At 49.4% G+C, this 66,677-nt stretch overlaps 2 protein-coding genes across 3 annotated transcripts; both read right to left on the reverse strand.

Moving 5' to 3' along the window:
- Positions 1-17,471: 17,471 nt before the first annotated feature.
- On the reverse strand, positions 17,472-49,027 carry AP1M1 (adaptor related protein complex 1 subunit mu 1). Its single transcript, XM_004384427.2, has 12 exons — positions 48,828-49,027; positions 43,031-43,187; positions 40,974-41,041; positions 39,238-39,368; positions 38,032-38,179; positions 27,430-27,556; positions 26,316-26,458; positions 25,783-25,854; positions 25,200-25,358; positions 19,002-19,127; positions 18,425-18,500; positions 17,472-18,303 (listed from the first exon to the last, which is right to left on the reverse strand). The coding sequence occupies exons 1-12, from the start codon at positions 48,867-48,869 to the stop codon at positions 18,281-18,283; spliced, it is 1,272 nt and encodes a 423-aa protein (XP_004384484.1). The 5' UTR covers positions 48,870-49,027; the 3' UTR covers positions 17,472-18,280.
- Positions 49,028-50,572: 1,545 nt separating this feature from the next.
- On the reverse strand, positions 50,573-58,038 carry FAM32A (family with sequence similarity 32 member A). Of its 2 annotated transcripts, XR_002825329.1 has the most exons (5): positions 57,916-58,038; positions 57,669-57,807; positions 54,836-54,889; positions 52,968-54,017; positions 50,573-51,694 (listed from the first exon to the last, which is right to left on the reverse strand). XR_002825329.1 is itself a non-coding variant. In XM_004384429.2 (4 exons), the coding sequence occupies exons 1-4, from the start codon at positions 57,987-57,989 to the stop codon at positions 51,626-51,628; spliced, it is 336 nt and encodes a 111-aa protein (XP_004384486.1). In that variant the 5' UTR covers positions 57,990-58,038; the 3' UTR covers positions 50,573-51,625. The 2 variants fall into 2 exon arrangements, 1 of the variants encoding a protein (XP_004384486.1); XM_004384429.2 differs by lacking the exon at positions 52,968-54,017.
- Between the last annotated feature and the right edge of the window lie 8,639 nt (positions 58,039-66,677).

Consider the following 66,677-nt stretch of genomic DNA (forward strand, 5'->3'; position numbering starts at 1 on the left):
ATGTGTGTATATGTGTGAGTAGTATCTATGAAAGTGTGTAAGTGTGCACACGTACATGAGTGTGTGTGCATGTGTACAAGTGTGCATGTGAGTGTAGGCAAGTATGTGTGCGTGTGTGTGTACAGGAGTGTGAGTATGCACTGTGTGTATGTGTCCATTTGTATGTGTGTCCATGTGAGTGTATGTGTGCCTGTGCACGCATGCTCCCAGGGGGTGCTCTCTAGGCACTGAGGGCTTTGGGGTGTTTAACCTGGAGGCAAAGCTGCTGCAAAAAACCTCTTTCAAGTGTTAAAAAGCAAAGATGTCATTTTGAAGACTAAGGTTTCCCTGACCCAAGCCACGGTATTTTCAATCGCCCCACATGCATGTGAAAGCTGGACAATGAATAAGGAAGCCCAAAGAAGAATTGATACCTTTGAATTACGGTGTTAGTGAAGAATATTGACTATACCACAGACTGGCAGAAGAACGAACAAATGTGTCTTGGAAGAAGGACAGCCAGAATGCTCCTTAGAATTGAGAATGGTGAGACGTTGTCTCACATACTGTGGACATGTTATCAGGAGGGATCAGTCCCTGCAGAAGGACATCATACTTGGTAGAGTAGAGGGCCAGCAAAAAAGAGGAAGGTCCTCTACGAGGTGAATTGACACAGTGGCTACAACAATGGGCTCAAACATAACAACATCATGAGGATGGTGCAGGACCAGGCAATGTTTCGTTCTATTGTACAGAGGGTCTTTATGGGTTGGAACTGACTCGGCAGCACGTAACTACAACAACAACCTGGAGGACAGACCCTGCTCTCTGTCACCTGCTCCAGGCAGCTGGGCACAGAGCCAGGTGGGGTGTGGTCCACTCAGACAGAGGTGGTAGTGAGTATCCCGTCAGCAGAGGGATGCCAGTCTGATGTCCCCTTGGCAGCCAGTTGAGTAGGTCCTCAGGGCCAAAGGCTGGCCAAGAGGGGCACTTTGCCTTGTACAAGAGAAGCTGTGCCCACCAGGCCCTGAAGACAAGTGTGTGGGAAGAGGATGCTGCAGGGGACACCTAATCACGCTGAGACCCTCGGTGGAGAGAGACCAAGGCCCACCGTGGGGCAATGACCTGCCCATGATCACCTGGCCAAAACCAGCTTTCCAGGCATGCCAAGCTTCGAGCTCTGGGCTGGGCGGAGTTTAGGTTGGGTTAAATCCAGCATGGCCACCCCCTGCCACCACCACTGAGTTGGCTGCAGCTGCCAGGTGGGGGCCCCGGCACGCTCCACCACCCGCACTGCCGAGCACTGCAAGTGTGGGCCGGCCACTTTACATGGCCACGCTTGGTCTCCTCCGCCTGGCTCCCCAAGAAAGGGCCGAGGGTCTGAGCATGGAGCCACTCCAGCCCACGAGCTCTCGGGTTCAATTTCACTTCTGCGTTTCACTTTTACTGGTCCCTGCGAAATGTGAACCAGGAATGTAGCGTAGTTACTGGGCCCAGATGGCTCCGTTCTGACCAGCCAGGGGTGGGAGAAGCGGGTGGACCCAGGTTCGAATCTCACCCGACAACCGACCTGCTGAGTGGCCTCAAGAGCTGGGCGTAATCTCCCCAACCCCTGAGGAGTGCATGAGGCTGGGGAGAAGCTCCCAGCCCTGGGTCCAGATTCGGCTCTGCCTTTGGCCTTCTGTGTGGCTTCAGGCAGGCGCCTTGCCCTCTCTGTGCCTCAGTTCCCTCTTCTGTATAATGGGAACAGAGTCCTTGGTGGTGCAAGCAGTGAACACGCTTGGCTGCTAACTGAATGGTTAGTGGTTCGAGTCCATCCAGAGGTGCCTCTGAAGAAAGGCCTGGTGATCTATTTCTAAAAAAACAGCCATTGAAAATCCCATGGGGCACAATTCTGCTCTGACACACATGGAGTTGTCATGAGCCAGAGTTGACTTGACAGCAACTGGTTTTTTCTGGTTTACAATAGGAACGACTACAGCCGAGTCCGTGTTGCTCTGATTAAACGTTTGGGCAGGGCTGGGCTAGGGGCTTGCTCAGGGGGCTTTTCTGGGCTGGGGCAAAGGGAGAGGAGAGGTAGGGAGTCCTGGAGAGGCCTGGGGATGGGGGCTGGACAGGCTGTATGTTCTTGAACTTGAGAAACTGTGAGGCTGGATTTGAAAGGCAGGTTACTGGGCCCAAGGTGGGGAGGGGGCAGGTCGACCCCCACTCAGTTCCCCCTAGAACCTTCAGAAAAGGCTCTGGGTCCAGTGAGTGTGTTTGGAGTAGGGTCTGTGTTTTGGGACAGGGCACGGTGGGCTGTGGAGAGGGGAAACTGAGGCACAGAGATGTGAAGGCGCCTGCCCAGGTCGCTCAGCAAGCAAGTGGCCACACCAGGAATGAACTGGGGTTAGCTTCACCAAAGCTGGGGCCTTGGGCCGGAGCAGAGCTCAGATGGCGCCCACCCTGCCTCGCTGCCCCAAGTCAGGTTCCAGGTCCCATGTCCCAGCAGCTACGGGGTACCGAGGCTTCCCGCGGGAGCGGCTGGAAGCTGAGCCCGGTTTATATAGCGGCTCCCAAAATATCTGGCCGCCGATAGGCCAAGGCTGGCGCGGGCGCGGCGGGGCCAATGGCCACAGCTTCCTGTACTGCCAAGATGTTTCCTGCCGATAGCCAGGCCAGCGGCTTTATCTGTGACCCCGGGCCTACGAGAGGGACAGCCCTCCCACCCGGGGGACAGACTGTCCTGGCCGGGCCTAGAGCTTCAGGGATCCCAGGAGAGTGTCAGAGAGAGAGCCCGCAGCGGGTGGTGGGTCGTTTGGTGAACACACGTGGTTTTGGAAGGAGCACTGTATGAGAGTCTGGTCGTCCCAGGTGGAGTGTGGCTCTGTGGTTTGATGGTTGTATGGTCCCAAGTCATCCGTCTAGTGGAGATGGTGGTGTCTCTATTTTCATCAGTCATTTCCCAGTACTCCCCCGGCCCTCAAAGAGTTCCCAGCGTGGGGGTAACAGAGCTGGACACAGACACCTCCAGGCCTGCAGCATCGAGGCTCTGCTGGAGGAAGGGCCAGGGATTGAGGGAATCCAGAGTGTCTGTCTGGAGGAGGGACATCACAGCCGGGGCTTAGCAGATATGTAGGCATTCACTAGGCAGATGTGGTGGAAGGGGTGACCAGATTGAGGGAACAGCAGGTGCAGCTGCTTGGAGTCAAAGGGTCACTATCTCCATTTCATAGAAAAGGAAACCTAGATTCCAAGACGAGGTGACACCGTGGGTCTCACACCTGCCTCTTCCCCTGCACCTGCTGACCAAGACCCAGATATCTGAAGGAAACATGTCAGGGGCCTCAGTGATAAGCTTGGGACCTGGGAAATGGGTCCTAAGGTGCTTCTAGGGTTTTCACGGTTGTCTCATCAGCTCAACCATGGTGGCCAGAGAATCCTCAGGGCCCTGGCGGCTGGGGTCTGATCAGAGCTTCAGGGGAGGGGGAGGGGTCAAAGTGAGTCCCAAGACTCCAGGTGGGTCTGACACCAGGTCTTGGCTCTGCCTCTGCCTTGCGGGGTGGCTTTGGGGAAGTCCTTGAGCCCTCCAGGGCTCAGTCTGCCCATTTCACTAGATGCTGCCCAGCTTTGAGACTTTCTGAGGTTATCCACACTGTCCCTGCCCTTGCAGGGGCCACACTGTCCCAGGGTGCCAGCTCCCAAGGACTGTCCACTCGAGAACCCAGCCTCTGCCCTCTTGTCTCCTCCCGTCCTGGCTCAGGTTTTGGGCTTTTGTGCCAAGCACAGGGAGACAGGGAGGGTTGATGGGGTGAGAGATGAGGGGACAGTTGGTTTGGGCCCCTCTTTAATGTTTTTCAAGAGGTGTGAGTGAAGCGTGGAACTTGGTGCAATAAGCCAGTCTCACCTCTGTGGGGCTGAGCCACCAGGGTCTCCCAGTCTTAGGACATGAAAATGTGTGGCAGAGGGACCTCAACAGACATGTCCACAGCACCATTGTGGAAACACCCCTGGTGTCCATCAACAGGTGAATGGATACACACAAAGTGGTCCATCCATACAGTGGAATATTACTCAGCCATAAAAAGGAATGAAGCTCTGATACATATGATAATGCGGATGAACCCTGAAAACATGATAAGAGAAGCCAGACACAAAAGAACAAATACTGTATGGTCCCACCTATATGAAATATCCAGAATAGGCAAGCGTATAGCCACCAAAGTTTATTAGTGGTTACCAGGGGCTGGGGGCTGGGGGGGGAATCGGGAGGTATTGCTTAAGGGGCACTGAGTTTCTGTTTAGGATGATGAAAAAAAATTGGAAGCGGATGGGGTGATGGTTGCACAACATGATGAACGCAATCAATGTCACTGAATTGTACACTTAAAAATGGTTGAAATGTCAAGGGTTTTGTTATATATATTTTACCACAATAAAATTAAAACAATTAAAAAAAGGAAGGAAGTTCTGATACATGCTACAGTGTGGATGAATCTCACAAAGCTGATGCTGAGTGAAAGACCACATAGTGTCTGATTCCATTTACATGAAATGTCCACAATAGGCAAATCCACAAAGAGAGAAAGCAGATTCGTGGTTGCCAGGGGCTGGGGGAGGGGAATGAGGAGTGACTGTAACGGGTACAGGGCTTCCTTCTGGGGTGATGAGAATGTTCTGGAACTGACGGAGGTGGTGGCTCCACAGCATGGTGAATGGACTAAAAGCCACTGAATTGTACCCCTTAAAATGGTGAATTGTATGGTATGAAAATTTCACCTCAATTAAAAAAATTTTAAAATGTGTGGCAGTTTCTCAGAGGTGGTTTCTGGGTGGTTTTTTCCATTTTAAATGATAAACTTTTGGTGCTCTGTGTTCTGATTGTCTTGATTGTAGGTGGGACTCCCTGCTTGATGGGAATGGCTACTCTGGAACCAGGGTGTGGCACCTGACACCCATCCCATCCCCCTGGCAAAGTGGGAGGGCTTGAGCTCTCTTGGGCCTGCGCACGCCCCCCATGCCCTCTCACTGAGTCTCCCTGACAGGTAAGGGGTGGGTGAGCCCATTTCCCAGGTAGGTAAACTGAGGCTCAGGACACCCTGGAGTCAGGCTGCTCCAGGGCCTGGGTGACTTGCACCCCCCGGCCATCTGTGCCATGGCATGGTGGGGTCTGCAACATGACCGCACGCCTGGCCTGCACACACCCCCACTCACGCTGCCTGGCTCCTGCCGCCCTCCCAGGGGCTGCTGGGAAGCACTACCAGGTGCAACCTGTTTCTCTCGGACGGGAGCAGAGGCAGGAGAGCGATGGGAAGTGCTCCCCAGTCCCTGCCCTTCCGAGAGCGGCAGCGGGACAGGGGAGGGGCTGCCCAGGGACCGCCCAGGAGGAGGTGGGGACATTCTGGGCTTCAGCCTGTGGTCTCAGGAGCTGGGACACCTCGCTTCTGCTCTCTGACCTCTGCGAACTGGGCTTTATAGCAGTTGCTGCTTCTCAAAATGGATCTGAGGGGTGAAGGAAACCAAGAAGGGACTGGGCTAAGGGCGAACTGTGCTTGGCAGATGGAGATGGGGACACGGCAGGCTGCTGGGGTCCAAGGTGGGAGGTCTGAGAAACCCCCCTGCTTCAGGAGCTCGGCTTCACTGGAGGGAGTTGCCGAACGTGTCCCTGTGTCTGGAGTTGTTGTTGGTTGCCATCAAGTTGATTCCGACTCATGGCGACCCCATGTGTGACAGAGTAGAACTGTGCTCCATAGGGTTCTCAATGGCTGATTTTCTCAGAAGTAGATTGCCAGGCCTTTCTTCTGAGGCACCTCTGCATGAACTTGAACCACCAACCTTTCGGTTAGCAGAGGAGCGCTTAACTGTTTGTGCCTCACTTGTTGTTAGTTGCTGTCGAGTCAGTTCCAAATCCTGGTGAACCCAAGTGTGCAGCGTAGAACTGCTCCATAGGGTTTTCAGGGCCGTGACCTTTCAGAAACAGATCACCAGTGCTGTCTTCCGAGGAGCCTCTGGATGGGTTCAGACTGCCAACCTTTCAGGTAGTAGTGGAGCGTTAACCATTTGCACCACCCAGGGACTCCTTCTGTCTGGAGAACCCCTGGCAAACTCCAGCTTATCCTTCAAAACCATGCTTCCATGCCCCCTCCTCCAGGCAGCCCTTTCTGACATCCAAGGAAGATCCCCAGCTCTGCTTTTGATGGTCCTCTTTATGGATCAGCCCCAATTCCTCAAATTGGGGGTGTCTAGCTCAGTCAGGGGTGAAGTTGAGCTGGGATGAGGGGCCTGGAAGCAGGGAGCTCTGCTTTGAGGGGGAGGCAGCAGCAAGGGGGAGGGAGACTCAGAGGGGAAAGGAGCTTAATAGGTATTATTGACATGCACCCCACCTCCCGTCTGTGGGTCTGTTCCTGATGAGCCCCCATGTGGGGGACAGAGCGGGGCACATGTCATATGGTCAGGACAGGGCAGTGCCAAAGGGACAGAGAGGGGCAGTTAACCCTGGCTCCATGACACCCCCACCGGGTCAGGACCTGCAGGGGCAACTGGGGGGAGGGAAGGGAAGGGGTGACGGGGTTGCCAGAGCTGTCTGCCAAAGGCTTGGAGCTTGAGAGGAGTGTGTGTGTGTGCGCGCTGTATGTGCGTGTCTGTGGGTGCTGTCTCTTTGTGTGTAGTGTCTGTATGTTGTACATGTGTCTGTGTGTTGTAGGTGTGGTTGTGTTATCTCTGTGTGTTGTGTGTAACTCTGTGTGTGTGTTATATGTGAATCTGTGTTGTGTTGTGTTGCTGTGTGCATGTATGTGTTGTATGTGTGTGTTGTACATGTGTGTTCCATGTCTGTGTGTGTTATATTGTATTCTATGTCTGTGTGTGTTGTGTTGTGTTCTACATCTGTGTGTGTTGTATGTGTGTGTGTGAGCATGTGTGAATGTACGTGGCATTTTTAAGGAACTGAATCTGCGGGTTGGATGTGTGCACTGCCCCTGCAGGCACCCTCACCACACAACCTCCCCGCCCACAGCCTTGCTGTCCCCAAGCCTTCTGGGCTCCCTCTCCAGTGCACCAGAATCCCACCACTTCTCACCATCACCCCCATCCCACCAGCCCCCTCGCTGCTCTGCTACAAGCCCTGCACTCCCCTCTCTCATCTGTCACCACCAGAGGAAGCTGTGAAGCCATAACACACTCCATGGCTCCCCAGCATCTCAGAGTGACCCCTCCTCGTGCACACCCTCTCCAGGGGGTCTCATCCCCTCCCCTCCTCCCATTGCCTCTTTCTCTTCTTCAAATGCCTCCTCCCCTAGGCTCCAGTCCCTTGACCCGCAGCCCTTCCTCCTTGAACCCTCCCTTCCCATGCCCATCTGCTCTCAGCCTCAGCAGTGTCTTCTCTGCTCGGGGCTGCATGTCCTCATTGCTCCCTACCCAGCCCCCTGCATACCAGTGCCGTGACTTTTGAGACAATCTGTCACCCCCACCTCCCTCTTCCAGGGACAGGGGTGTGTCTGTCTGGTTCATCATGTCCCAGCATCTGGAACAGAACCCGGCATACAGCAGGCACTCAATATATACTCGGATGAATGACTGAATGAATGAGGTTGGGGGAGGCACCAGAGAGATCAGCAGATGCTGGGCCAAGCAAGGGCTCTCCTGGGGCCTGGTAAGAGGACTGGATACCAGGAAGCTGTTGAAATGTTTTAAGCCGGGCACCACATCATCTTAGCATGACACTTTGTGACTTGTCCAGGGGGTGATGGTGGTGGCTTGGCCAGGCGGCAGCAGGAGGGGTGTACAGAAGCAGGTGGAGGTGAGATGCAGGAGGTGGACAGGGCAGGACTGGACAGGGCGGAGAGGGTGAGCCTTGGTTTCCTGTTTGTGTGATGGGGTGGCTAGGCCGTGTTCACCGAGGTGGGAGAGGACCCCAAGGCTTAGGAGGAGAAGCAGTGTTTGGGGACAGATACTGAGTTCTTTTGGGATCCCCAGACTCTGTGCTCATTTCCTGGGAGGTGGGGGATACCTAGAGACTCAGGCCCAAAGGACACCCTCCTTTAAAGAACAAGATGAGAAAGAGGGTCTACCTAAGGGGCTGGAGAAGAGGCAGGCAGAAAGATGGGAGGAAAACGCAAAGGGAGAGTGTGGCCCAGAAGCAAGGGAAGAGGGGGTGTCTCAAGAAGGGGGGCATGGCCAACACCCCACTGGATTCTGCATCAAAATTGTCAGGGAGCCTGGTGGGTTTGCACAGGGTCTAGATTGCAGTAAGGCTGGGATGTGCGGGGTCCACAGCCCCACCAGTAGGGCTGCAGTGAAGAAGTCTGATAACATAAAGTGTTGACAAGGATGTGGAGCGACTGGAACGCTCATCCACTATTGTGGGGCAGAATGGTACAATTACCTTGGAAAACTGTTTGGCAGAATCTACTAAAGCTGAATGTTACTGTTGCCATCAAGTCAGCTCTGACTCGTGGAGACCCCATGTACAACAGACCAGACGTTGTCCGGTCCTGTGCCATCTTTATGATCATTGGTATGCTCGAGTCCACTGTTGTGGCTACTGTGTATTTTGAGTGCCTTTCAACCTAGAAGGCTCATCTTTCAGCACTATATTGGACAATCTTAGGTTGTGATCCATAGGGTTTTCACTGGCTGAGTTTTGGAAGTAGATTACTAGGCCTTTCTTCCTAGTCTGTCTTAGTCTGGAAGCTCCACTGAAATCTGCCCATTCTGGGTGATCCTGCTGGTATTTGAATACTGGTGGCATAGCTTCCAGCATCACAGCAACACAGTACTACAGACTGACAGATGGGTGGTAGAACTGAACGTAGGCCTCCCTTATAACCCAGACATTCCACCTCGGGGTGTGAAAACAGCATCCCCCACAAGACCTGGACACAAATGCTTGGAACAGCCTTGTTCATGATGGCCCCAAACTGGATACTACACAGACGCCCATCAACGGGAGACCAGGGGAACGAACCACAGTGCAGAAGCACCAGGGGATAGTGTACAGCAAGGGAAAAGAGCAACCATTGCCTACCCGAAACAGCGTGGGACTGAACGAATCCGTGGTGGTTTCCGCCGGGAGGTGGCATGAGGGATCCTGGGAGATGATCAGAGCATACACAGAGGCAAAAAGACATTGAGCTACACACTTACGGTGTGAGTATCTAATACTCAGTAGTAGAATTCTCACCTCCAGTAGAAGACCTGGGTTTGATTCCCGCCCAGTGCACCTCATACTCAGTCACCACCCGTCTGTCAGTGGAGGCTTGCATGTTGCTATGATGCTGAATGGGTTTCAGCAGAGCCTCCAGACTAATACGGACTAGGAAGAAAGGGCTGGCAATCAACTTCTGAAAATCAGCCAATGAAAACCCTATGGATCACAACGGTCTAATCCGAAACCCATCACGGGATGGCACAGGACCGAGCGGCAGATCGTTCCATTGTGCATGGGGTCGATTCCACAGCAGGTAACAACTGTATGTTATCCCACAATGTGAAAGTGAATATATATATCCACTAAAGCAAAACAATTTGTTGTTGTTGTTGTGTGCCATTAAGTCGATTCTGACTCATACAGACACTATATGACAGAGTAGAACTGCCCCACAGGGTTTCCCAGGCTGTAATCATTACAGGAGCAGATTGCCAGGTTGCTTCCCCCACAGAGTGGCTGGTGGGTTCAAATCGCCAACCTTTCAATTAGCAGCTGAGCAGTTAACCATTGCGCCACCAGGGCTCCTTAAAACAATTTGAGCAGTGCTAATTTACATAAGCAAAATATCAGTAGCATTAAAAACACCTACAACTTAGGGGCCACTGAGTTTCTGTTTAGAGCGATGGAAACATTTGGGAATGGTTAATGGTGATGGTTGAACAACATAACGAACATATTTAATGTCACTGAACTGTACCTGTGAAGGCAGTAGAAATGGTGAACTGGCCAGAAACTTCTAGGCACAACATTCTCAGTTTGGCCAGGGGTTATGGCATGTAGCTTTATAAAACAGGGTGACCACTCCCGAAGTCCACTGTTCAGCCAAAGATTAGACGGGCTTATAAAACCAAACAATAACATACGTGAGGAATGTGCTTCTTAGATCAATCAAGTATACGAGACCAAATGGGCAACTCCTGCCCAAAAGCAACGAGAAGGCAGGAAGCAACTGGAAAACTGGATGAATGGACACGGGGAACCTGAGGTGGAGAAGGGGAGAGCGCTGACACATTGCGGGGATTGCCACCAATGTCACGAAACAATTCGTGAATAAATTTTTGAATGAGAAACTGAAAAAAAAAAAAAAAAATACAATTTACAAAATTTCACTTTATAGTCACCTGACTTTTTAATAAATTTTTTCTAGGCTGATTTTTGCTAAGAAAATGCCGATAATACCTGACCCTAAAATTGTAGATGATTTTTCTTATGAACTTTGTGTAAATTAAAATTTAAAAATTAAGCTAAAAAAATAGTGAAATTCCTTGAAAAGTTAAACATAGTTACCATAAAAAGCCCACTGACGTGGAGTCAATTCCGACTCATAGTGACCCCACAGAGTTTCCAAGGCTGTAAATCTCAACAGAAGCAGACGGCCGGCCGCATCTTTCTCCCGTGGAGCCGCTGGTGGTTTCGAACCGCCCACCTTTTGGTTAGCAGTCGATTGCTTTAACCACTGCGCCACCAGGGCTCAATTCCACTCCTATTTATATACTCAAGAGAAATGAAAACAGGAACACAAGTAGGTATTTATACACGAATGATCAGAGCAGCACCACATTATTCACAATTGCCAAACACTGGGAACAACTCAAGTGCCCATTAACAGACGATGGATGAAATAAATGTAGTCCATCCAAGCAGTGGAATAGAGAGAACCGAAGTTCTGATACATGCTACGGCATGGATGAACCTGGAAAACATTATGCTGAGTGAGAGAAGCCGGACACAAAAGCCCACATATTGCATAATCCATTTCTATGAAACATCTAGAATAGGCAAATGCATACAGACCAAAGTTTATTGGTGGTTGCCAAGGGCTGGGAGAGGTGGAATGAGGAGTGACTACTAATGGGTACGGAGTTTCCTTTTGGGGTGATGAGAATGTGCTGGAACTAGATAGATAGAGGTGGTGGCTGCACAACACCGTGAACGTGTAAATGCTACTAAATTGTTCTTTTCGGGTGAATTTTATGTCACGTAAATTTCACCTCAATAAAAACAAACACCAAGCAGCCCATGAATTGCGCTGGAGTCTGCACCTTCTAATAGGATCTTCATCTGACTCATAGTGGAACTGACTTGATGGCACCTAACAACAATAGGAACTTGGTGCTTTGGGAAGGGCACTGAGTGGTTCTCACTTGGTTGACAATGACAGAACCATTTCCTCTTTGAGAGGCTCTTTCTTCTAATGAAATGGCATGCGGAAGCCCCATGCCCAGAGAGGGTAGGAGCCTCCTCAAGGACACACAGCGAGGCGGGCCTCCCGCCTCTCTGCTCCCCTCTATCCCCAGGGCCAGGTCCTGGGCGTTTCCTGGGGTGGGGGTTCTGCTCTGGGCTTGGGTCCCCAGCGAGCCTGAATGGGTAGGGGGCAGAGCCAGTGCTGAAGGAAGCAGGTGAGGGGTCCCCTGCCTGCTTCCTTCAATTTGACCCCCCATCCCCCACCCACCAGCCCTGGAGGCTTCTGGTTGGGGGCAGCTGGAGAGGACTCGGAGAGCAGAACTAGGCTGGGGGGGGCTGTTCTTTTCTGTCTCTGGGACTCAGTTTCCCCATGTGTACAGGGGTGTCTGCCAGTGTTCTCCGAGTCCAGAGGGTCTGCCTGACCCCTGGCTGACCTGACTTTGTCCTTCCAGCCTTCAGGTGCCACCTTGGGGTCAGGGCTTCCAGTGCCCCTGCTGACCTCCCATCGTTGAGTCCCTGGCAATGTTGGGTGACGGGTAGAGAGGGCAGGTTTGGCAGTCAAGAGCTGGGGGTCTGGGGAGGATGTTCAGAACCTGTGACCTTTTCGAGCCTCAGTTTCCACGCCTGTCCTGGTCAGGCAATAACCCGCAGGAGTGGGAGCAGGGGTCTGGGCTCCTTCCCTTGTGCTCAGAGAAAGCACTCCCCCCCACCACCCGCACCCTAGGCCTGTTCTGCTCTGCTCCCGCCCCCGCCCCTGCCGCGGGCCTAGCCCAGCGGCTCCTGGGCTGCGATTCCTGACCTGAGGGCGCCCCCTGATGGCCCTGAGCAGCATGGCACATCCTTGGGTCCCAGTCCCAGTCCCAGCCCTGGGGTCAGAGTAGTGGCGAAACAGATTGAGGGGGGCTGCCCTTAGGAGGCTTCCAGGAAAATACGGACACAGGCAAATGTGGGACAAATGACAACTGTATGCAGTGGCAAGCTGGCGTGGCTAGGGAGGAAGGGACGTTAGAATTGAGGCCTGGGTGTCAGCTAGCTGCGGGAAGGGGCAGCAGACAGGAGTCCTGCAAGGGCAAAGGTTCAGAGGTGAGAGCGAGCTGGGGCAGAGGTGGAGGCAGGGGAGGGGGTGGAATGGAGGGAGAAGGGTTGACGGGGGTCAGAGCTGCAGGATGAGAGGTGAGGGTTTCCTCTAAGGGTACTGAGGAGCCATGGCAGAATCTTGAGCAGGGGAGGGGCCTGATCTGATTCATAATCTTTATTAAGAATGGTCTGAGGCCATCACAAAAACATTGGTGATGACGTTAACAAGCACCCACGTCTGCACCGCTGAGCAGAATAAATGAAACTCGACAGACGCAATGAGGACCAGGGTTCTGGCCCTGTTCTTCTCCTGCCCCGGGGGGTACCACCAGCCAGAGTTTGGAGTCTTTCCCTTGTATGTTTTTATATTCTATGACATACTATAGGAGGGCACGTCTGTCAGTTTGTTGTACTGTGGGGGCTTGCGTGTTGCTGTGATGCTGGAAGCTACACCACCAGTATTCAAATACCAGCAAGGTCACCCATGACAGACAGGTTTCAGCTAAGCTTCCAGACGCAGACAGACTAGGAAGAAGGGCCGGGCGGTCTACTTCTGAAAAGAATTAGCCAATGAAGACCTTATGAGTAGCAGCAGAACACTGTCTGACACAGTGCTGGAAGATGAGCCCCTCAGGTTGGAAGGCACTCAAAATATAACTGGGAAAGAGCTGCCTCCTCAAAGTAGAGTCAACCTTAATGACATGGATGGAGGCAAGCTTTCGGGACCTTCATTTGCTGATGTGGCATGACTCAAAATGAGAGGAAACAGCTGCAAACATCCATGAATAATTGGAACCTGGAATTGTACGAAGTACGAATCTAGGAAAACTGGAAATGGTCAAAGTGAAATGGAACGCATAAACATCGATATCCTAGGCATTGGTGAACTAAAATGGACTGGTACTGGCCATTCTGAATCAGACAATCATACGATCTACTATACCAGGAATGACAACTTGAAGAGGGATGGTGTTGCAGTCGTTGTCAAGATCTATTCTGAAGTACAACGCTGTCAGTGATAGGATGATATCCATAATATCCATATGCCTACAAGGAAGAATAGTTAATATGACTATTACTCAAATTTACACAACCACTAAGGCCAAAGATGAAGAAATTGAAGATTTTTGCCAACTTTTGCAGTCTGAAACTGATCGAACATGCAATCAGGATGCATTGATAACTACTGGTGAGTAGAATGCAAAAGCTGGAAACAAAGAGGAAGGTTCACTAGTTGGAAAATATGTCTTTGGTGATAGAAACAATGCCAGAGATCGCATGAAAGAATTTTGCAAGACCAGCGACTTCATTGCAAATACCTTTTTCACCAACATAAATGGTGACTATACATGTGGACCTCACCAGATGAATACACAGGAATCAAATCGACAACATCTATGGAAAGAGACGATGGAAAAGCTCAATTATCATCAGTCAGAACAAGGCGAGGGGCTGACTCTGGAACAGAATGTCAATTGCTCATATGCCAAGTTTAAGCTGAAACTGAAGAAAATTAGAACAAGTCCACGAGAGCCAAAGTATGACCTGGAGTATATCCCACCTGAATTTAAAGACCATCTCAAGAATAGATTTGACACACTGAAAACTAATGACCAAAGACCAGAGGAGTTGGGGGATGACATCAAGGACATCATACATGAAGAAAGCAAGAGGTCATTAAGAAGACAGGAAAGAAAAGACCAAAATGGGTGTCAGAAAAGACTCTGAAACTTGCTCTTGAATGTTGAGTAGCTAAAGTGAAAGGAAGAAATGATGAAATAAATGAGTTGAATGTAAGATTTCAAAGGGCAGCTCAAGAAGACAAAATATTATAATGACATGTGCAAAGACCTGGAGTTAGCAAACCAAAAGGTAAGAACATGCTTGGCATTTTCAAGCTGAAAGAACTGAAGAAAAAATTCAAGCCTCAGGTTGCAATATTGAAAGATTCTACAGGAAAAATATTAAACGACACAGGAAGCATTAAAAGAAGATGGAAGGAATACACAGAGTCACTATACCAAAAAGAATTGATGTTCAGCCATTTCAGGAGGTAGCACATGATCAGGAACCGATACTACTGAAGGAAGAAGTCCAAGTTGCACTGAAGGCATTGGCAAAAAACAAAGCTCCAGGAATTAACGGAATATCAATTGAGATGTTTCAACAAACGGATGCAGAGCTGGAAGTGCTCACTCGTCTATGCCAAGAAATTTGGAAGACAGCTACCTGGCCAATCAACTGGAAGAGATCCATATTTATGCCTATTCCCAAGAAATATGATCCAACCAAAGGTGGAAATTATCGAACAATATCATTAATATCACACACAAGTAAAATTTTGCTGCAGATCATTCAAAAGCAGCTGCAGCAGTATACCGACAGGGAACTGCTAGAAATTCAAGCCGGATTCAGAAGAGGACGTGGAATCAGGGATATCATTGCTGATGTCAGATGGATCCTGGCTGAAAGCAGAGAATACCAGAAAGATGTTTGCCTGTGTTTTATTGACTATGCAAAGGCATTCAACTGTGCGGATCGTAACAAATTATGGATAACATTGACCAGAATGAGAATTCCAGAACACCTAACTGTGCTCCTGAGGAACCTGTACATAGACCAAGAGGCAGTTGTTCAAACAGAACAAGGGGATACTGCATGGTTTAAAATCAGGAAAGGTGTGCATCAGGGTTGTATCCCATCACCATACTTATTCAATCTTCATGCTGAGCAAATAATCCAAGAAGCTGGACTATATGAAGAAAAATGGGACATCAGGATTGGAGGAAGCCTCATTAATAACCTGCGATACGCAGATGATACAACCTTGCTTGCTGGAAGTGAAGATGACTTGAAGCACTTGCTGATGAAGATCAAAGACCACAGCCTTCAGTATGGATTACACCTCAACATAAAGAAAACGAAAAGACTGAAGTTGTCAAGGATTTAATTTTCCTTGGATCCACAATCAACACCCATGGAAGCAGCAGTCAAGAAATCAAAAGGCGCACCGCATTGGGCAAATCTGCTGCAAAAGATCTCTTTAAAGTGTTGAAAAGCAAAGATGTCACCTTGAAGACTAAGGTGTGCCTGACCCAAGCCATGGTGTTTTTCATCACCTCATATGCATGCAAAAGCTGGATGATGAATAAGGAAGACCGAAGAACTAACGCCTGTAAATTGTGGTGTTGGTGAAGAATATTGAATATACCATGGACTGCCAGAACACATAAATCTGTCTTGGAAGAAGTACAACCAGAATGCTCCTTAGAAGCAAGGATGGCAAGACTACGTCTCATGTACTTTGGACATGTTATCAGGAGGAATCAGTCTCTGGAGAAGGACATCACGCGTGGTAGGTCATCAAAAAAGAGGAAAACCCTCAATAAGATGGGTTGACACAGTGGCTGCAACAATGGGCTCAAGCATAACAACGATTGTGAGGATGGCACAGGACCGGGCAGTGTTTCGTTCTGTTGTACAAAGGGTCGCTATGAGATGGAACCAACTCCATGGCACCTAACGCCACAGGAGGCAGCGGTGGTTCAGTGGTAGAATTTTTGCCTTCCATGCAGGAGACAGGCTTGATTTCCGGCCAATGCACCTCGTGAGTGGCCACCACTCGTCTGTCTGTTGCTAGGATGCTGAAGAGGTTTCAGCAGAGCTTCCAGACAAAGGCAGACCAAGAAAGGCCTGGCAATTTACTTTAGAAAATCAGCAGAGTCCCATTTCACAGTGTTGTTGTCCACTTATGTTTTGGGTGTGTCTTATAAACAGGATATAGCTGGATTTTGTGTTTTAGTCTGTTGTGATTCCTAATATTTGAATTTATTTCTACCATCTTATGCTGTGCTTTCTTCTGGGGGGTGGATGTACAGTGGGTGTTCCAAACATCTTAGTGCAGTTTAAAGTGCTATTTAAAACTTAAGACTGCACTAAAATTTTGGAACACCCTGTATTAATCCTGATTTTTCCATGTTCTTTCCTTTCCTTCCTCCTACTGGTTTGTTAAAATTTTCTTTAAACTACCTAACCACTGGTTTGAAAGTTATACAAGCATACGCAGCTTTTTTAGACTTTTAGTCTACTCTCTTCCCAAATAGTACAAAGACCCTACGAGGCATTAACACCAGTCACCTATCTGCTATTTTGCAGGATGAAGCTGGACTACAGGGCAGCCATGAGGAGGCAACATGGTGTCACACCTGGGTCCCCTGGGAGGGAGGCCTTCAGGGTTTGCTGCTGACTGGGCTGCGGGCAGGGAAAAAATGAGGAACAAGATGTGTCCAGCGTCTCTCCATTGTTGTCAGGTAAAGATGTCTCTGTGGAGACCAAGGTGTCACTCTGGCCCTGTGAGACCCCTGGGAGGCATCAAGCAGAATGTACAGGCGTACAGTTCCTGGGGGCTTGGTGACACAGAAGAGGGCAGGAGAACTCTGGGAGCACAGTGCTAGGAGGCACCAAGCTGGCGGGGAGGCAGGGATGGCGGTGAGGAGACAGCCTTCCCTGCCCACAGGCATTTCCCCTCCTCGGGTAGGTGATGAGGTGGTGGTTCTCACAGGTTAATGCTTGTACATGAGGAGCGGTTCTGGGCCTGCCCTCAGAGAGGATGGAGCCGGTCAGGTGGAGACCATGAACCCACATCTCCCCGAGCTCTCAGACATGGCTGATGTTGCTGGTCCCAGGACTCCGCTCTGAGGAAGGTCATAAGCTGGGCAGGGCAGGGGACCAGCTGCTGGTGGCCTCAGGGTGGAGGCGGTGGCAGTAGCTGCAGTAGCCGCCTCCAGGAGAGGATGAGTTCACCTGAGCCCTCCTTACACCCACCGGCACTCAAGAGGCGGTGCAGGGGTGACCATGGCAGAGCCACCATGCAGTCAGTGCAGCGTCCCCCACCAAGGGCTTATCCCTGTTCCCCTCAATGGGGATGAGGAGGTGCTGGGAGGGATGACCTGCTTAGGGCCATGTGGGAGTTATCCACACTACAGCTGGACTGGCGGCAGGCAGGACGGAATCGAATGAATGGAATTTAATGGAATCATGACAGGAACACACACAGGTGGGCAGGGACCAGGCACAGATGAGCTGGCCCGGGCCCTCCTGGACCCTTGGCGAGAAGAGACTGGGCCAGCCCCCTTCACAGACCCATGTCCCCTGGGAGAGAAAGACTGATGTGGCCGAGTGTGGTGTGGGTGTGGCACGGGCTGGCCCTGGAGGGCACCACTGTCACAGCACATGAGATGGGGCTGGGAGGCACGCAGGGAAGCTGAACCCTGCAAGTAAGCTCACCCATCAGCTGCATGGGAGGAAGATGAGGCTAGTTTTCAGGAGGAGAGGGCTGGCCCTGCCCTCACTAAGTGCTGTTTGAGGCTGTCAGGATGCGGGAAGTGGGGATGTGGGGACAGGGATCCTGCATGGCCCTGGCAGGGTGGGCACTTGCACAATGCAGTTATCGGTTATAACATAGCAACCAACCAACAAGTAGAAATTCATAAACCTACAAACAACATGAACAAAAACAGCAACAGTGCAACACCCCCAAGATCCCAGCAGAGCCAGCGTGCCCTGGTGGCAGGCGGTGGCAGGTGGCACGTGCAGCCAGCATCTGGCAAGTGCATCTTGATCTTCTTGGTACCAGGGAGCCACACGGCAGAACAATCTGTGAGTGACCTCCCTAGTTGGACGAAGAGGGGCAGAGACAAGATGTCCCAGACAAGACTGTGTCTACCACCCAGAGTGTTGGAGGCAGAGTGGAGCCCGCGGGGAGGTCCTGGGGGGCTGGGGAGGGCACCGGGTCCAGACTCCCGCCTCAATCCAGCTGCTTGGCAGGTGCTTCCGGGGAGCAGGTGTGGCCCCTCACTGGGTCCGAAGCTGGTAATCTAGGAGATGAGGTGGAGGAAGGGTCATTCTCCACTCCTCACTGGGACCCCCGTCCACTCCACTGGGGCAGCAGAGCAGCCCCAGGGACCTCCCAACACCCCCATGGGCGGCCATACTCACCTCCGTTCTGGGTGATGTAGCGGACCCAGGGCAGGGCCTGGTAGCCGCTCTTCTCAATGATCTTCAGGTAGCGCACCTAGGGGCACAGATGCCGGGCCCTGAGCATGCGTGGCCCCCCACGGACTGCCTACCCTTCCCCGGGTTCAGCCCCCCTTTGATCCTTCTTCCCTGGATGGGAAGTGAGCACAGGCTGTGCGGTGGGAGAAAGCCGAGGAGGGGGAGGGCCAAGCCACCTAGAAGGCCTGGCAGAGTCTGAATCCTGCTTGCAGCCACACCCCTCAGTGACCCCAGAGCAGGGGTCCAGGACCCCAGCAACCTCTGGCTCGTCGTGAGTGGGCCCCCCACCCCCTGCCAGGGGATGTGCCTGGGCCTGGTTCCGGGCTCTGAGGTGAGTGCAAGGCCAGGGCAGAGTTGAGGCAGGGCCACTCTCTGCTGTCAGAGCCTTGCTGCCCAGGCAGAGGACAGAGCTTGGTGAGCTGGGTTCACTACTTGTGGCCCTCAGGGCCCAGGCTGACCCTGGACTGTCCCTGGGCCCCACATGGAGCCTGGCCCATCCACCATCCACCTGGCTACACACCTGGATGCCAGAGGTGGTGAAGTAGGGAATCTCGAACTTGACACTGATGGGGGGCTTGCCCTCCTTGTCCTCCGCCTCTACGCTGGGCAGGCCGAAGTGCGCACGCATCAGGTACTCCTTGCCACCCTAGGGGAGCAGGCAGGGGGGTGGTCAGGCTGGGCAATACCCCTGGAGAATGCCATGGATGCTGGGGCCGGGCTCACCACCCCACTGGCACTGAACCCTTCATTTGTGTGGGCTGCAACCCCCCAGCTCTGAGACACCATCGTCCAGTGCCCCAACTCCCCTCACTCTCATGCTCCCAGCCCGGCAGCTGTCCCCTTACACAACCCCACACTGTGCTCCCAGCCCGGCAGCCGTTCCCCACACAGCCACCCCCCACCCCCAGCTCCCAGCTTGGTGGCTCATCCTGCCCCCTCCACGTGCCAAAGCTGGGAGAATCAGAAAAGACATGCCAGGAGGCTATCCCAGGAAACATGCCAAATTCTAAGGAGCAAAAGGAAGTTTTACAAGCACTCAGGGAGGAAAACCTAGTTGCTACCAAGGAGAACAGGAGAGACCAGCCTTGGGCAGAAGAAGGGGGGCGGGGTATGCACAGGTCCTCTGCTGACCAGGCCAGAGTCTGAGCAGTCATCCCTTCACACTCAGCCTCAGGACAACTGAAAAGTGCTAATCTTGTCATTAGGGAAAGAGTGCCTGGAAACTAAGAAAAAGATGAAACCTGACAGGAAAATAGGCAAGAGACACTCAAGTCTCCATCAAAAAATACAAAAGCAAGTGGCCCTTAGATATGAGAAAAGTCACTCAACCTTGCTCCTGATGACGGAACAGCAAAATGAAAGCTTGACAGTAACTCTGCTGGTGACACTGGCAGAATACAAAATCACGTAAGCTCTACTTGGAGAGTTTGACATGACCCAACAGTCTCAACGCTGTGTGACCCCACTCCTAACACCTCTAATAGAACCAACTGACAGAGGCACAGGGTACTCATCAGAGCATTCTCTCTAAAGCCAAAGATCATCAACAACTAAACATTCTTCCACGGTGGATGAACGAATAAAGATCAAACACGCCACAGAGCAGATACCACATGGCTGTAAAAAGGAATGAGGAGCATCTCTTTGTACTGACATTTCTCCTAAATGGTTGGGAGAAAAAGGTAAAGTACAGAATAGTATATATAATACTCCACTTCTGGGTAAGGAGGAGAAGTAGTAACATACACGCTCTTATATACTTCCTTTTACCAAAATCCACATCAGAAGGACGAGGAACACGTGACAATGCTTCCCTACTGGGGAAAGAGGAGTTGGGAAGAGGGACAGGGACGGAAGTGAGACTTCAGTCTCTTTCCTATAGTTTTGACTTTGAACCATATAAAATAAAATTAAAAAAAAAAACCTATTACTGTTGAGTCCATCCAGAGTCATGGCGACCCCATGTGGGACAGCGCAGAACTCCTTCACAGGGTTTTCAATGGCTGTAATCTTATGGAGGTGTCCTTGGGTGGCTCAAACGTTAAGTGATGTGCTACTAACTAAAAGGTTGGAGGTTTGAACCCACCCAGAGGTACCCTGGAAGAAAGGCCTGGCAATTTGCTTCCCCAAAATCAGCCAATGAAAACTTTATGCAGCACAGTTCTACTCTAAAACACATGGGGTCACCACGAGTTGGAATCAACTTGATGGCAACTGGTGGTTAATCTTACAGAAGTAGACTGCCAGGGCTTTCTTCTGTGGCACCACTGGGTGCACGTGAACTGCCAACCTTTCAGTCAGCAGCTGAGTGCAAACAGTCTGCATCACCCAGGACCCCTGAACCATGTAAGTGCTTTATATATTCAAACACACTGAATAAAAAGAGTCATCCTAGAATATAACTGCATATTGGGTTGCTAATGTGGAGAACTTGAAGAGGAAGGATACAAACACATACGTGTATTTAGGATTTTAAGTTCTTTTTGTCCTTAGGGCATGTTGTTTGGAGTCTGAGTGGTTATCATCAACTTGGCATAGTGTTAAATTCATTTTGCTTTCGATTTTTAGGAATAACCTTTTTTTCTTTTTTTTTTCATTTTGATGTGATTTCCTTTTATACTCATGAGAAACATTTACATGGTTTCAAAGTTAAACCTACAAAACAAGATAGAGTCCATGCTGGCAACCTTCTAGCCCTCAGCCCTGCCCCCCTCCTCCCCTTCGAGCTACCCACGTTATTTATTTTATGATCTATTCTTCAGCTGTGTTTTTTAATATCAGAACTATGGTCAACTGTGAATTCAGGGGAACAAAGGAAATAGTCTGACAATCCTGGACGGTAATCACGCCTCTGTGGAATATTACATCGCTGCCAATGATGACTGCCAAGACAGTCAACAACTTGGAAATGAGTGGAAAAGAACACAAAACTGGTTCCGGTCCTTGTTTACAACTACATAAAACAAAACTACACAGGAAAGAGAGATTAGAATGAAAAATGCCAAAAGGCAAACAGTGTTGCATTATGGCAGTGGAATGATAGGTTTTTTCCTCCCTTTCTCTATTTTCTACATTTTCTGTAAAAAAAAAAAAACAAACTCACTGCCATCAAGTCAATTCCAACTCATAGCGACCCTACAGGACAGAGTAGAACTGCCCCATAGGGTTTCCAAGGCTGTAAATCTCTATGGAAGCAGGCTGCCACATCGTTCTCCCATGAGCGGCGGGTGAGTTCAAACCGCTGACCTTTTGGTTAGCAGCTGAGCACGTAACCATTGTAGTGGGATTATAATATTGTGTTAGGGAAAATATGAACATAAAACAATCCTGGCACTTGAATCACTGCATGTTTCAGTTGGGGTCGTCCTCAGATATCTCCAGGGATCCAGGCAGAGAGAGGGAAGGAGGAAGAGAGAGAGGGAAGGAGGGGGAGAGAGAGATAAACGAGAGAGAAAGAGGAGAGGAGAGAGAGGGACAGAGAGACAAAGAGGGACAGAGAGAGATGAGAGGGAGAGAGAGACACAAAGAGAAAGACAGGGGCAGAGGACAGAGGAAAGCAGTGACTGCCAAGAATCCTGCGTGAACGAACAGGTCAGGACGTCCTACCAGCCCCACTGCGCACATACCTGCCTTCCAACGCTCTGGGGACTGTTCCGCACCCAGACTCCGGCCCTCAGAATCATTAATGCAGCCCCTGGCAGCAGCCCCAGTGGATGGAGTCAGGCACAGGAGATGAAACTACTTTCCTGGAGCAGGTGCCGGATTCCAGAAGCCCATGCTGCTCCATCCTAAAGGCCATCTGTCCCCCAGAAGGGGAGTCCATCTGAGCCTCTGGCGGGGAAGGCCCTGGATGGTAGGGAACCAGCGATCCCGTTTCCCCAGGTCAGGGACGTCTACTCACCTATTATGGATTGAATTATGTCCCCCCAAAATAGGAGCTGTAAATCCTAACCTCTATGCCTGTGGTTATAATCCCATTGGGGAATAGGCTGTCTTTGTTATGTTAGCGAGACAGGAGTGTAGGGTGTATCTTGAGTTAATCTCTTTTAAGACATAAAACAGATTAAACAAGTGAGCAGAAGCAGAGACAGGGGAAAAGAGATGCCAGGTCACATAAAGATCGTCCAGGAGCAGAAGCTCAAAGAGACAAGGACGTTCCTCCAGAGCCGACAGAGAAAGAAAGCCTTCCCCTAGAGCTGGCACCCTGAATTCAGACTTCTGGCCTCCTAAACTGTGAGAAAATAAATTTGTTTGTTAAAGCCAGTCATTTATGGTATTTCTGTTATAGCAACACTAGATAACTAAGACAGAATTTGGTACCAGAAGAGTGGGGTGCTGCCCTAACAGATACCTAAAATGTGGAAGTGGTTTTGGAATTGGGTAGTGGGTAGAGGCTAGAAGAGTTTTAAGGTGCCTAATAGTGGAAACTTAGATTGCCTTGAAGAGACTGTTGGTAGAATTATCGATGTCAAAAGCAATTCAGGTGAGGACTCAGAAGAAAGTGAGAGAGCCAAAGAGAAAGTACCGTCTTAGAAAATACATGTGGCGCCAGCAACAGAACGTTGCTAGAACGTGGACATTAAATGTGCTTCTGGTGAGGCTTTAAAAGCAAATGATGAACATGGGATTTGACAATGGAGGAAGGACAATGCTTTTTATACAGTGGCAAAGAACTTGTCTGAATTATGTTCAAATGTTTGGTGAAAGGTAGAACTTGTAAGTGATGAACTTAGATATCTGGCTGAGACTTCTAAGCAAGACTTTAAAGGGGCCGTGTGGTTTCTCCTTGCTGCTTATAGTAAAAAGCAAGAAGAAAGAAGTGGACTTAAAAATGAACTATGCAAAATAAAGACAAAACTTAAAGATCTGGAAAATTCTGTTGTACAAACTAAGAACATGTGTCCTAGAATGTTCACCAAGGACGTGACTACACAATCTTTGTTAAAGAGATTAAGCCTGTGACTGATGGATCTAACCAACTATCACAGCAGAAAACTCATCAGTTTAGACTGAAAGGGACAGAGAAAGAACAAAAGGAAAGAATGCTGTCTGCCTCTTGGAAGGAAACAGGCCAAAGGAGCTGCATGTGTTGTCCTCCAAGAAAAGAAAAGGACCATCCCTGGAGCAGCTCAGAGATCAGTATTAGTGCCAGAAGGAGAACAGGAAGCAAGGCTGCATCAGTTTCAAAGGGTGGAGTCATGGCCTCCTAGGTTTAAAGGAGTTAGATCATCAGCAACTTGGTTCCGGAGTGTGGGGCTGCCGTTCATGAGCACCAGGGGGCAGGGCTGCCATGCCCAAGGGGCAGAAGAATGGGGCCTTCCAGGTCCGAGGCAGTAGGGTTGCCACTCATGTGGACTAAATGAATGGGGCCGCCCAAAGCCAAGGGAGCAGAGTTGCTGTCCCGGTGGGCCTGGAAGGTGGAGCTGAAACCCAGGGCTGAGGAACCTCCACCCAGAATCCAGAGGGCGTGGCCAACCCCCAGAGTCTGGAAGGCACCACTGCCGAAATGGTCTCAGAGAAGAGAAGATTATTTTCAAGCCTTGAGAGCTAATGTAAATTGTTCTGCTGGGTTTGAGACTTGGTTGATGCCTGTTATCCCTTCTTTCCCTCCTATTTCTCCCATTCATAATGGAAATGTCTACCGTGGGCCTGTTCCATCACTGTACTTTGGAAATAGATAACCTCTATTCTAGATTTCACAGAATCACAGATGGCGAAACTTTGTCTCACGTACTTTGAACATGCTATCAGGAGAGATCAGTCACTGCAGAAGGACATCATGTTTCGAAAAGCAGAGGGTGAGTGAAAAAGAGAAGACCCTCAAAGAGATGGACTGCCACAGTGGCTGCAACAATGGGCTCAGACATACCAATGATTGTGAGGATGGCACAGGAATGGGCAGTGTTTTGCTCTGTTGTTCACAGGGTTGCTATGAGTTGGAAATGTCTCCATGGCACCCAGCACCAACAACACAACACAGTTGAAGAGGAATTTTGACCCAGGAAGAACACACCTAAAGTCTCAGCCACATTTGATTTAGATGATTCAGATGAGATTTTGGACTTGAGCTGATTTAAGACTTTTGGGATGGTCTGATGGGGTGAATGTGTTTTACATGTGTCAAGGACATGAATTTGTGGAGGCCAAAGGGTGGAATGTTACGGATTGAATTATATCCCCCAAAAATACATGCTCTATGTCTGTGGTTATAAACCCATTTGGGAATGGGCTGTCTTTGTTAATGAGATAGGGGTAGGGTGTATTTTGAGTCAATCTCTTTTGAGATATGAGATTAAATAAGCAAGCAGAAGCAGAGATGGGGAAGAGAGATGCCAAGTCACCTGAAGATGACCCAGGAGCACCCTGTATTTGGACTTCTAGCCTCCTAAACTCCGAGGAAATAAATTTGTTAAAGCCACCCATTTATGGTATTTCTGTTATAGCAGCACTAGATAACGAAGACACTGTTGATGCTGGGGCTCCTTCTGGGGGATGGGGGAGGCAAACTGCATGGGGACACCCGGCTCCTAACCAGGGACTTCTCAGAGGGACAGCACCACCCAATGCTGATGATGTAGCCACCTCACAAACGGGATGGTCTGGGGACGTTGCGAGTCTGGAGCCAGCCTGTTGCTCCCACTTGCCTGGATCCAGCCCGGCCTTCTGAGTTCCCAGCCCCTCCCTGAGGCAACACTTTCAGTGCCTGCAGGAGCCTCACCGGGAAGGACTTGATGGACCACACAATCTCACTGTTCTCTGGCACCCACTTGACGCTGCCCACGGTGGTCTTGAACTTGGGTGAGTCGGCGTCGTTGGGCACTGGGATGTGGATCTCCACATTGTTGGCTGTTGAACGCCGCTTGAACTGGCTCTTGGCCTGAGCGAGGAGACACGGCTCCTGAGGCTCCCCACATGGACTGCAGAGCTTCAGTCCTACCCCATCCCCTTCGGCTGGAGAAGGCCCTCTTGCCAGCCCAGCCCCAACTCCTAGGATATGTGGTATTCCCTGCAGACGAAGCTCAGCCTGAGGGATGCACCTCAGGAAGGTGCCCCTCTGCACAGTCTTCCTGGGTGTCAGCTGCAGGCTCCTCCCATGGTGGCCACACATCCAGGCCAGGACCAACTCAGCTAATGGGGGGTATGTCCCCCACTGCTCTAGGCCCCTCCCATGTCAGAGCTCACAGTGGGGATTGTGGGGCCCTGGGAGGAAGGGCCAGGGACATGGATTTTACAGTGCGGGTCACAAGGCCCCGGGTGAACATGCCAGGGACACTGAGTGCCTCTTCACCCTGTGCACACACCTTAATCATGTACTCAATGCGGCTGTGTGAATGCTTCTCAATGACAGATTCGATCCATATCAAGGGCTTTACCTGTAGGGAGAGTGAAGGCCACATTCACACCATGTCGAGTTTACAAAGGCCCGTTTCACAGGGGGGAAACTGAGGCCCAGGCCCTGGAACAGCACCTGCTCTCACCCAGCACATCACTCCCCCAGGGCTCTCGGACGAGACCAGAGCCAGCACCAGGACACAGGGGCCATAGGGCTAATGGGGCCACCCTTCAGAGGGGCCCCGGAGCCCAGGTGGCAGTGGGTGTGGGTGCAGACCCTGAGCACCCACGGGCCTACTCTCCTGGGTTGTCATCCTCACTGCCTCCGGGAGCAGGGCCACTCCCACGCAGGGCAGTCAAGGCAGGGGGCTCGGGGCGGCAAGGGCACTGGAGCCTCCCACTGGTCCTCAGCCTTGATGGCCAGCCTGCAGGTGAGGAACCTGCTCCTAAGGGGGTTTGGGTCAGGACCTGGTGGGCTCCTTGCCCTGGTCAGCTGACTCACATGGGTGTTAAGGCGGTAGGACATGAGCTCGAACTCGCCATCAGGTGGGATGAAGGAGATGGTGCGGTCATTTTCGAAGCGTGAGAGCCGTACGCACTGGTGGAACTTCACGTCCTCCAACTCCACGGACTTGCTCTTACCGCCTGCAGGGGCATGGCATGGTGAGGACCGGGCGCGGTGAGGGTGGCCCAGTGAAAGACAGACCCAGGCCTCTGGGTGAGTCTCAGCAAAACTCCTACCCTTGGGTGCCCCAGCAGAGTGGACCCCCCAAATCTGTGGGAGCCCCTTGGCCATGAACGTCAAAGGTCCAGGTCGCAGACCACCTCCTCCCTCCTCCTGTGCTTCCTCCATGGCCTGGGCCCCATGAAAACAGGCCTGGGTGCTGTGGTGTCCTGGCCCAGGAACAGCTAAGGGTTTGTCTGTGAATGACTGAGGAGCCAGTGGAGGTGCGTGGGGCTGGCCTGGGGCTCCCGCACGCCCTGGCCCTGTCAACCCTCTAGCCCTGTCTCAGTTTCCGCTCTCGAAACAGAGGGGCTGTGGAAGTCAAGTTAGCCAGTCCCTACCCTGACTACCCAAGAACGTGGGAACGCCCAAGGAGCGGTGGCTACAGGTGTGACCACAACCTCACAGGCTCTGGCCCCTGCCCACCAGGGCCTGGTGATAGTGGGGGGTGGGGAACAATTCACAGACTGGGAGTCCCAGGCCTGGGGAGGACATGTGACCTGCCACCTCAGCAGGGAGTGGTAGGCACAGCCAGGAACTCAGGCCGAGCCACTCTGCCCCTCACCAAGGAGCATGCTGCATCCAGGCAGGGGTCAGAAGACAGGCCTGGGTCGACACCCACCACGCAGACAGCGCAGGGCAGGGTCATGAGGCCTAGCTATGCGTCTAGAACACTCATGACATGGCCCTTGGCAGGGACGACAGTGGGCGTCACTACTGGGTTTCCACACTCCTGTGTCACCCACATCCGGGCATCAATTCTCACAGACACCTTCCACGTGACATGGAGATGTTTCTAAACTGCTGCTGGACATCAGCCTGCCCCTCAGAGAATGCGGCCCCTCCGAGAGGCCCGCCTCGCCCTGCCCATGCCTGGGGCCCAGGTACTCACGGCCTGTGTTGTCGAAGAGCACCTTGTCGTTGAGGCCCAGGCGCAGCTCGGGCATGCCCGACAGGAAGACCCGCATCTTGATAGAGCCCACGATCTCGCTGCGCAGCACGTTCCCGTTGGCACTGACCTGGTGGGGTGGGCAGCGTGAGGGGAGGCCATGCCCTGCGTCACTCACAACAGCCCACCACCCTCCACCCTCACACGGGGGACCTCCCAGAATCCCACTTCCATACCCTGCTCCTCTCCATCTGCTCCTGTGTCCCCTTAGCTAAGAGTCCCCACCTGCCACCCCAGGCCCCTCCATCCCTCAGGGCCCTCACCGCCCTAGGCCTGGAATCCTGTCTAAGCCGCTAAGCCCCCTACACCCATCTCTCTCATGCACCCTCATGGCTGGCACACAGCTGCCTCCTCCAGGGAGCCCTCCCTGATGCCCAGGCAGACCTGTGGCTTGACCCAGGCCTCCACCCGCACCAGCAAACCCAACAGGCTAGACTGACTTTTCTCACATCTGTCTCTGCCTGGGCCCAGGGAGGCCCTAACCATGCCTCCTGGGACTTGTTAAGGATGAGGCTTCTTGGCCCAAACCCCTTCCTGCTCCCTGGCCACCAGGGAGTCTGACAACCACCATTATTGTAAAACAGAAATCAACGCAGCAGGAGCTTCTCCTCCGCACCAACAACCCACCAGGCCGCATACTACTGGGGCAACCTGGCATCACGTGAGTGTGGTTCCAAACCACACCAGGCTGCCACCACTGCAGGGCAGGCACCAAGCGGTCCTGGGAGAAGCGGGATGAGGCCCGCCCCACGCCTACTTCAGGATGGGGACACCGAGGTGCACCAAGGGGCACTGGGCAGCTGGCACAGTCCCTGCCCCACCGTGTGCTGATGTGTCCACACTGCTGGGAGGCCCAGGGGCTGCAAACTCAGGCTCTGCAGGGCTGCCCGCCACTGCCCACCCTCACCTCCTGTCATGGCCCCTCCTTGCTCCACTTGGCCATACTGCCCACCGTCGCCCACACCTGGTGCGCTCCCCAACTGGTACATCATAGCCCCTCCTCCTCTCTCTCCAGCCTGGCCTTGCTGCCACTGGATCCTGAGTGTCAGGGACTGATCCATTTGCATCTGTGCCCTTCCTTACCGGATGCAGTTGCTAGTTAAGGACATGCACCGTCTAAATTCTGGAATCTGAGGGCAAAAGCTGACTCAGCCTTCAGCTGGACAAGCAGGCTCGTGAGCGGGCATCTGAGCACATGCCTGGGCCCAGTCTTGGCCTTGGCCTGGGTGGAGGAGTGGAGTCCTCCAGGCGACACCCCGTGGCTGGGGTGCCCCGCGCTCCCAGCATTCTCCTGCTCAGTCCTGCCAGGAGTGGCTTCCCTCCCCTGGGACACCCCAGAGAAAGGCAGGCTGTGTTCTGGCTCAGCAAACAATTCAGACGAGAGTCCCCAGGCCAGAGGAGCAGAGGGGCACGTGGTCAGCGAGGCCGTCTTGCCTCATAGCTTAAAGGATAAAAAAGTAAACAGGCTTACATTTAGTCCATGGGAAGCATCCATTGGGAAGCACCTGCATCAGGATTCCACGTTAGAAATTCCGATCTGGGCAGGGAGATGTCCAATACGCACATTGGGAATACCCACGCAGGCCCACTGCGGTGTACAGGACAGCCATGCAGGCTCACTCCGGCGTCTGGGATGGCCACACACACTCACTCCGGTGTCCAGGATGGCTGTGCAGGCCCACTCCGGTGTCCCACATGGCTGCACAGGTCCACTTTGGTGTCCGGGACGGCCACGCAGATCCATTCCGGTGTCCGGGGTGGCCACACAGGCCCATTCCAGCATCTGGAACTCCATGAACGCCCATTCCAATGTCTGGGACAGTGATGCATGCTCATTCTGGTGTCTGGGTCTCCACGCAGGACCGCTCCACATTGTATATAAAACAGTTCAACATGGACATATCCAAGCCACCTGCTTTACAGGATCAGGGGAATTAATTACGGTCCATCCAGTGGAATCCAGATATTGCCAAACAAGTCATCCAACGCAGAAACCAATCAATCATGGTCCATCCAGAGATTGCCAAACAAGGCCATCCAATGTGGAAACCAATCAATCACGATCCATCCAGATATTGCCAAACAATAGGACAATCCAATGTAGAAACCAGCACGCAACTCCCTTTCTCTGCCACTGGCCATCAGCTACGACTATAAAACCCGGGCACATGCTCAAGGCAACCACAGGAGACACTGAAAAGTGAAGGGCAGCAGAGGGTCGGGAAGGGGCCACTGCATGAGCTGTGTACCCCCAAGGGTCAGTGGACCCTGGACACAGCACCTCAGCGCAGACAGGAAGCTTCGGGGAAGTGGCTCGCTCTGGCCCAGAACCTGACAGGCTCCCGACACTCAGAGGCGGTACGCGAGTCTCCCTTCCCCGTTCTCATCCTCTTAGGCCCAGGCCACCCTGAGGCTTGAGCCACATTTCTGAGAGGGTGGGGCAAACCCTGTTGCTCTCTTCTCTCTCTGTCCCTGTCCGCCTAGGTCGGGACATGGTCCAATCACAGGTGTGTGCGACAGAGTGGGGTAACTGGAGCCCCAAGTGTTTGGCTGTAGAACCGAAAAAGAGAGTCCAAGTCCCAGGCAAAGAGAAAGTACCGGGGAGATCACAGAGAGGGAGAAGCTTGGGAAAGCAACCCTGTAAAGCTGGGTACGACCTCAGGACTGTCCCCAGAACCAAACCTCACACCCCATGGAGGGTGGGTTGGAATGTGAGGTCTGAAACTAGCCAGGCTAATTGGCAGCCCAAACAAAAATATTGTTTTCCATATAATGTAAACAAGACCTAGAAACTTAAAACATAAAATTCAAAAAGTCTAGGATACAATCCAAAATTACTCAGCATATGAAGAAGCACAAAAATTCCAGCTCCCATGGTAAAGTACAATCAAAACGCACAAACACTGAGATGGCACACGAGTTCGAATTATCCAACAAAGACTTCACACAGCGATTACAAAAACTGCAAACACTCTTGCAACCAATGCTAAAATAGATCATCTCAACAAAGAATGGCTAAAAATGTCCCAAGTTTAGTGGAGGATATAAATGTACAGATTCCAGAGTCTGAACAAATCCTAAATGGTATAAACCCAAAGATATTCAAACCTGGACACAACATAATTTAATTGCTAAAAATAAAAACAAAAAAAAATCTTAGAAGCAGCCAGAGAAAAGCAACATATGACCTACAGGTGAATAACAATTCAGACGACTGTGGATTTCGCATCAGAAATCATGGAGGCTAGTAGGAAGTGGCTCAACATTTTTAAAGTGATGACATAAAACTGTCAACCTAGAATTCTACATCCAGTGAAAAGATCCTTCAAGAATGAAAGTGAAATAAAGACACTGTCGGAAGAAGAAAAACCAAGAGAATTTGTAGCCAGGAGACATGCTCTAAAAGAAATGCTAAAAGAAGCTCTTTAGACATAAGGCAAGGATATCATAAGGAAACCTGGAACATCAGGAATGAAGGGAGACCAAGAGAAATGGTAAATATCTAGCTAAACACGACAGACCATTCTTCTCCTCTTAAGTTCTTTAAAAGTATCTTGGACAATTGAAAGCAAAAATTATAACACTGTCTGATGGGGATTTTAATGTATGTAGATGTAATATACACAACAACTATAGCATAAAGGGGTAGCAAGGTTTCTACATTCCAACTGAATTGGTAAAACACTGATTCTAAGTAAATCGTAAAAAGATAAGTATGTATTTTATAACCCTTAGAGCAACCACTAAGAAAGCTATACAGAGAGATATAGTCAAAATTACATAAATCAAAATGGAATACTAAAAAACATTCAAATAATCCACAGACAGACAGGAAAGGAAAAACAGAAGAATGAGAAACTGAAAAAGGATAAAATGGGAAGCCTTAATCCAAACAAATCAATGTTACATTAAGTGTAAATGGTCTAAACATACTTGTTAAAAGACAGATTTTCAGAATGGATAAAAAAGCATGATTCAATTATACGCTATCTGCAAGAAACTCACCTCAAATATAACGATATAAGTAGGTTAAAAGTAAAAGGAGGAAAGAAAAAAAGTAAAAGGATGGACAAAATATGACATACAAACACCAATCAAAAGAAAGCTAAAGTGGCAATATTAATATCAAATTAGACTTCAGAGAAAAGAAAATTACCAGGGATAAAAAGGCACGTTACATAATAATAAAAGGATCAGTTGACTAAGAAAACATAACAATTCTAAATTTCTTTGTGCCTAACAGCAGCGCTTCAAAATACATGAAGCAAAACTGACAGAACTGAATGGAGAAAAGGACAAATTCAGAATTAAAGTTGGAATTTCAATACTCCTCTCTCAGTAATAGATAGAACTAGTAGACAGAATATTAGCAAGGATATATAAGAATTGAATGATGTCATCAACCAACTGGATTTAACTAGCATTTACAGAACACTCCGCCCAACCAAAATGAAATTAAAAATTAATGACAAAAAGATAACACAAAAATCTCTAAACACTTAGAAATGAAAGAACACATTTTTAAATAATCCATGAGTCAAAGAGGAATCACAAGGGTAATTTGAAATTATTTTGAACTGAACAAAATGAAAATCCAATATATAAACTGTAAGACACAGCTAAAACAGTTCTTAGAAGGAAATGCATATCATTAAACATTTATATTAGAAGGATGGCTTCAAGCCAATGTCTTCAGCGTCCACCTTAAGAAACTAGAAAAAGAAGAGCAAAATAAACCCAAACCAAGAAGAAAGGAAATACTAAACATAACAGCAGAAATTGATTAAACTGAAATAGAAAAATAGACAAATCAATGAAATCAAAAGCTGATTCTTTGTAAAGATCAATACATTGATAAATCTCTAGCAAGACTGACGAAGAAAAAAGAGAGAAGACAGGAATTACCTATATCAGGCATGAAAGAGGGGTATCACTACAGACCCTGTAGACATTAAAAAGATAATGAGGAAATATGACAAACAACACTATGCACAGAAACTCAACAACTTAGATGAAATGGACCAATTTCTTGAAAACAGCAAACCACCAAAACTCACCCAAGATGAAATAAACTGAATAATCCTATAACAATTAAAGAAATAAAATTCATAGTTAAAAATCTGAAAACAGATCTCCAGGCACAGACAGTTTCACTAGCAAATTCTACCAAATGTTTAAAGAAGAATTAACACCAATTCTATGCAATCTCTTCCAGAAAACAGAAGAGGATGAAACACTTCCCAATTCATTCTATGAACACAGCATTACCTCAATACCAAAAATAGACAGAAACATTACAAGAAAAAATAACTACAGACCAATATCTCTCATCAATAAAACCCACTGCCGTTGAGTTGATTCCAACCCATAGCGAACCTCTAGGACAGAGCAGAACTGCTCCACAAGGTTTCCAAGGAGTGGCTGGTGGATTCAAACTGCCAACCTTTCGGTTAGCACCCATATCACTTAATCACTGTGCCACAGGCATTCCCTCTCATCAATATAGACCCCAAAATCACCAACAAATTTTTAACAAATGTAATCCAATAAGGTGTAAAGAATAATACACCCTAGTGGAACCAGGGATATCACTGCTGATGTCAGATGGATCCTGGCTGAAAGCAGAAAATACCAGAAGGATGTTCACCTGTGTTTTACTGACTATGGAAAGGCATTCAACTGTGCAGATCATAACAAATCATGGATAACACTGACCAGAATGGGAATTCCAGAACACTTGATTGTGCGCCTGAGGAACCTGTACACAGATCAAGAGGCAGCTGTTCGAAAAGAACAAGGGTATACTGCGTGGTTTAGTTAGGAAAGGTGTGTGTGAGGGTTGTACCCTTTCACCATACTTATTTAATCTGTACACTGAGCAAATAATCTGAGAAGCTGGACTATTTGAAGAAGAACAGGGCATCAAGACTGGAGGAAGCCTCATTACAACCTGTGTTATGCAGATGACAAAACCCTGCTTGCTGAAAGTGAAGAAGACTTGAAGCGCTTACTGATGAAGATCAAAGACCACAGCCTTCAGTACGGATTACAGCTCAACATAAAGAAAGCAAAAATCCTCACGCCTGAACCAATAAGCAACATCATGATAAACAGAGAAAATACTGAAGTTGTCAAGGATTTCATTTTACTTTCGTCCACAATCAATGTCCATGGAAGCAGCAGTCAAGATGCACTGCACTGGCCAAATCTGCTGCAAAAGATCTCTTTAAAGTGTTAAAAAGCAAACCTGTCACTTTAAGGACTAAGGTGCGCCTGACCCAAGCTACGGTATTTTCAGTCGCCTCATATGCATATGAAAGCTGGACAACGAATAAAAAAGACCGTAGAAGAATGGATGCCTTTGAATTCTGGTGTTGTCGAAGAATATTGAACATACCACGGACTGCCAAAAGAATGAACAAATTTGCCTTGGAAGAAGTACAACCAGAATGCTCCTTAGAAGCAAGGATGGTGAGACTTCGTCTCACATACTTTAGTCGTGTTGTCAGGAGGGACCAGTCCCTGGAGAAGGACATCATGCTTGGTAAAGTAGAGGTTCAGCAGAAAAGAGGAAGACCCTCAAGAAGATGGACTGACACAGTGGCCGCAACAATGGGCTCAAGCATAACAACAACTGTGAGGATGGCGCAGGACTGGGCAGCGTTTTGTTCTATTGTACATTGGGTTCCGGCACCTAACAACAAAAAGTGGGGTTTATTCTAGAAATGCAAGGCTGGTTCAATATTTAAAAGACGATCAATTCAATCCATCACAAATATGTGCTGGAACTGTAACCCCTATACCTGTGGATGTGATCCCATTTGGGAATAGGGTCTTCTTTGCTATGTTAATGAGCCATATCAGTGAATGGTGTGCCTACACTTAGTCACCTCTGAGATATAAAAAAGAGCAGATTAGACAGAGAGAAGTAAGCACAAATGGAGGGGAAGACACATGTCTCCTGGAGATCACCTAGGAACCAAGGAATTCCGGGTCTACAGAAACTGAAAGAGATCTTCCCCCAGAGCCGACAGAGAGAGAGAGACTTCCCTTAAGCCAGGGCCCTGAATTCGGACTTTTAGCCTCCTGAACTGTGAGAACACAAATTTCTGTTCTTTAAAACCATCCATTTGTGATATCTCTGTTAATGTAGCACAAAGAAACTAAGACAAAAAGGCATACATATTTGAAAGGAAAAAATAAAACTACTCACAACATGTTTTCTTTCTATGTAGACAATCTTAAAGAGTCTACAAAAAAAAAAAAAAAAAAAAACTTCTAGAATAAGTGACTTCAACAAGGTCAAAGGATACCAAGTCAGCACATAAATATCAACAGTACTTCCATACACTAGTAATGTCCAGTTAAAATCTAACGTCTAAAAAAAAATTTTAAATAAATAGCTTCAAAAAAGTGAAATATTCAAGTATAAATCTAACAAAACATGTATATGATAAAAACCACAAAATGCTGATTGGAAAAGCAAAGCTGACTTAAATATACAGAGATATATACCATGTTCATGGACTGGAAGACTCGGAATAGTAAAGATACTGATTCTCTTCAAACTGATCTATAAATTTAACACAATCAAAATCCCAGCAGGATGTTTCTTGTAGACAAAGATAAGCTGAGGCCATCTAAGATACTATACTGGTCTCATCCCCATCTAGAGCAAGGGAGAATGAAGAAAACTAAAGACACAAGGGAAAGATTAAGTCAAAGGACTAATAGACCACAACTACCACAGCTTCCACCAGACTGAGTCCAGCACAACTAGATGATGCCCAGCTACCACCACCGACTGCTCTGACAGGGATCACAGTGGGGGTTCCGGACAGAGTTGGAGAAAAACGTAGAACAAAATTCTAACTCACACACACACAAAAAAAGCCAGACTTACTAGTATGACAGAAACTAGAGAAACCCCGAGAGTATGGCCCCTGGACACCCTTATAGCTCAGTAATGAAGTCACTCCTGAGGTTCACCCTTCAGCCAAAGATTAGCTAGGCCCATAAAACAAAATGAGACTAAATGGGCATACCTGCCCAGGGGCAAAGACGAGAAGGCAGGAGGGGATAGGAAAGCTGGAAATGGGGAACCCAAGGTCAAGAAGGGGGGAGTATTGCTATGTTGTGGGGTTGGCAACCAATGTCACAAAACAATATGTGTATTAACTGTTTAATGAGAAACTAGTTTGCTCTGTAAACCTTCATCTAACGTACAATAAAAATAAATAAACCAAAAAAAGACAAGCTGATTCGAAAATTTATACAGAAAAACAAAGGAACTAGAATAGCTAAAAAAATTTTGAAAAAAATAATAAAGTTGGAGGAATCATACTACCTGATTTTCAGACTTACTATAAAGTTACAGTTATCAAGACAGTGTGGTATCGGCAAAGGGGTAGATACACAGATCAATGGGACAGAATAGACTCCAGAAATGGCTCCACACAAATATGCCCAGCTGACTTATGACAAAGGTGCAATTCAGTGGAGAAATGATAAGCTTCTCAACAAATGATGTTGGAACAACTGGACATCGATATGAAAAAAAAAGAACTTGGAAAAAAATAAGTCACACTTTATTTTGGATCATAGATCTAAATGTGAAATGTAAAACTATAAAACTTTTAGGAGAAAATCTTAATGTGGCTTGAGTTTGGAATGACTTCTTAGACATGACACCAAAAGCACAATCCATAAAAGATTGATATCTGGACTTCATCAAAATTAAAAACTTTTGCTCTATAAAAGTTACAGCCAAGAGAATAAAAAATAAGCTACAGACTGCATATCACATATCTGACAAAGGACTTATATCCAAAGTATACAAAGAACTTTCAATACTCAACAATAAAACAAACCACCAAATTTAAAAATGCCCAACAGACATGGAGAAACACTTCCCCAAAGAGGACGAAAGGATGGCAAAAAAGCACATGAAAGATGTTCAACATCATTAGCCAGTAGGGAAAAGAAAATTAAAACTATGAGTAGATACCACTACACACCATTAGAATGGCAAAAATAAAAATATGGACAATACCAAGTGCTGACAAGGATGCAGGGCAACCCAAACCCTTGTACATTACTGTGGGAGTGCAAAATGGTGAAACCACTCTGAAAAAGGGTTTGGCAGTTTCTTATAAAATTAAACATACACTTACCGTATGACCCAGCAATCCCACTCCTGGGTATTTACCCTAGAGAAATGAAAACTTATGTCCACACAAAAACCTGGACACAAAATGTTTATAGCAGCTCTATTCATAATTGCCAAAAAAACTGGAAAGACCACAAATGTCCTTCCGTGGGTGAATGGATAAACAAACTGTGGTGCATACATACCACGGAACATAAAATAAATGTAAACAAATATTAAAAAAAAAAACAACTTTTGACACACATAACAACTTGGATGAATCTCAGAGGTATTATGCTGAGTGAAAGAAGCCAGGCTTGAAAGGTTACATGCTGTGTAATTCTATTTATACGACAATCTCAAGAAGACAAAACTGGAGGGACGGGTGGTTGCCAGGGGTTAGGGACAAGGTGGGTGGAAGGTGTAACCACAAGGGGGCAGCACAAGGGAGTTTTTTGGGGTGATGGAGCTGTTCTGTATCCTGATTATGAAGGTGGGTACATAAATTTATAAATGTGCTAAAATTCATAGGAAAAAAAGGTCATTTTTACTCAATGATAATTTGAAAAATAAAATTAAAAGAAAAAATGAAACATACAAAACAGCAACAAACAAAAACCCAAAAAACAAGCTACAGGAGAACTACATATTATGGTCTGTTTTATAGCAAAACAATGTATGTTTATATATCTACAGAATGAGGTCTGAAAGGATGACTTTAAATTCTTAAACGCAGGCGGTGGATCTGATTACAGGAGCCCCACGCTTTTTGTTTACGTGTTTTTTTTTTTTTTAACAGCATACATGTATTAATTCCAACTCAGAACAAAAGTTGTTGTTAGTTGCCATTGAGTCCATTCTGACCTATGGCAACCCCATGTGTTACAGAGTAGAACTGAGTTTCATAGGGTTTTCTTGGCTGTGATCTTAATGTAAGCAAATTGTCAGGCCTTTCTTCCACCACTGGATGGTTCAAATTGTCAACCTTTAGGTTAGTAAAAATCTGCTGCTGTGGAGTTCAGTCCATTCTGACTCACAATGACACTATAGGACAGAGTAGAACTGCCTCATAGGTTTCCAAGGAGCAGCTAGTGGATCTGAACTGCTGACCGTTTGGTTAGCAGCCAAGCTCTTTTGGTTAGCAGTCAAACCCTTAACCACTACACCACCAGGGCTCCTTTAGGTTAGTAGTCAAGTGCAAACTGTGCCAGTCGAGGACAAAAGCTAGTAAAGCTAAAACAAGCTCGCATTCCCATGAGCGGCCTGAACTGAAGCCTGGCCATCTGATACATAGAACCTTAAGCGTTTCTCAGGGCTTTGCTAGTTTTAAAAGTCTGATTTTTATTTTTATCATGGAGAAGACGAAATTAATTAAAAAAAAAAAAAAAAAAGCCTACCAAGAGGTTGACTGACTCGATGACATCCAAAAACACCTCATTTTTCCGGTACTTGATTCCCTCGGACCTCCAGGATACTGCATTGGTGACAGTGGCAGGGGGCCGTGGGGCCCCCGTCTCCAGCTTGTGGCCCTCCTGAGTGATGTACCTTTGGAACAAGCTCAGAGTTATGGTGGTGTTACCACACAACCACCCCCACCCTGTGCACTGACGTCTGGGGGTGGGGGGCCGAGCGGGACAGGGGGCGTCTTGATCAACTTGAACACAGCCCTCACTGTATCATGTGCCAGAAGGCAAGCCCTGGATTCACCTGGGACTGCTCATAAAGGAATATCTTGTATGGAGGGCAGTGAGTTTATGTTAATGGTGGTGGGATATTTTGGAAAAGGATAGTGATAATGTTGGCACATGAAAAACGTAATCAGTGTCCTTGAATTATAAATGTGGAAGCTGCGTTGGCCAATGTTTTGGTGTGTTTATTTTCACAATAAAAAAAGAAAGAGAATATCTTACCACTTACAACAAACACACTCAAGTGATAAGGAACCCAAAGTAGTCACTTTGTGGGGTCCAAAGAGACGGCACTGGGGTTGAAAACAAGAATAGGGCCAAGCACTCCCCTGCCTGGCCTGTGGGGGGGCCTGACCCTCAGGGAGTGTGACCTGGTGACCTTGCCCCAGTCAGTCAGTTACGGGCATGGCCGTATGTGTGGCTCCCTGTAAAATGGGGAGACGGCCCTCAGCCCATGAGGCTGAGTCGAATGCAGGGAAAGCACTTAGCACGTTGCCTGTTCACAGTTGGGGCTTAATAATTGCTGTTGTCTGAAGGGCACGATTCCAAAGAAGGAAATTGCTATCACAGCCTAACTTGTGACTGTCAAAACGAAGGCTGCTAATAGCAAGAGATGAGCGCCTCCGTGTGGATGGGGAATGAGAGCCAGCCGCAGGAAGACACTCGTGTCACACAGGGGCATCGAGTGGAGAAATGACCCACACTGCAGAGAGCAGCTCTGTAAAGCCCATGCTCTGCTGGGGACGGTGGTGCGACCACGTGAATATATATTTGCTTCTCCCATTTCCAAACCCGATGACATCAATGCTATGACACTGAGGGCCACGGGGCTGGGGACTGGTGAGTGACCACAGCTGACTCCAGCCTCCCAGCGCTGTGCCAGGCCGTTCCCTGACGCCCCCCTCCCCCACTCACTCCTGCAGGATCTTGCTGTCTGTGGTCTGCGGGTAGCCGAAGTCCATGAGCTCATCCAGCAGCTCATAGATGATGACAAAGTTGTCACGGATGCTCTCCTCCTCCAGCTCCTTAAAGTATTCTGAAAACACCTGGGTGGGGGCAGGCAGGTGTGGATGAGGGGAGGGGAGGGGATGAGATGAATGAATGAATGCAGTACATGCACAAACTCATCTGCCCTTCAGGTCCTGAAGCCCCTTCCTTCACAAGGTGACTGTACCCATCCCCTGGCCTGGGATGTGGGCTCAGGGATGGGGGCAGGCACCCCAAGGCCTTGTTAGAATCCCCCATTCCCCTTCACAAACACTATCCCTCGCCAAGGCCTGTGGCCCCTCCCAAGCCTCTCTTTAATTCTGATTGTCATTGTTACCCTTGGCCCAAGTCAAGGGTGACACAGATAGGGGGCAAAAGCTACTGGAGACAGGACAGGAGGTTCTTCTGGACTCTACTGGCCTCCTGAGCTGCCAGTCTGGACAGCAGTATGTGGATGCACCCTGCCCAGTTCAAGGGACGGTTTGGAGGGTTCAAGAATGGACATGGAAGAGGGGGGCTCGTTAGCTCTTTCTGGCACTAGAAGCGGAAGAAAATTACTAAGGCTAACCCTAACCCTAACCCTAACAACGACCACTGAATAGAGGAGGGCGGGACCCTTCTGCTTCCCACTCCCCGCTCCTCGCCTCCAGCCTCCAGGACCACCATCGCCAACTCCGCTCCACAACAGCCAGCACAGCCGTCCCTATCCTACAGGAGACGGCATCATGGCCCCAGGATGAGACCCCAACTCCACAGCCATACACGGGCCTTCCCCGGTGAGCTCTCTGCTCTCTCCCCAACCCACCACGCCCTCAGCTCCCCAAGCCCCTGCTCCCCAATGCTCTCCCAGGCAGCTCCCAGGCTGTCTGTAGTGGTGAGGCACCCACCCCATTCCCCTGGACCCGAGTCTCCTCCAGCCCCTGCCACTTCTCTGCAGACCTCACGGCAGCCTCCTCACTGGCCTCCCTGTTGCATTCCAGTTCTTTCTCTACTCATCAGTCAGAGAGAGTGTTAACCAAGTCAGGCCACTGTCAGCCTTCTGCCTAAAGCCCTGCAACAGCTGCTTGTCAGACTCAGAATCAATCCACGTCCTTCCCAAGGCCTTACATGACTCACCCTACCCAGGTGAGCCCCATCCACCTGGTCGACCTCGGCCCCGAGCTCTGCCCTTGCTCCCAGTCATGGGCCCACTAGCCTCCCTGATGGTGCCTGACTGCATGAGGGTGCACTCCTGCCCCAGGGCCTTTGCACATGCTGCCTTGTCCTCCATCTCACCCTCAGGCTGGGCCAGGTGATGAACATTCCTTCTAGGTGAATCTCCAGGATGGGCCTCGGGTCCCTCTGTCTTTAGATTCCTGTGCAGATGCTAGGCTGGTCTGGCCCTACCCTCCTGCTGTTATCCCATCTCCCTGACCCCCGAGCACCAGCTGGAGACCTACCAGGTTGGGGGACATGACTGTCATCCCCAGGGTCACCAGAAGCTGTTCCCAGGTCAGGCCGGGTGTGGCAGGGGCTGGGGTCAGGGCATACACCTGCCTAGGCCCCCGCTTCTGCCCACGCACCTCCCCTCACCAGGGCAGGGGAGCAAACAAGGCTGCAGCCATGTACAGGGAGGCCCTAGCCCGCAGAGAGAACTGACCTCCTGCATCCTGTGCTGGACTCACCTGCACCACCTTGTAGAGGAAGGAGAACACCAGCGACACGCATGCATTCTTCTTGGAGGTAGCAACCACTGCACAGTGGGTTAAGGAGCTTTTGGAAGGCAACTCTGGTTCTTGGGTGTCAAGGAGTGGCCAGCCCCCCCACCCCCACCCCCGGCTCAGAGTTCCCTCTCTGTCCTCCCTACTATGTTCCCTTGGGGCAGGACTACTGCTGTTCTTAGCTACCACTGAGTTGGCATCTGTCTCATGGTGACCCCAGGTACAATGGAACAAAACGCCGCATGGTCCTGTGCTATCCCTATGATCGGTTAAGGACCAGACTAATGTGATCCATAGGGTTTTCACAGCCTGATTTTTGGAAGCTGATCAGCAAGCCTTATTTCCTAGTTTGTGTTAGTCTAGAAGCTCCACTGAAACCTGCTCACTTTCACAGCAACACGCAAGCCTTCACTGACAGATGGGTGGTGGCTGTGCATGAGGTGCATTGGCTGGGAACTACACCCAGGTCTCCCACATGGAAGATGAGAATTCTACCCCTGAACCACCACTACCCCACTGGCCAGGCCCAGTCCCAGCTCACAGGGGTGCTCAGCTGACACAAGGACCACTGAGATGCCCAAGGATTTGGGCTGCCCTGGCCACTGAGTTGGGGAGGATGCTGAGGACGTGAAGAGAACTGAATGCTGAAGTCCACCAGGGAGGGTAAGGGGCAGAGGGAATGGTGGAGGCACAGACCTAAAGGTGGTAGGGGCGTGGCATGGTCCAGGGACAGGAGCAGGGCCACCTCCAGCCTTCTCTTCCCAAGCCGTGTGCCCGCTATGGCCAGATACCCAGCCAGCTCTGCAGAAGCAGCCAGGCCAGTTCCCATCACACCCTTCCTGGCCTGGCCTGAGTGCTCTCCCTTTAACCCAGCTCGGTCTTCCTGCCTGCTCAGTGGGTGATGCTATAAAGTGCCCAAGGTGCAGATACCCCTCCCAACGTGGGCAAGCCCCTAACTCAGGGCCCCATGTGTGAGCACTTCCTGTTCCTCTGTGTCTCTGGGTTCCTCCCCTGCAGGTCTGAGCAGTTGCCCTGACTTCCCCATTGGCTGCACGCCCGCCACACAGTGGCTCCCTGCCAAGCTGTGCACTCTGGGGGCTGCCCCTCACTCCCTGCCTCACCTGCGCACCTTGCAGGTGCCAGAACGGGTGCCGGCCAAGTTAGAGAGGCAGGGCTGCCCTCTCTGGCTCCAGGGGTGACACCAGCTCCAAGGGCTTGACAAGGAGGGCCAGGAGGTACACCAGCCACCTGGCTGGGGTCCTGCTGGAAAACCCCCTCCTCAACAACAACACAACCAGTAGGCAGGCTGGGAGGGAGACGTCACTGCTCATGCGGGGCACCTTGGGCAGGGACACCAGAAGGAGCCCTTACCGTCTCCCTGGCGCCCACGCGGGGACGTTGGGGCCTGACTGAGAACAGGTCCACCCAGTCCCGCTGAGCTCAGACCACAACTGCCGCCCCCACACACACACTAGGCAGTCATCGCGGCCAGGGCAGCTTTGGGGGATGGCCTAATGATCCGTGCATTCCTCACAGTGCTATAGACAGGGACGTGTGAGCAAAGGGGGACACGGCAGGGCCCAGGGGATCCTAACCACACAAACCCCAAGGTGCTCCCTGACACGGACCCGACTGGGTGGGTCTGCTAAGCCTGAGATTCCAGTTTACCAACCATCTCCCGGGGGTGCTGTGGCTACACGTGCAGAAAAAACAACTGTGTCCATGGGTCAATTCACATGCACCAGCCCTGCTGACACTAAGGGGCCTTTAAGGAGAGGTGAGGGGTATCAGTCCCACAGGGCAGATAGGAGGTGAGGGGCTGGGCCAGGATGCCAGCAGAACCAACGGCTGCAAAGCCAGCTGTCCTGCAGCACCGCAAGTACAGAACACGCCTGGCCAAAGCTGAGGGGAGGGAGACTTACAGCTCATGGACCTACAGACATGCGGTCTCAGCCACACACAGAGATGCACACATACTCGCACACAAATGCACGCACATGTGCCCTCCATCAAAAGGACACAGTAGAGGTTGTTGTGCTTGATCCACATGAAGCGGACGCCGCCGTGAGCCAGGATGGGTGATAGCATGCCCTCCTCCTCCTTCTCCATCAGGATGGGCATGAAGTGCTCTACCTCTGACATGTCCACATCACCGCGGTAGTTCCGGCAGATGAGCACCTGGGGGGCAGGGAAGAGAAGGCGGTGCTTTTCACTTTCAGTTCCACAGTGGGGTGCCTGGGGCAGAGGGGGATCCCCAATCATGGCTCTGTCCACAGGAGGGATGAGAGGCCATCCTGGTGGCCCTCTCCCAGGGAATGCTGCACAGAGAGCGTGTCCCAGAGGGAATGCCACAGGGGAGGGCCCAGGACTGGAGCAGCTCGGAGACTCCGCAGGGCTCTCCCTGCTGCCCCCTCCTGCCCATGGCAGAGCGGACGCCGGCGGAGGGTCTGAGTTCACAAAACCCACGTGGGGCCAAAAGAGAAGATCCTGCTCCTGGCTGCTCTTTCACAGCCTGTGGGTGAGGGTGCTGAGCACCCGGAGCGCTCGTCCACTGCGGACGGAAACATACAATGGGACAATCACTTGGGAAAACAGTCTAGCAGTTTCTCAAAAAGTTATACAACCGGCCACCACGGGATCCAGCTGGTGCCCTCCTGGGTATCCGCCTCAAAGCAGCTTTATTTTCAATAGACGCACATTGGAGACCATGTGAGTGAGGCTCAGATCCCGACGCTGAGACAGAGGAACACATCCTGTAGCATCTGTTGTATAACATTCTAGACCACGGTGACAAGAAACAGAGCTGCGTGGGGGCTGGCGGAGCAGAGGGTGCGGGGAGCTCTGGGGAGGCGGGGCAGTGCAGTGTGGCCTCCAGGTGTGCGCTTGTGACCATGCTCACCAGCTGTACGCTTCAGACAGCTTTTTATGTGTAAATCACAGCTCAATAAGGGACTGAAAGGGAGGTCTGAAGACACCTGACAGGTACACCTGAGCTGCCACAGCCAGGATGCCATTGTGGACGTGACCCACCCACACTGCCCCTCCTTGAGACACGTGGTTCAGGATGAAACAACTGTCTATCACGTAAGGCCAAGAGAATGAGACGAGAGCAGGCGAATGACACCCTCCCTCCTAGTCTCGTCCCCTCACACACACTCTTCCTTCCCTTTTTCAGACTGTGGCTCAGGGACCCAGCCCCCAGTGAGGGTGGCCTAGCTGAGGGCTCTGCATACCCCTTAAACTCTCCTTGCTGCCCCCATGAGGAGGACCATCATTCTCTCAGAGGTGGGCAGTAGGGCCCAGAGAGGAGAGGTGGCCACCCGCCAAGGTCATCCCGTGAACAAAGGTGCATCCTCACCTACTCCCTGCAGGGACACTGCTGCCACTAAGCCCTGCCGCTGGCACAGGCAGGAGCCCCAGCCCCATTTCTCAAAGGGAAGGTGGAGGAATGTGTGTGGTCACCATGGGTGCGCCTGTGCAGAGGTTCATGCGATCAGCACACGCCCCTGTAGGGTGAGCCACAGGGGGCCTGAGGACAAGAGGTGGCTGAAACTGACCCAGGACCTCCCGAGGCCCAACCTCCACACCGAACGGACAGGGGCCGAGGCCCCTGGGAAGGACTAAGGATGGCCTCAGAGTGGGGACCGTGGGCCCCAAGTGGGCTCTAAGACAGGACAGACTGGCAGGGGACAGTCCTACCCCCACGCCACTCTTGACCAGGCCCACAGTCCCTTCTCTGCAAAAAGTGAGGGGGCCATCTTAAACTGAAGTCAGGTCAGGTCTCCCTCCTGCTGATGCCACTGCCTACGTGGCCTCCCCTGCACCGAGAACACGCCCCGAGCCTTGTCCCCGTGTCCGTGTAGCCCTGCCTGGCCTGGTCCCTCATGGCCTTCAGCTGCTCCTCCGCTCTCCTCATTCACTCCAGTCCATCCCGCTGGCCTCTGAACACACCTGTCCCTGCTCCACGGCCTTTGCACTTGCAGGCCCTCACGCCGCTCTCCTCACTCCTCAGCCTCAGCACAGCAGGCACCGCCTCCAGGGTTCTTCCCAGCTCACCCTGGCTGGAAGACCAGCGCAGCCTCCTCCACCCCAGCCTGGCTTCATGTGTCCTCAATGCCCCCGCCCCTGCTGTACTGCACGATTACCGATTATTTCCTCCCGAGACGTCTGTTGGCCCCACTGGAGTCACATGCTCCCTGAGAGCCATGACCACCTCTGTCCAGTCATGGCTTCGTCCCACCACACGGACAGAACCTGGCCAGAGGAGGGGCCAGTACCGTGTGGGATGAGCACAGGGTAAGGAGACAAAGGAGGCAGAGTAACACCCGGGTTTCTGGCCTGAGCAACTGGCTAGGCAGATGTCACTGCTGAGATGCAGACACTGGAGAGAGCAGGTATGGGGGCGACAGGAGTTCGTTTTGGGAAATGCTGAGTGTGCGGTGGCCATGGCACCACTGAGGAGTCCAGAAGCAAGTACTTGGATAGGTAGAAATTTGAAAGTCGCTGACACCCAGTCCGAGTGGCGCAAATGGTTTGCACTCAACCACTTACTTAAAAGTTGGCAGTTTCAACCCACCCAACAGCACCACAGAACAAAGGTCTGGTGACCTGCTTGTGGAAAGAGCACAGCCAAGAACACCCTATGGAGCAGTTCTACACTGTAACAAGTGGGCCATGAGTCGGAATCAACTTGACAGCAACTGGATTTTTTTTTTCTGGCACACCCGGGAGAGGAACAGTACAGAGCGTTGTGCGCAGGCCTGAGCCCAAGGAGCTCCAACATGCAAGGGGAAGCAGACGAGGGCCCACAGAGGCAGGAGGACAACTAAGGGTGGCACCGCAGACACATGCCAAGAAGGTGGTTAGTGGTGTCAGGAATTTCGGGAGGCCGGAAGACAAGGGTGGAGAGGGCCCGTGGCCATGCTGCTCTCCCAGTGCTTGGAGGCTCTGGCCGGCAGAGATGTGCGGTCGCAAACTACTTCAGGTGCCATTCACTCAGTGTTGGTTAAATACCATCTGCTCAGGAGGCAAGCTTTCGAAGTATGAAGTCCACAGGGAAGGGAAGAATAAAAGTCGTCTTGGTTGCTAAAAATCAGCTTCCCAAAAGGCAAGACTCGTCACGCTTCTCCTGGCCACAATCTCCCCGAGGTGGCTTCCCCTCCCTGTGTCCCTCTGTCCCCTCTCCCATCTGTGCATCTCAACACCTACAGCCCCCCTAGTGCTGCCCTTCAGGCAAAGGCACTATGTGGGAAAACCGGCTCTCCCTCACCCCACATGCCCAGTGGGCCGCCTCCCTGTCAATCTGACTGCCACCTGCTCGCCTTTCCAAACCCAGACCTGGCACCGCTCTCCTCCAGGGTGCCTTTTGTAACCACCTCCTTTCCTGCAGCCAAAGTGAAGTTGAGCAACTACGGCCCCTCAGGCCTTGTCCCTGCCCTTGTGGCTGCCTGGATCTGACCACCTGGTAATGTATCTGCTGCCAAGTGTGTCTCTCAGCTGGACCGCAGGGCTGCAGCAGGGCCAACATGGATGGTGGACCAGGCGTGGGGCTGAGCCTCGCATATCGCTCCACAAGTCCCCACAACATCCCCAAAAAGGCCTAACCTGACTGATAAGGAAAGCAAGGCCTGAGAGGTCCGCCAAGGTTGCACACTGCGCTGCAGGGAAGGGTGCTGAGCTCACCCAGGCCCCATGGCCACGAGGACCCCCTGTACCTGGCATGGTGCTTAGCACATGCTAGGCGCTCACATAACATTTGCTAAAGGCCTAAGTGAGTGAGACACAGAGGCCAGGGCAGAAGCAAAGCATGAGCACAAGGCCTCGAGGTACACTGCTCCTCCAGCCCTGGAGTGCCCGTCTTCCCTGCCTCTGAGAAGGCTGGGCAAGGAAGCCCAACAAGGGACCCAAAAGCTGTTGATTCTGGGTGGCATCCAAGGAGGGCAGCCCCAAGCCATCCACTCATGGGAAAGGTGCTGGAGGTGGAGCGAGGGGCAGTCACTTCACCTCTTGGCTCCTGTCTGCTTCTCTACTAACTCTTCTTCCCTCCCCCAGGACCTGACACCCATGTCCCTCTCAGTGATCAACGTCAGGCTCGTTTGATATTGTTCAATCTGTATTTGTTGTTCCCAGGTGCAAGAAGTCAGATGGCCATTGCCTTTCCCCCACTGGGTGGGCCTGGGGGAGGGCAGCAGCCCACATCTGAAAGGCTTTCACAACCCCTCCTTTAAGCAGCTTTCTCAGGCCCCCCTCAGATTCCTGGATGGCTCAAGTAGTTTGTGCTTGGCTGCAAACCTGAAGGTTGGCAGTTCAAACCTACCCAGTGGTGTGGCAAAAGAAAGGTCTGGTGATCGTCTTCCATAAAGATTACAGCCAAAAAACCCTCTGGAGCTCAGTTCTACTCTGTAACACGTGGAGTCGCCATGAGTCAGAATCAACTTGACGGCAATGGGTTTGGTTTTGGTTTTTCGGTCAGACCCTCTGGAAAAGGCGCCTGGTTCCTGGAACCAGCACAGGCTCCTGGTCCAGGTATGTCCAACCCTCTCTCACACCTCAGTGGACATGCCACTCTTTTGAGGGGCCCTCCCTGACCTCTGAGCTGAGGTGGCACCTCCCTACTACACATGCTCACTACTCCCTCATCGCAGTGCACATTGGTTTGTGCGTTTTGAGGTTACTGTCCATCTCCTCCACCAGACTGTGGGTCCCACAGGAGAGGGACTGCTCCCCCTGCCTGGTGCTAGTCCCTGGGTGGTACAAACGGTTACACTTGACTACTAGTGGAAAGGTCGGCGGTTTGAAACCACCCAGCAGTGCCTCGGAAGACAGCCCTGGTGATCTGCTTCTGAAAAGTTACAGCCTTGAAAATCCTATGGAGCACAGTCCTACTCTGCACATATGGGGTCTCCATGAGTCGGAACTGACTGGCAACTAACAAGTAACATTTTGGAGTCCCGGGATGGTGCAAATGCTTTACAAGTTCAGCTGCTAACAGAAAGGTTGGTGGTTTAAGAGTTCACCCTTAGGCACCCTGGAAGAAAGGCCTGGCGATCTGCTTCAAAAAGTCACAGTCTAGAAGACCCTATGGAGCACAGCTCTGCTCTGCACACATGAAGTCACCATGAGTCGGAGTGGAGACACCACGACAACAGCCCGGCCTGGCACTCAGTACCAGCCCCACAAAAATCAGCTGAGCCAACGGGTGATTCTGGGTTCGCCTCCTGGGATCGAGGCCTCGACCTGTCATTTCTCTGCGACCCGTGTGACCTTTGGTGGGTGCTTCAGCTTCTGTGCCTCAGTTTCCCCCTCTGCACAATGGCGCTCCCACCGTCCACCACACCTAACCCTTGTACAGACTCAGTGGCACCATGAACGTTCCTTGAGCAATGCCTACAGGGCCTGGCACAGAAAAGGTGCCCGGTGAACAGCAGCCCAGGGCATGCTGTCCCCGCCACGCCTCGCTACTTCTGGCCAAGGGTCGCGCGATCCCTCGGCGCCGGGACTGCCCTCCCCGCGGCTTCCCGGGCCCCCACCGAGGCCGGAGTCTCCGGCCCGCACTGAGAGGCGGGGAGGGTGGTGCAGCCGGTTACCAGGCGGTTGCCGGCGGGAAGCAGCCCACTGCGTTACCTAGCAACAGGGCGGGGCTTGCGGGCAGAAGACCCCTCCTGCTTCTCTAGCAAACGGGTGAGGGCCTCGGGTGCAGCCTTGGGGCCTCCCCGCCTCACACCCGGGTGGGGCCCACTGGCCAGCTACCTACCGGCGGGGTGGGTCCCCGCCTCCGCCAGTTTCCCGGTAACGGGAAGGGTGGGGAGCCCTGAGTACCTTGCCCTTTAGGTCCAGCACGTAGACGGCGCTAGCGGACATGGCGGCGGCGGAAAGCTTCGGCAGCAACCTCGGCAGCAGCGGCGGAAACGGCCGGGCGTTGAGCAAGGCCGACGCGCCCCGCAGCAGTTCGCCTCCACTTCCGGTCCAGGAGCCGCTAGCGGACCGTTATGTCCGCTCTGGGCGGAGCTTCCAGCAATGCGCAGGCGCGGAACAGAGTGTGCGCAGGCGCAGAAGCCGGGTGTGAGCCATGTTTCCCACCTCCGCCTCCAGAATCCAAGGGTCTGCTCCAGGTTAGGTGAGAGATGCCAAAAGGCCTTACCTGAGGCCCAGGCTTTATGGAGCTGCAGTCTGGTGGGGGAGTCTAGGAGGCTTCGTTGGGAGGGGCGAGGTGGCGATTTACTTAGAAAGAGGTCAGGCAAACTCTCTAAAAGGCAGTTAGGCTTTACTGCGGTCACTCCGTCACCCCTCAGTATCAACGTTCGTCAGTGAACAAAAGTGGTTTTCTGCTTATTGCCGGGAATGATCTCATGAAAACCACGCCCCCACTAAACACAGATGAAAAGAATAGTTTTCGTTTTATTGTGGTAAAAATATAGGTAACATTTACCATTTCAACAATTTTTACATGTACAATTGAGTGATGCTGATTCCGTTCATCATGTCTCCTCATGCAACCATCACTGTTTCTAAATTTTTCCATCACCCTTAACAGAAGTTCAGTGCCCCCTAAGAAGTAACTTCCCCCTTTTCCCCTCCTCCTATCCCTGCTTTTTTAAAAAGAGTTGCCATCAGTCAGTTCCGAGTCATGATGACCCTATCAGCTCCATACGGTTTTCTAGGCTTGTGGCACAAACAGTTAAGCATTTACCTCCTAACCAAAAGGTTGGTAGTTCGAACCCAGCCAGCAGCTCAGAAGGAGAAAGACCTGGCTATCTGCTCCCATAAAGATTATAGCCAAGAAAACCATATGGAGCAGTTCTACTGTCACATGGGGTCACTATGAGTTGGAATTGCCTCAAGGGCACCTAACAAAAAATCTCTATGGAAGATTGCCAGGGCTTTCTTCTGTGTCACCAATGGGTGGTTTTGAGCCACCAACTTTTAAGTTAGTAGTTGAGCGCAGACCATTTGCGCCAGCCAGGGACCTTTTCAGTCCTTTAAGGTATTGCCATGGATAGAATTTTGTCTCCCAAAAATGTGTGTACCACTTTGGCTAGGCCATGAGTCCCAGTATTGTGTGATTGTCCACCACTTTGTCATCTGATGTGATTTTCCTATGTGTTGTAAATACTATCTCTATAATGTTAATAAGATGGGATTAGTGGCAGTTATGTTAATGAGGCACGACAGCCAATCTCTTTTGAGATATAAAAGAGAGAAGCAAGGGCGGGGGTGGGGGTGGGGCTCCTACCACCAAGAAGGCAGCACCGGGAGCATAGCGTGTCCTTTGGATCTGAGGTTCCCAGCGTGGAGAAGCTCCCAGACCAGGGGAAGATGGATGACAAGGACCTCCCCCCAGAACCAACTCAGAGAGAAAGCCTTACCCTAGAGCTAGCACCCTGAATTTGGACTTCTAGACTGAAAGAGAATACATTTCTTTGTTGAAACCATCCACTTGTGGTATTTCTGTTATAACAGCACTAGGTAACTAAAACAGGTATGCACATCCTTCATGTGATAAACTCAAAAGGCAGCATTCCATGTGGAAACCAAACAGCTTGTAACTAAGACACACAGACACATTTAATAATTGGTTGTTGCTTTATTCTGCAGTTCACATGTAACAGCCTCAAGCCCAACACTTGGTTTTTGTCTTCTTGCTTTGTTACTCTTTAGAAAGCTGGGTCGGCAGAGACTCTAACCCCTAGTAGAGTACACAGATTGAGCCTCATCCAACAAACACAGGCCCCCCAAAAACCCTGGCTCTCCAGCACCAGTAACGGGGTCCTCCCATTTAACTGTGTACATGTCTGTCTGTGGTAGGGTTCCGCCGTGGGCCTGTCACCCCAACAGGCTCCAGGTCATGTGCCAACTTGGAGCCCTGGTTGAGGGAGAAGTCAGGTGGTGTCTGGGTTCCATTACAAAGAAAGCTGTGATAGATTAGCGATGTCTGCCACATGGGCCATGATGACACCTATTAGAAATGTCTGGAATGGCAAAACTGGGGGAGGGGCTGCAAGCCAGTCATGGGCTCAGAAAGGGACCAGGCGGGATGCTCCATCCTTACCACAGGTAGCCGTACTCTGCATCCCAGGCAGGAGGGCTGTGGAGGTGGTCAGAAGGCCATGAGGCCATGGGTAGCTTCTCTGGGTCCTGGATGGAAGAGCTTAAGCCCCAAGCTAATGGGAATTTATAAGGGGAGCCTACATATATGGGGGTCTGCCCACTGCATGCTACACCAGCATAAGCTCCTTATCCTCTGGAGTGAGTTTTTTCTGGGCAAAGAGAGCTGGCCGGTTGTCCTCAGAGACTTAAATGCAACTCAGAGAACTAAACATTCTTACATGGCACTTACACAGCAACAACTTTAACCTCTGGATAGACTTCCAAAGCTTTCCAGTCCACACTAAAAACGTTTATCTTCTATGAGCTACCAAGAAACCAAAACTGAGTGAAAGGACAGTCTTTCTTTAATCAAGTTCTAGAACAAAAAGTTTCAGAATGCACTGTTGCAGCAGAAAATGCAAAGGTATGAGTAAAAGAATGTTTCTAGAAAATGCCGAAGGGACTAGACATAACCCCAACTTTGTCTTCCGCTTCCCCTCGAGGCCACACCATGCCCAGGGGCCAGGAGGCTACTTGGTCCAGCTGACTTTGGGGATGTCATAATGCTCCGTGAGCGTGTCCAGGTGTCTGTTGAAGTCCTGTGAAGGTCAAGGAGAAAGCGCGTCTCAGCACAGACCCATGCAGGGTGTGAAGGGCACGCGGTATTGCCCACCCCATCTCTTCCATGTCCTCTCTCCTCTCCTACTCTCCACCTCAAACTTAACCTGCCAGGTCGCACAGATGCCTGAACCCCGGGCTCTCCCTTGAGTGACCCCGGGAAGACCCTGTGATGGTTAATTTTGCATCAACTTGGCTAGGCGATGCTACCCAGTTGTTTGGTCAAACACTAGTCTAGATGTTGCTATGGTGGTTCAGTGGTAGAGTTCTTGCCTTCCACATGGGAGACCTGGGTTCCCTTCCCAGCCAGTGCACCTCATGTGCAGCCACCACCCTTCTGTCTGTGAAGACTTGCATGTTGCTATGATGCTGAACAGGTTTCAGCAGAGCTTCCAGACTAAGATGGATTTGGAAGAAAGGCCTGGTGATCTACTTCCAAAAATCAGCCAGTGAAAACCCTTTGGATCACAATGGTTGGATCCACAACAAATGGGGATGGCGCAGGACTGGGCAGTGTTTGGTTCCATTGTGCATGGGGTTGTCATGAAGTTGGGCGCCGGCATAACAGCAGCTAATAAGTGTTTATATCAGCTCACCTTAAGCAGATCACCCTCCATAATGTGGGTTGGCCTCATTCAAGCAGTTGAAGGCTGTAAGAGCAAACTGGAGGTTTCCCAAGGGAGAGTTCTATCTCCAGAATAGATATACTGGCAGAATTCCCCTCTCCCCAATTGCCTGACCTACCAATTTTGGGACACAAGACACAGTCTCCAGCCTGTCTCCTGCCCTATGGATTTTGGGCTTACCAGCCCTTCAAAGTCTCATGAGACAATTCTTCAAAATAAATCTCTCTCTCTCTCTGTACGGATGTGTGTGAACATAGGCAACCCCCAGGCTACAAACGAGATCCATTCCTAACTCTGTCTTTAAGTTGAATTTGTAAATAAGTCAGAACAAGTACATATGGTTCTTATTTAGCGTCAGTCCAATGTTTGTTTTCATATATAGTACATATTTTACCTTTCTATGCATATAGAACACTTAATGCTTCCAAATACATTAAAACATCTTAAACATAATACAGTATATAATAATACAGTAATAATAAAAGTAACTACATACAGTACTGTACTGAAGAGAGAATCTGTGTGTGTGTGTGTGCAGGTATACAGTACTATAAAAAATTAAAGAAATAGTTCTTAAAACAGTTTAGATAGGGAAAAAAAAAAATCATGATTAAAGGTTAACACTTACTCTCGTTCCATCGATGTCTTGCATACCAGAAGGGGCATTCATGAGGTAACATTATAACATTAATACTGGATGATGCAGGAGAGGATGATGGAGAGATGGCTACTGTTGACGATGATGGGCCTGGTGGAGAAGATGGACCTGGTGCAGGAGAGTCAGGGTTTGATTCTGCTGCTGGAGAGGGGGAGTTTACTGCTGTGGTCAATTTCCTGAAGTAGGCATACGGGAGGTTTGTACAGAGCTTTTCTTTTTCTCATCATAAATGGCCTTGTAGCAGCTGAGACCTTCGGTAACCACACGGTAAACTTTGGTGAACCTCTCCGTATTGGGATCTTGCTCCTCTAACTTTGCCATCCCTGCTTCAATGAGACGAAAGGCTTCAGCTAACTCTTTTGTCAAAAACTTTTTCGGTACTGGAGTTTTTTGGTCCTGGTCTTCTTCCTCAAATGCTATCATCTGCTGCTCTAGTTCCTTAAGGCCTTCGTTGGTTAGTTCTTCTGCGTGAGAGTTTAGTAACTCTCCATCATTTTTCAACATCTCAGGAAAATCACTCGCAGCACTTACATTGGCATTTGCTGCTTCACCGCGCACTTTAATATTATGTAAATTTGCCCTCACTTTGAAACGATTGAACCAACCCCTACTCGCAACAAATTCTTCATCACAATCACCTTCTCTTGCTGCACGTGCAGCTTTTAAATCATTGAAAAGGCTTCGAGCCTTTCGTTGCACTAAAGTAAGGCTAATGGGCATATTACGCTGATTCTGATCGTCTAACCACATTATCAATAGCCTTTCCATTTCAATAAGTAAACCACTGCGTTGCTTAGTAATAACTGTAGCTTTCATCAGGGCACAGCCTTTCACATGCTCCATTATTCTCACTTTATCCTTTAAAATTGTTCCAATCGTTGACCGACTGTAGCCTAACGCTTTTCCAATGACTGATGGCGTTTCACCTCTTTCCGATCGCTTTATTATTTCCACTTTATTTTCAATCGTGATCGTTCTCCTTTTCTTTGATGCACCACCAGCACTTGCACTGGACTTACGCTTTGGAGGCATGGTTACAAGGGTAAATAAGAGGAAAATTTAAGCCAAATACAAAGTTACACATTCTATACAATGTTAACGGCAACATGATCCAACTTAAAAAGGTGGATGGCATTCTCCTTCCTCAAGCCGATGAACTTCTGAAGATGTGCAATGTTTTCATGAGCATCACAAAGTAGTGCGTATGTTCATTACTATGAACCATTTTATTTAACTCAAATTTTCATGCAATAGGCTTTATGGCATTCCATTCTTAGGTATGAGTTGTCCGTAAGTCGGACGTTCTTAACTGGGGACTTGCTGTAAATAGATATTCTGCCAGAATTCCCCTCTCCCCAACTGCCTGACCTACTGACTTGGGGACACAAGACTGCAGGATTCTCCAGCCTATCTTCTGACCTATGGATTTTGGACTTGCCAGCCCCACAAAGTCTCATGAGCCAATTCTTCAAAAAAAATCTCTTTCTCTCTCTGTGTGTGTGTGAATATATACATATCTTGCTAATATTGTTAGCTGCCACTAAGTCAGCACTGAACTCATGGCAATCCCACGTGCAATGGAATGACACACTGCCCAGTCCTGCGCCATCCCCATAATTGGCTGCAGACTGGACCGTTGTGATCCATAGGGCTTTCATGGGCTGATTTTCGGGAGTAGACCACCAGGCCTTTCTTCCTAGTCTATCTTAGTCTGGCAATACATATGTCTAACTGGTTTTGTTTCTGTAGAGAACCCTAAGACCACCCTCCCCGTCAACACTCAGTGTCCTCCTCTGCCCGGCTCTCTGCCCACTGTGACTATCAGGCCCCTGACTGACCTCCACTCTCTGCTTGTGCGTTTTAGACGCTTTCTTCAGGATCCTTTCCATTTGCTGAAAGAGATGAGACATGCAGGTAAGTTTACAGGCTCAACTCAGCCCAGCCCAGCACGGGATGGGAACAGGGGCCTCGGCAGCCTGGCTCTCACGCCAAGAATGGCTGGAGTTCTCAGCTGCACACCAGGCCCTCCCTCAGTGCCATTCTGGCTGATCTGACACGCAAGCCTAGCCCAACACATGCCACCGGGCACCTGGGCCAGTGGTCCCCCAGCTCTGGCCTCCAGCACCAGTTGAGCACCTCCCCAGGGAGCAGACTCAGCTCCTAAGGACACCACTCACCCCTTACTTCTCTCCTTCCTAGCTGCTGCTCCCTCCTAGGCTCCTTTGAAGTTTCTTCTCCACCACCCTCTCATCATGAATGCCACAGAGCTCAGCTCGTGAACCCAAGACCCCTTCTCCATCAGTGTCCCTCAGAGGAGAGTGACTCACCCAGTGCCACAGTGATTCCCAAGTATTCATCAGTGCCCAGACCTCTCTTACACACTCAGGCTTAGATTTCAAACTGCCTATGAGAATCCTCCAGCTGGATTTCCAACAGGCATCCCAAACTTCTCTAAAACTCAAGTCTTGACTGCCTCCTCTGTGAAACCTGCTTTACACCTGTGGTTCTTCCCATCTCGGTAAACAGCACTGTCATTTACCCAGTGCTCTGGCCAAGCATTCCGGTCACCCTTGGTTCTTCTTTCTCAGCTCACATCCAATCCATCAGTAAATCCTGCAGTTCTTCCTTCAAAATTGATCCTGCACCTGATACCTCCCACCAGCTCTGCTGTGACCACCCTCCTCCAAGCCCCCATCATTGGTCACCTTGATGGCTGTGTCAGCCTCTCCCCTACCCCACCCAGGCTCAGCAGTAAAATTCCAGCCCAGCCTCTGAGTGTGACTTTAGCCAAAGGACTGAAGTGCATTCAAATGTCAAATCCCTACCATAAACCTATGAAGTAGAAGCTTTAGCCCCACTTTACAGATAAACTGAGGCATGGGGGTTAGCTGATTTACCCAGAGTTACTCCACTAATAAGTAGTGGAGATAAGGTCAGAACCCAGGTTTGTCTTGCCAGAGCTGGTGAGTCCAATGTTTTTTTTGTATGACTGAACTAGGCCTGGGTGTAATGAGTCAGCTTTTCCTGATGTCACTGGACTGAATCACCTAGATCAGGCTTTGACACTAGAGACACTTGGTTCCAGACCACTCTCTGGAATGGGGCTGTCCTGTGCACTGCAGGCCATTGAGCAGCATCCTGGGCCTCTACCCACAAGATGCCAGTAGCACCCCCGGTTGTGACAACCAAAAAAGGTCTTGGATATCATCAGTGTCCCCTGGGGGAAGAATTGTGCTGGGTGAGCAACCCTGGATTAGGGGATCCCACTGACCCCCAAGAGACACTGCGTCCCACAATCATGTGACCTACCGACATCCTAGGATGCTGCACACATTTAAATCCACACACTGAATGAGGAGAGATGGGAGGAAAATCACAGAAACTGGAGGATCACCCTGATCTATACTGTCTAACACATCGGGAATTTATTCTGCTGCACGCTGTGAGCAGGAATCCAGTTCCAGTTTTTCTCAAATAATTAACACAGGGTTTCCCTACCACAAGCCCTGGTGGCGCAGTGGTTAAGCACTGGACTGCTAACTGAAACATCAGTGGTTTGAAACCACCAGCAGCTCCGCGGAAGAAAGATGTGGCAGCCTGCTTCCACAGAGATTGGTAGCCTTGGAAACCCTATGTGGTCACTATGAGTCGGAATCAACTTGATAGCAGTGAGTTTGGTTTGGTTTTGGTTCCCTACCACAGCACTGTTCACATTTTGTTCCAGATCATTCTCTGGGGTGGAGACCATCCTGTTCACTATAGGATGTTGAGCGGCATTCCTGGCCTCCACCCACAAAATACCAGTAGCATCCATCCCCTGCAGCTGTGACAACTGTCTCCAGACATTGCCAAGTGTTCCCCTGGGGCAGAATCTCCCCTAGTTGAGAACCACTGACCTAGGCTTAGTATCCCCTCCCCCATAACCAGCCTAGTCCCAGTGACTGATCTTGGCTTATTATCTAACCCTGACGTCTCCTGTCCTCCACTCTCCAAATTTATTAAGTGTTTAATGCCAAGATAAATGACTTACCAGAACCATAGACACAACATATTTGAAAGTGCCAAGCAAAGTGCTCATGGAAATAGACTCCTGGTGACTTACACAGGTGAGCATGGCCACCGAGTACCTAGTGCCAAGTGCATTACCTGCATCACTTCTCCTCACAGAAGGAACTATCGTGACCCCTCAGATGAGGAAACTGAGGCACGGAGAGAAAGCACTGGTCCAGCGTTTCAGCAAATAAGCGACAGCGCTGGGATCCAAGCCGGGTTTCTAGCTCTGGCTGTCTCCTCTGCGGTCCACTCGAACCAGCGGAGCCTTCTCGTTCTGGAGCTCCCCCGGATCCGAGGGGCCTCCTCTCTCCCTCCCACAACATCCTCTCCCCGGAACTAGGGAATTCAGGAATTTGATTCCTTTGGAGCCCTGCTGGCGTAGTGGTTAAGCGTTCTGCTGCTACAAAAAGGTTTGCAATTCAAATCCACCGGCTGCTCCTTGGAAACCTTACATGGCAGTTCTACTCTGCCCTACAGGGTCGCTATGAGTCGGAATGGACTCGACGACAACGGGTTATGGGTCTTTTTTTCTGGCCGCTCGCCCTCCTCTGAAGACCCAGGGTGTACTACCAGCCCGGACTCCGCTCCCCGCCCTTCCTGCTCAGGCCCCCACCTTACCCGCTTCTCCTGCATCTTCTCGAAGGCCGCCTGGGCCGGAGTCCGCTTGTCCAGGCCCCGCCGCTTCTCCTCCTCGTTCTTTTTGCTCGTTCCCATCGCTTCCAGAAGTTTCGCCTTATCTTTGTCCTTTTTCTTCTTCCTGGAAGGGGACACACGGAGGTGGGGGTGAGGGTGGGTCAGACGGCAAGAGCCCGGGGTTCCGAGGAAAGGCCTCAGGGGGCAGGGGACGAGTTCCCGCGGGCCTCACCGCTTGGTCACGCCAAGCTCTGCGACGCCTTTCAGTTTCAGGGGCGCCTTCTGGACCTGCTCATAAGCCTCCATGACGCACCCCCGGAATCGGTAGGTAAACTACTGCACTTCCTGTTTGCTAACACTATTTCCGCCTGAGTGCCCGCCTCACTTCCTCTTGATTGGCTGAGCCCGGCGGCACGCGCGCGCTCTTGGTGTCTGGATGTGAGCCGCACTTCTGAGTTGCGAGGCGGGGCAGAGTCAGGAGTAGAGATGTCTAGCTCTCCCGTCCCCTGCCACACTTCCACCTTGGCGCCCACTTCCAGTTTCTCAGCACTAAGGCAGGGCTCCCTTGCTACTCTTTTAAAGCCAGTTTGGCAAAAATACGTTTTCCTAAAACCCGGCGCCTTTTGGAGTGTTTGGCGTACATTTGGATGTCCCTTTTAAATTGTGCTTTAGGTGAAACTTTACAGAGCAAATTAGTTTCTCATTCAACAATTTATACACAAATTGTTTTGTGACATTGGTTGCAATCCCCGCGATGTGTCAACACTCTCCCTTTCCACACCCCAATTCCCCATTTCCATCATCCTTTTTTCCTGTCCTTTTCTGCCTTCTCAATGATTTTCGGCAGGTGTTGCCCTTTTAGTCTGCTATACATGATTGTAGGTGCTGGTGAGCACCTCCAGCGCTGCAACCCTTTGTTGAAACATCTCAGTTGGTATCCCGGCAATTCCTGGAGCCTTGTTTTTCACTAATGCCTTCAGTGTAGATTGCACTTCTTTCTTCAGTACCATCAGTTCTTGATCATATGCTACCTCCTGAAATGGTTGAACATCGACCAATTCTTTTTGGTATAGTGACTCTGCGTATTCCTTCCGTCTTCTTTTAATGCTTTCTGCGTCGTTTAATACTTTCCCTGTAAAATCCTTCAATATTGCAACTAAGGCTTGGATTTTTCCTTCAGTTCTTTCAGCTTGAGAAATGCTGACCATGTTCTTCCCTTTTGGTTTTCTACCTCCAGGTCTTTGCACAAACCAAACCAAACCCGCTGCCGTCAAGTTGATTCCGACTCATAGCCACTCTATAGGACAGAGCAGAACTGCCCCCATAGACTTTCCAAGGAGCGCCTAGTGGATTTGAACTGCCGACCTTTTGGTTAGCAGCCATAGCTCTTTACCACTACGCTACCAGGGTCTTTGCATATGTCATAATACTTTACTTTGTCTTCTCGAGCTGTCCTTTGAAATCTTCTGTTCAGCTCTTTTAGTTCAACATTTCTTCCCTTTGCGTTAGCTACTCTACATTCAAGAGCAAGTTAGAGCCTCTTCTGACATCCATTTTGGTCTTTTCTTTCTCTCCTGTCCTTTTAATGACCTTTTGCCTTCTCCATGTATGATGTCCTTGATGTTTTCTGGCAACTTGTCTGGTCTTTGGTCATTAGTGTTCAATGCGTCAAATCTATTGTTTAGATGGTCTCCAAATTCAGGTGGGATATACTCAAGGTTGTATTTTGGCTCTTGTGTACTTGGTTTAATTTTCTTCAGCTTCAACTTGAACTTGCATACGAGCAATTGATGGTCTATTCCTCAGTCGGCCCCTGGCCTTGTTCTGACTGATGATATTGAATTTTTCCATCGTCTCTTTCCAAAGACGTAGTTGATTTGATCCCTGTGTATTCCATCTGGCGAGGTCCACGTGTATAGTTGCCATTTACATTGTTGAGAAAAAGTATTTGCAATGAAGAAGTCGTTGGTCTTGCAAAATTCTATCATCGTTTCTATCACCAAGGCCATATTTTCCAAGTACTGATCCTTCTTCTGTTTCCAACCTTCCCATTCCAATCACCAGTAACTATCAATGCTTCTTGATTGCACGTTTGATCCATTTCAGACTGCAGAAGTTGGTAAAAATCTTCAATTTCCTCATCTTTGGCCTTAGTGGTTGGTATATAAATTTGAATAATAGTCGTATTAACTGGTCTTCCTTGTAGGCGTATAGATATTATCCTATCACTGACAGCGTTGTACTTCAGGATAGATCTTGAAATGTTCTTTTTGATGATGAATGCAACACCATTCCTCTTCAATTTGTCATTCCTGGCAGAGTAAACCATATGATTGTCTGATTCAAAATGGCCAATACCAGTCCCTTTTAGCTCACTAATGCCTAGGATATCAATCTTTATGCATTCCATTTCATTTTTGACGACTTCCAATTTTCCTAGTCTAACCTGACCTTACTAATGCCGGTAAATTTCCATTAGTCCTTAAACTAGCCCAAACCAGATTTGGCCTGTCTCGAATGCTCAGAAGGGCCAGCTGTGACCTCTAAGTGACCTCAACAGAGGACGCAGCAACAAGAGGAACAAATCAGAAGGAAAATCATCACCCGGACCCTACTTCAAAGCGAGAGGTCCACAAGAACCATGTCACCTCCTGTTTCCTGGCTGCCTTCTAGAGTTTTCCCTCCCCAGAACACCTGTGTGGCTGCCGTCTTGCTGCCCAAATCACATATAAGTCCTGCTTCCCTGTAGCTTGTTGAGCCGAATCTGAGGAACTTCCTCTTGGCTCCTTGCTCTGTGCATTGCAATAAAGTTACTTTCTCTTTCTCAAAGACCGCTGTCCAGATAATCGGCAAGCCTGAGAGCACAGGACAAGAACTCACCTTTTAGGATTTGGTAACACTAGATTCATACTTTGTACTTTCCACATTCTAAATTATTAATGGGTGTTTGTAGCTGTTTCTTCTCATTTTGAGTCATGCCACATCAGCAAATGAAGGTCCCGAGAGCATATGAATAGCATGTTTCACTGCTATTCATAAGGTTTTTACTGGCCAGTTTCTTCAGAAGTAGACTACAAAGTCCTTCTTCCTAGCCTGTCTTAGTCTAGAAGCTCCACTAGAACCTATCCACCAAGGGTGACCCTGCTGGTATTTAAAATACAAGTGGCAAAGCTTCCAGTATCACAGCAACACCCAAGCCACCACAGTACATCTGCCATGGATTGAATTGTGTCCCCAAAAAATATCTGTCAACTTGGCTAGGCCATAATTCCCAGAATTGTGTGATTGTCCACCATTTTGTCACCTGATGTGAGATTCCTGTGTGTTGTAAATGCTACCTCTATGATGTTAATGAGATAGGATTAGAAGTAGTTATGTTAATGAGGCAGGACTCAGTCTACAAGATCAGATTTTGTTTTCAGTCAATCTCTTTTGAGATATAAGAGAGAGGCAAGCAGAAAGACAGGGGACATCATACCACCAAGCAAAGAGGGCCAGGAAAAGAGCATGTCCTTTGGACCCGGGGTCCCTGCTCTGAGAAGCTCCTCATCCAGGGGAAGATTGATAACAAGGACCTTCCTCCAGAGCCAACAGAAAGAGAAAGCCTTCCCCTGGAGCTGGCATCCTGAATTCGGGCTTCTAGCCCCCTAGACTGAGAGAATAAACTTCTGTTTGTTGAAGCTATCCCCTTGTGATATTTCTGTTATAGCGGCACTAGATGACTAAGACAATGTCAAACTGACAGATATGTGGTAGGTTTGTTGGATAACTAGACTTAATTTTGTAAACTTCATCAGCACTGATTAATTTTTTAGTTTTTGGTAAATGACAATATCATGTGAAATATATGTCCATGGTAATTTTTTTTTATTTTTAAATTCATCTTATTGAGGTATAGTTTATATACAGTAAAATACACAATTTTAGTGTAGCCTCTCATGAGCTTTATCACATTTTCACATGCTTGTAACCACATCCACAATCAAGATATAGAACATTTCTATCACTCCAAAAAAGTTTCCTGTGTCTCTTCCCAGTTAATCCTCCTCCACAGCCCCAGGCAACCACCGATCTGCCTTCTGTCACTATCAGTTACATTTGTCTTTTTAAATTTTTCATGTAATGGGAGAAAAATGTTGAACAAAACTCAAATTCTTAAAAAACATCAGACTTACTGGGCTGGTAGAGACTAGAGAAAACCCCAAGACTGTCTCCCTGAGATACCCTTTAAACTTGGAACTGAAACCGCTCCTAGAGGTCACCTTTCAGGTAAATAACAGACTGGATCATAAACAACATCACCAGTGAGTACTGAGCTCTTTAAAAATCATTTATATGAGACCAAATGGTCAACATTTACCCTAAAGCAAAGATGAGAAGATAAGAGGGGACAGGGAAGCTAGATTAATGGAAAAGGAACAACCAGAATGGAAATAATGAGAATGTTGACACATTGTGAAAAATGTAACCAATGTCACTGAACAATATGTATAGAAATTTGCTGTGTAAACTTTCACCAACAACACAATAAAATACTATAAAATTTTTAAAATATAAATAGAATCACACAAGATGTGTAATTTTGAGTTAGGGGTCTTCACTCAGCATGATGTTTTTGAGATTCTTCCTGTTATTGGGTGTATCAGCAGTTCATTCATTTTTATTGCTGAGTAGATGGTGCTAATGGTTTGTGCTCTACTACTAACCTAAAGGTTGGTGGTTTGAACCCACCCAGCAGCTGCAGAGGAAAGGCCTGGAAATCTGCTTCCATAAGGATTACAGCCAAGAAAACCCTATGGAGTATTTCTGCTGTGTAACACATGGAATCTCCCCATGTGTCAGAATCAATTTGACAGCAACAGGTTATTTTTGGCTTATTGTTCTATTATGAGGTATTGGTAGTTCGGTGATCCAATTTTCCTCTTCCATAAGGGAGACCCGAGTTTGATTCCCGGCCAATGCACCTCCTGCACAGTCACTACCCATCTGTCCATGGAGGCTTGTGTGTTGCTTGGATGCTGAATAGGTTTTAGTGGGGCTTCCAGACTAAGATGGACTAGGAAGAAAGGCCTGGCAATCTACTCCTGAAAATCAGCCCATGAAAACCCTATGGATCACAATGGTCCTATCTGCAACCTATCATGCGGCTAGTGCAGGACCATGCAGCATTTCACTCCGTTGTGTCTGAGTCAGGAGCTTTGAGTCCAGAGTCAAGTCGGTAGCAGCTAACAACAGCAGCATAGATCTGTGTGATGCTCTCTTTATTTCTACCCTCAGCTTTTCACTTAATGAAATGTCTTGAAGCTCTACATGCAGAAGGTACACTTCCACACCACCATCCTAGAAGGCTTGGCTGTCCTGTGGCTGAGTGAACCCTCCCTGAGTGATGGCCGTTTTGTTGTTGTTGGTTGCCGTCTAGTTGGCCCCGATTCATGGGGACCCCGTGCACAATGGAATGAAACTTTGCCTGTCCTGCATCATGTTCACAATTGTTGCTACGCTCTAGGTCATTGTTTCAGCCACTGAGTATTTTGAGTGACTTCTACCCTTGGGGGCTCATCTTCCAGCACTATATTGGACAATATTCTGGTGTGATCCATAGGGTTTTCATTGGATGGTTTTCAGAAGTAGATCACCAGGCCTTTCTTCCTGGTCTGTCTTAGTCTGGAAGCTCCACGGAAGCCTGTCCACCACAGGTGACCCTGCTACTATTTGAAATACGGATAGCATAGCTTCCAGCATCTCAGAAACACGCAAGCCCCACAGTATGACAAACTGACAGATGGGTGGTGGAATGGACATTTAAACCCCTTGCTATCAAGTTGATTCTGACTCATGGTGACCCCATGTGTTACACACCCAGAAATCTTGGCCAATATTTGCAGGTGACCCGAGTCTGTAGCATTGGAATTGCTGGGTCTAAGGGTATGTACATTTGTGAATTTTAGTTTGAACCATGATTGCCCAAATTGTGCTGGGGAGGTTACTTTTGGGGAGAAGGGAGAAGAAGCAAATGTTCCCAATTTGGAGGCCTCAGGACAAAGGGGGCACAGTAGCTGTCTTCCATAGTCCTTCCTGCAGGGGGCAGCAAGCGGCAGCCCAACTCGAGTCACAGGTGCAATCTTTGGGATTCCAGAATTGGAAGAGACTATGCTGGGAGAGGAAGGGCTTCTGGTACAAGCGGATGGGTGCTGCCTGCACTCTTATGTTAAAAGACAGGTGAGTTTGCCTGGGCCAGCCTACTGGTGGCACCATCCATGAACCAAAATCAATTCTCTCCAAGAGGGACAAGAAAGACCCAACTGTGGAAACCTTCCCCCCTCCCCTCTGAGCCAACCATGCAGCCTGGCCTCAGGGGTTAAGAGTGAGAGGCAATGATCAAAAAAAAAAAAAAAAAAAAAAAAAAAAAACAGGAAACCAACAGGTGGTGGCAAGGTTGTGGATAAACAGGAATCATCGTCCATTATTGGTAGGAATGTAAAATACTGCAGCTGCTGTGGAAAACAATTCAGCAGTTCCTCAAAAAATTGAACGAGAGGTATCATATGACCCAGTAATTCCAGTCCTAGGTATCTACCCAGAAGAAGTGAAGGCAGGAACGCAAACAGAAACTTGTCCACCAATGTTCATTGCAGCACTTTACATAATAGCCAAAAGTTGGGAGCAACTAAAATGTCCATCAACAGATGAATGCATAAACAAAATACGATACATACACACAATGGCATACTACTAAGCAACCAACAACCCATTGCTGTTGAGTCAATTCCAACTCAGAGTGACCCTAGAGGACAGAGTAGAACTGCCCCCATAGGGTTTCCAAGGAACAGCTGGTGGATTGGAACTGCCAACTTTTTGATTAGCAGCCAAGCTCTTAACCACTGTGCCACAGGGGCTGTACTCAGCCATAAAAAGAATGAAGTTCTGATGCATGCCACAACATGGATCAACCCTGAAAACATCATGCTGAGTGAAATCAGTCAGTTGCCAAAGGCAAATACTGTATGATCTCACTTATATGAAATAAGCAAATATATAGAAACTGTCTTAGGCTGGGTCCTCTAGAGAAGCAAAAGCAGTGAAGCATATATATATACATACACTTATAAGTGTATATATATAGTTAGATAGTTTGTCATACTGTGGGATCTTGGGTGTTGCTGTGATGCTGGAAGCTATGCCACCAGTATTCAAACACCAGCAATGTCACCCATAGTGGACGAGTTTCAGCTGAGCTTCTAGACTAAGATGGACTAAGAAGAAGGACCTGGTGGTCTACTGAAAAAAATTAGCCAGTGAAACCCTTATGAATAGCAGTGGAACATTGTCTGATACAGTGTCATAAAATGAGCCCTTCAGGTTGGAAGGCACTCAAAAGACGACAGGGGAAGAACTGCCCCCTCAAGGTAGAGTCGACCTTAATGACATGGATGGAGTCAAGCTTTCAGGACCTTCATTTGCTGATGTGGCATGACTCAAAATGAGAAGAAACAGCTGCAAACATCCATTAATAATCCGAACATGGAATGTACGAAGTATTAATCTAGGAAAATTGGAAATCATCAAAACTGAAATGAAACGCATAAACATCGAAAACCTAGGCATTAGTGAGCTGAAATGGACTGGTATTGGCCATTCTGAATCGGACAATCATATGGTCTACTATGCCAGGAATGGCAACTTGAAGAGGAATGGAGTTGCATGTATCGTCAAAACGAACATTTCAGGATCTATCCTGAAGTACAACACTGTCAAAACCAAACCAAACCCATTGCTGGTCAGTCAATTCTGACTCATAGTGACCCCACAGGATAATATGCATACCCCTATAAGGAAGACCAGTTAATACGACTCTGATTCACATTTATGCACCAACCACTAAGGCCAAAGATGAGGAAGTTGAGATTTTTACCAACTTCTGCAGTATGAAATTGATCCAATGCGCAATCAGGATGCATTGATAATTACTGGTGATTGGAATGCAAAAGTTGGAAACAAAGAACAAAATTGTTAGTTGGAAAATATGGCCTTGGTGATAGAAACAATGCCAGAGATTGAATGAAAGAATTTTCCGAGAACAACAACTTCTTCGTTGCAAATACCTTTTCAACAACATAAATGGGGACTATACAAGTGGACCTCGCCTCATGGAATACACAGGAATCAAATTGACTACATCTGTGGAAGGAGACGATGGAAAAGCTCAATATCACCAGTCAGAACAAGGCCAGGGGCCAAATACAGAAGAACAGACCATCAATTGCTCATAAGCAAGTTCAAGTTGAAGCTGAAGAAAATTAGAACAAGTCCAAGAGAGACAAAGAACAACCTGTGTATATCCTAACTGAATTTAGAGACCATCTCAAGAATGGATTTGATGCACTGAACACTAATGACCAGAGACCAGATGAGCTGTAGGATGACATCAAGGACATCATACAAGAAGAAAGCGAGAGGTCATTAAAAAGACAGGAAAGAAAGAAAAGACAAAAATGGACGTCAGAAGAGACTCTGAAACTTGCTCTTGAATGGCGAGTAGCTAAAGTGAAAGGAAGAAATGATGAAGTAAAAGAGCTGAACAGAAGATTTCAAAGGGTGGTTTGAGAAGACAAGGTAAAGCATTATAATGACGACATGTGCAAAGACCTGAAGTTAGAAAAGCAAAAGGGAAGAACATACTCGGCATTTCGCAAGCTGAAAGAACTGAAGAGAAAATTCAAGCCTCAAGATGCAATATTGAAGGATTCTATGGACAAAATACTGAATGACGCAGGAAGCATCAAAAGAAGATGGAAGGAATACACAAAGTCACTCTACCAAAAATAATTGGTTGTCACCAAAGAAGACATTCAAATGGCCAACAGACACATGAGGAAATGCTCACGATCACTAGTCATTAGAGAAATGCAAATTAAAACCACAATGAGATACCATCTCACCCCGGCATTACTGGCACAAATCAAAAACACTGGAAATAACAAATGTTAGAGGGGC

The sequence above is a fragment of the Trichechus manatus genome, unplaced genomic scaffold (genome assembly GCF_000243295.1).
Source record: "Trichechus manatus latirostris isolate Lorelei unplaced genomic scaffold, TriManLat1.0 scaffold00122, whole genome shotgun sequence".
NCBI classification, from domain to species: domain Eukaryota; kingdom Metazoa; phylum Chordata; class Mammalia; order Sirenia; family Trichechidae; genus Trichechus; species Trichechus manatus.

Bases quoted from the DNA above. Each gene is read 5' to 3' on its own strand.
- AP1M1 (XM_004384427.2), bottom strand. From the start codon at position 48,869: ATGTCCGCTAGCGCCGTCTACGTGCTGGACCTAAAGGGCAAG. The intron at 39,369-40,973 runs GTGAGTCCAGCA...GCCCCCACCCAG, and splicing joins TCCTCTACAAGGTGGTGCAG to GTGTTTTCAGAATACTTTAA. The intron at 38,180-39,237 runs GTGAGTGGGGGA...CTTGTTCCAAAG, and splicing joins GACAGCAAGATCCTGCAGGA to GTACATCACTCAGGAGGGCC.
- FAM32A (XM_004384429.2), bottom strand. From the start codon at position 57,989: ATGGAGGCTTATGAGCAGGTCCAGAAGGCGCCCCTGAAACTGAAAGGC. The intron at 54,890-57,668 runs GTAAGGTGGGGG...CATCTCTTTCAG, and splicing joins AGAAGATGCAGGAGAAGCGG to CAAATGGAAAGGATCCTGAA. The intron at 51,695-54,835 runs GTCAGTCAGGGG...TGACCTTCACAG, and splicing joins CGCACAAGCAGAGAGTGGAG to GACTTCAACAGACACCTGGA.